Below are 72089 nucleotides of genomic sequence, written 5' to 3'. Positions count from 1 at the left end.
TCGTACTTCACTGGGTCTTCCCTCAACCTTTGTTTGTATTCTCTCTGTCTCTCTGTTGTAGTTTTTCTATTTTTTTTAGGCATGTTGGTGTTTTATGTCATTCTCCTTGCCAAGTTAATCATAGAAATTAACATTACTGACAACAACCTTACACCTAAGCTAGTATCATGGACTGCAACCTTAAGTAATTGTAACCTCATCACATTACAGAATTTTAACAGAATATTGCATACTAAAACACTACTAAAACATACTACAGTAGTAATTATTTGCATAACTGTACTAAAATGTAGTTTATTCCTCCAAATAAAGGATTATGTGTTCCCTTTTGTCACTACCAAAACAATGTCACAACCGAAACTTCAAGAAAATGTTTCGGTTGTGACTGTTTTGGTAGTGACAATTTTAGATAACTTTTGAGCCTAGCTCGAAGATGCTAATCAGCACATGGTTAGCCATCACTGGTCAGAACAGTTGAACACATATAACAACTAAATTTTATGGAATAACATCCCAAAAAAATTTCTCAATAGCAGAAAAAATGAGTTTGGTAGTGACATTCCTTAAAGTTACACACAGATTTTTAGACTTTAGAACACATTTACCTCAAAATGATGGGATCAATCTACTCACCATATAGCACATGAGAGAGAGGGACACAGGAATATTTCCTGATCAAAAATGTAGGAGTGTGGTTAAAATCAGTCTCAGCCAATGGACTACAACATTCACTGTTTTGGTAGTGACATGAAAATGCGGGACATGTTTTTTTAGATAAAGTTTCATGATTTAAAAATAAAATATAAAATAAATATTTTTTTAACTTCATTTAAAAAAAATATATATATATATATTTTTTTTAAAACAAGAATGGAAAAATTTGCAAAAAATTATTCAATATCATTTTCACAAGTTGAAATTTAGGGGTTAGGGTTTGGGACAGCCACCTCCTAATTGAAAGTAGCCCATAAATTATGATTTTATATATATAAAGCTTACTGATATCTTAAATATTATTGTGGGTTTCAATAGATAATTGAAGGATCTTAGTAAACATCTAAGATTTTAATAATTAAATGCTTTTCAAATGTGTTTTTTGGATGAGGGACAGCAGTTTGCACCAATTCTGTAGAATGGCCCATATATATAAAATGTACTTTATTATGTCTTTCAATTCAAACACATTTAACACAATTATACAAATTGACAGTTCCTTTAAAGACATCATATTTTCCCCCAATAAATATTCCTTATTTTTCCTTCTACTTTTTTTCTTTTGTGATAATACCCACCAACACATAGCCTAAAAACACACATCATTAGAACAATAACCAAAAAGTACATAGACACTTTTACATATGATTTAAGGGGGGAAAGACAAAAAACAATAAATAAATAGTAATAAAAATTTAACATTAACATATTTATATCAAACTCTTATAATGACACATAATTCCTAATAGTTATTCAAGTAATATTATTTGAATATCAAATATTCAATATTAAATAAGTAAATAAATAAAATAACAAATAACTAGAAATAAAAGGGAGGGAGGGTTATATAAAAATGTAGTTAATGTAGGCTAATATATTCCTTTATTTTATGGAATATTCTTTGATTTTAGAGTTGCACATATCTTTTCAAAATGTATTCATTTGCTCTTAATTTCATGTTATCCTCTCCATAATGTTCTTTAGAAACTAAATCTACTCATTTAAAACTGGGGATTCTTGCTTTCTCCAAAAAAATATTGCATTAAAAGCTGTAATTCTCAGCATTCTAAATAAGTATACATCATCTTTATTAAGTAGCATAGGTCCTATACCCAAAACTATATTTTGTATCTTTATATATTTAGTTTCTTAAAATAAACTTCCCTGAATTATAGGCTACTTCACTGAAGTACTTCTGTTCGCTAGAAGTTCAGTGCAACTTATCCAACATCCTAAAGATAAATTATTATAATTAGAAGATATTTCTAGTGTTATAAAATATCGCATATTAATTTTCCAAGCAAATAAAGTAATTATGAGAAGTACGTGCCCTTTATTTCACTTGAGCCCCTGCCCCTCAAAATGTCTGTGCACGTCCCTGAGGCTGGGAGACCAGATTGACCAGCTAAGACAGGCTGGGAGACCAGCTAAAACCAGCTACTTCCATCTTAAACCAGCTAAAACCAGCCAACCAGCTTAGGCTGGTTTTAGCTGAATTTTTCAGCAGTGCACTGTAGAGGATCAGTTAAAGCTGCTCGTGAACCGATCATCTCTTCCTTCTAGTTAATTTATAGCCTCAAATAAACATGAACAAACATAAGAAGGAATGTTGTTTTACCACGGAAAGGTGTCAGTACACTCCAATTTAAAGTTCAAATCCTCCCATGTTAATCTACTAACTCTCCTGACTGCTTTGTCGGACAAAATGGCGGATGGCGAAGTATGATTGGTCAGATCACCCGTCAATCAAGCTCCCTGCGAAGGGTCAATTGCAGCCATATTTGGTTTGCATAACTTTAAAATCTCCGGGAAATGCTCTCTTGGTTCACAACTTATTTTGAGGTATATGGCCCAGATAACAACGAACACATGAGAACCATATGTGGTTGAGCTATGGCAAACAGTGAGAAACACCGACTTGTGGTAAACATTTGGCTTATACATGGAAAAACACAGGAATCCTGAAATTAAGTGCGGCAAACATCCGCCGTTCCACACCTCAGGTCTATGCATCTTCCCTCCTATTGATACTTTACGTTTTCAGACCAGCAGCCCATGGGCACACAGATGGGTGCAAATGCATTTGCTATTTAAACAACGTGGCACAGGACGTGAAAATGATAACTGCTTAAACTAGCAAAAAACACTTACGTCGTGCTTGGCGCTGCATTGCGTCGGGTGTATGATAGCGCCCAGGCTGTCAAAAGCATAGAGTCTATCGCACCATACCATAAAACAGTCCATAAGAATCCTTGTGTGTTGAAGCATCCCAATGTGTGTAGTGATAATCCAAAAGTGCTGTGGAAAGGTGAGTCCGCAAGTGGTAACTCCAACTGTCTTAAAGACATACACACTTAAAATGTTATGAGGAATAAAATGGACTAAGAAACATGTAGACCAATTGAAACTCTATTATACATAAAATACTTCTACGGAATAGAGCAGTAAAACATGTCTCTTACAAGTGTAATGCTGAGTGTGGAGTTAACTGAGGTGTCCAACGCCTGGTCTTAAAGGAAGTTGTCATTGGTGAGACCTTTTTTAGAAGTCACTTTTATTTGTATAGCACATTGCACAATACACAACTTTTCAAAACCGCTTTACAGAACATTGTATTTTTATTTCTGTTATCTCAGTAATAGTAATAGTCACAAATTCATGGTTCAGAGCTTAAAGGGATGGTTCGGAGTAAAATCAACCTATAGGGTCATTTGCACCATGAGATCGAGCCAAACACATTTACATTACATTATCACGATTTACATTAGAGTGTGCATGTCTTTAAAAAAAAAAAAAGCAGAATACATGCAATGCTGTAAATTAACCGGTTGGTGCAAAAGTATTCTAAAAATCTAAATAATTTGTCATAAGGAATTATGGTATAATTCTGGCCCACATATTGAAAAATACAATTTGCAATTCCTTTTGAAAATTTACTGGAAAAAAAACTTTCATACAGTGGTTAGGGTTGCACCATTCAGAGGTGTTTAATTTGTTAATAATTGCAATTAAAATATTAAAGGAAATTTACATTAATGATTTTTTTTTTCATTATCCTGCAGCTCTAGCTTCCAGGTTGTATTGCTGCTAACATTATTTATATTCTTCTTTATTGCAGGTGCAGTCAGGCAGAATCCCCTTACTGGAAAAGGTCAACACATTGCCGACCCTCATTGGAGACTTCTCTGCACATCAACACACTTCTCAACTCTTTACCTTTCAAGTTTGCTTTAACTTTCTCAATTTCTCTTTACCAAGTTACTGTGATTTATTTGTATTAATCTCATTAGACTAATTGAACATAACATTAATACACGCTTTGATCAAGTGTTTTGAACTTTGGTGTAAAAAAATAACTTTGAATGCTATTTATATTATTAATTTGTGTTCTTAAATGTTTTCAACTGAATTCTACTTAAAATAAGTACAACCGAGTAGCTGTAATTCTATGTATTCTTAAATGTTTTCAACTGAATACTACTGTAATTATTAAATTCAACTCTGTTGCTGTAATTATATTTATTTTTATGAAATGTTTTCAACTGAATACTACTGTAATTAAGTACAACACTTTAGCTGTAATTATTTAAATGCTTGTCAAAATAAATAGTTTTGAGTACATTTGTTGTTGAGTGTTTAATTTACCTGTGAGTTAATAAGACTTTAAATACTGTCAGCTGCATGTGGGCCACATAAGGGCCGTTAGATTTTAACAGAACTCAACCATACTAAAGTTGCATACCAGGCTCACATATGGGCCACATGAAATTGTAGTATTTGGCTCATGCTTGGTGGAGTTATGGCAGTCCTTTGGTTCAGTTCTGGCAAAGGAGATGTGGGCCATATCTGGGCCGGCAAACACAAACTAATCTGGGCCACAGCTCAGCTGTTTATCTGGCCCACATCTTTGCCAAAGGAAATTTGCTGACTGGGTAACAACTCTATGATATATTAATTATATATTTTTAAATTTAAAACAACCCAAACACGCCTATAAACACTTGGATGCTGCATTAAACAAATTCTTAAAGGGAAAAAATGTAAATAATAAATCAACTCTTTAGCTGATTCCAAGTGCTTAGGGCGTTCCAGTTCAGCCCATTGCAGTTTCCGCCAGTAGTGGGCACTCGTGCACCGTAAGCAATGACGTACATCCGAGTGAACGAGACGGAGGGAAGTTAGCGAGTGAAGGGCATGACAATTTTGAACTGGAACGCAGCATCAGGCATGACGGCGTAACGTTACGATTATAACGTAATACTATAGAAAAAATGACAGACATTAGGCTTGATCGACTTCATGCAGCTCTGCGCAGACCGATCGGCGGCTGACTTGAAGCAGTGCATGCCGGTTAGAAACGACTTGATGCAGCGCCGACGCCACGTGACTGTGACGTGTGCCATCAAAGTACCGCGAGAGCGATTTGAGAGTAGCCGGAGAACTCAGCCAGCGCAGCTTTTTTTTTTTTTTTTTTTTTTTAATGCTTTATTTGAACATTCAGTTTACAATGTGAAATAACAAAATAATAACACAACAATAATTATTACGAATAACAAAAATATAAAAATAGTGAAATAAAACACTTCAACAATATCATTGCACAAAACAAAAAACAGTTAGACAGTGATGTAAATAAAATAAAAGAAACAAAAACAAGACAAAAAAGAAAGACAGAGGGCATTACTTAAATGAAAAGATATCTAAACATTTAGTAAGGAAAAAAGTTTGTATGTCTTAAATCATACATGTTCTGAGCAGGGGCGTAAATTTCATCTAAATGTTGGGGGGGACAATAAACATAACATTCCTCACGAGCAATTTTTTGAAGGGGACACCAATAATATAGGCAAAATTGTACTTTCTATGGATATGTGTGTACACAGAGGAAAGCCTTACTGCTATTATTAGTGTAGCTAGACCGTTCCATTATCCTTCTTCTCAAAGTTTCTCTCTGGTTCATTGAAAAAGCTGATAAATTGACCAAAATATTCTTCATTGGTGTGCAAAATTGACAAAAAAATGATGGTTGATGATTAATTCAGGGCTTTTATCGATAACGATAATTAGACAATATTTTGCTGAGTGTGTTATTGTGCTGGTAACTTGGCATGTTTAAGACTGCCGAGGACAGCCGACTCCTAAAGTTTTTGATATTCTTCATATTCTGTGTGGCGGTTCAGTTCACAGCAGTGGCAGAAATAATTTTTCCAATAAGTTTCAATAGATTTTTACCTTCATTGGCATTTTTACCTTTATAAATGTATTTTTAAACCTAAATATATGCATGCATCATCTTTTGTGTCAATTTCATACATTAAATTAAATTATAATAATAAGTCACAATAGGGCTGTTACCAATCAAATTAAATAATATCAACAAAATCTTTGCAATGGAGAGGAAACACAAAAGTTGCATTTGAAATGGCATTTAGATTTTACACAGACATAAATAATGTTTTGTTTAAAACATAAAACGTTGAATATTGATATGTAAAATTATTTAAAACATGAAAAGATACTTTAAATGTGAAATTAAAACCGCCAGTAGGTGGCAGCAATTCATTGTTAATGAGTGAGTCATTGTGATTCAACTGATTCGTTCAAAAAGCTGATTCATAATTCAGTAAGGACATACCTCAGTGTTTCTCAGAGACGCAAATACAGTGCTTTGGCTTAGTTTTCAACTATTTTCGTTGGCGAAATAGAGTTAAAACAGGCAATATGGTGTCTAAAAGTAAACTTTTCAATTATCAATTTATTAAATCACATTTATTATCATGTTAATATCTGGAGAAAAACTGCACTCTTTGTGTGATATTATATTAGATCAACTATATTAAATGACTAAATCACACAGTGAAAGCGTGAAAATCTAAATGCGCACCCGCACTTGTCTAATCTACAAGACTACACAAAGTGTATGCGTACACTCTTTGGGTGTGTGTGTGAGGGAACGGTTTTTAAACAATCTAGGTAACGTTTAACGCACTGACTGTATAAAACAAGGTTATAATCGCCAACATAGCGAGGCGGACTACATCGGTGACAAAAGTAAGTGATTGGTTATCATAACATTTTATGTCAATGATTTAATAATGACGCAGACGCAGCATATTCTGTATTAAAGAGAAAATAATCACTTCATCCGAGGTTTAAAGTAAATAAAATAGCCTTGACTTACTGGAGTTTATTGGAGTTGTTTGTGATGAGGTAAAAGGGGAGCGGGCAGTGGACCGAAGCACTGAGGCAAGGGAGGGGGGACTCAAAATTTTAAAACGTTTATTTGTATTTGCCCCGTTTGCATTTTTATTGTTTTACTACTTAAACAATTATTTTAAGTATATATCATTATATTATTTACAATACACATATTTAAATTATATTTTTAGGAGGGGACAACCCTCAGATAGGGGGGGTCCTGACCCCCCCGACCCCCCCGCGATTTCCGCCTATGGTTCTGAGTGCTTTTGGGTTAAGGGAGGAAGAGATTGTAATCAAATAATGTTTTATCTCTTGTAAGAATACCCAAAAAATTGGTTTACAATTTGAAAACTTACATTTGTGAATATAAAATCTACATAGGAAAATAATTAAATTTATTATAAAGCAGGCATTTGAATCCGCTTCAAAAAAGCCAAAAATAACAGTTTTGGGATTCATAGAGAAATTTTTCAAGATATTGCTTGAGATAAACCAACTAATATCTTTCCAAAGTTGCAAAGTATAACTGCACGACCAAAATCATCTGATCATTCTGACAGAAAGAGCAATTAGAGTCAAAATCAAAATTGAATTTTTTTTTAAGAAATTTTTTGACTGGGTAAATATTATGAATTAATTTAAAGGATATTTCTTTTACTTTGTTTGTGAGGAGAAATCTTTGTTGTACGGACCATATATTTTTCCAATCTAAATTATCAAAAAGACCATTCCAATATGAGATTGCAGGAGGGGCAGAAATAATGTTCTCAAGGAATAGAACTCTCACTTTATAATTTCTTCCTTTTTTTTCAGTGAAACATGTCTCACCAATAGGAGTGTTGACAGGTTCAAGAAAAGATAACGAACCCAACGAGAGAGTGTTATTTTTGAAAAGCATGAGTATGCCAGATGGAATAGCATCCATAACTATGGCAAACTCTTTGGGAGTTACAGGTATATTATTATATATTATATTCTGAAAGAAATTCTGCATACCTAAAAAGCAGACCTTCGTTATTAAAAAGCTGTCTAACATGAAATATGCCATTACTAAACCAATGATTATAAAACAAAGATTTATTTTTAAATAAAATACTCCTATTGTTCCATATGTAACACCGATGAGGAGAAAAGTTGTGCTTGTATATGAGAGTCCATGCCAAAAGAACTTGTTGATGAAAGTTAGATAGCTTGACAGGGAGTTTATAAATATCATAATTACACATTAGAGCAAACTCTGCACCACCAAGTTGCGAGAAGACAAGCTGAGGGAAAATATTCCAAATAGAGGAGGGATTTTTAAGGAATCGATTAAGCCAATTTATTTTAATTGTGTTATTTAGTAAACTAAAATCAATGAAGTTTAGAAAAACTGAGCCTTTAGAATTACTGGCTCTTTATGCGTTTTGTTTTGGACTCCTGATTCTCCCACTGTTTTATACTGATATTATACGAAGATATGTGCTTGCGCGCCCACTGAGTATGATCTCATGCAAGTTTTTAAAGACTGAATATGGACATTGTGTAATATCTGCAATTCTACACAATGGTTTGGTCAAAACACAAGGAACAACAAAAGTTACCATTAAGGCCCACGCAGAAGGATTCAAATATATATGGTCAAAAATCAGACTTTACCTGATGCTTTTGCTTCTGGCGGGGGACGTACACCTAAACCCCGGGCCTGTTACGCGCAGTCACGGCCCACTGGCGGCAGGACTGGAGCCTGCCATTACAACGGAGGCGCTGGGAGTGACACTGCTGGGGAATGGAACAACTCCCCAAACTACCATCACAAGCCTTGCTGTGGCACCAGAACCGCTCTCGGCGCTGCTGTCAGTGGACCCGACACGGAGGATTGGAGCGGGCATGGCAGATGGGGACACGACGACAGCTGAGATGGGGGGCTCACCGCTGATGTCAACGGATCCAGCGCGGAGGACCGGTGAATGTATGGCAGGCGGGGATACGCCAGGTGAGACGGGTGGCTCACCGCTGGAGAACATCGGGCGTGGCGTTACATCAAGCAACCCGAATGTGGAGCTGATCGTGTCGGACGAAGTGGAACACGTGCTGGCTACACAGAATCGGACAACGGAGTGGACTATCTCGGACAAATCCGCGCTGGGCATGCAACCTAGGCCACGCGGAAGGAAAACTACTGGGCAAAATAAAGCAGCAAAAGGAACTAATATTACTGATGCAGCTGAATATTTAATTCGACATAAAGCCACGCTGAACAGACAAACTGTGAGTAATCACTCATATCCATTGCAACATATTGTCTCTACAGTTAGTGGTGCGAAAATTATATGGGACAGGGATCAAAAGCCAAAGGGAATCTTTGGTGGGCACTTAAACATACGCAGTTTATTACCAAAACTTGATGAGATAAAGACACTGCTAACAGGTTCAAATCTACATCTCTTAGGCCTTTCTGAAACCTGGCTTAATGATAAAATTAATACTAGTTTTCTGGATGTTCCTGGTTATAGTTGTTTTCGAAAAGATAGAAAGACGAAGAAAGGTGGAGGGGTGCTAATCTATGTGCGCAACTCTTTGAAATGTATAGAAGTAACAATTGACTGTGATGTCCATATAGAATACCTATGTGTTGACATTTCTCTCTCTCCCAGAATGCATTTTTTTTATTCTGCTGTTGTATAACCCGCCATCCACTAATGATGAGCAATTTTGTAATGAATTAGAGAAACTGTTGAAAGTAATATCACATAAATCCGAAATTATTGTCATGGGCGATTTTAACATTGACTGGTTTAACAAAAGTAAAAAGAGAAAATTAAAAATGTTAATGACCAAATTTGATTTTATGCAGCATGTGAAAGGGGCTACAAGAATTACAAAATCCAGTAAGACGCAAATCGACTTAATTTTTACAAACAAAGAAGAACGCATTCTGAAATCTTATAACCTTTTGACTGGAATGTCAGATCATAATATGACCCTGATGGTGAGAAAATTATCTAATAAACGCTTTGTAAAACTCAAAAAGCCTAACTACAACTCACTAATAATTCCTAAAAATGATGTTCCCAAATTGGACAATGAATTAAAAGAAATAATTTGGACTGACATGGCGTGGGATGAGGTGAACAGTAGCTGTAGGCAAGTCATGAATAAAATAGATGGAATTGTGTCTAAATACCTAAAAAAGAGGAAAAGTGGTAAACAGAGATCCCTACCCTGGATAAATGAATCTATTAAAAAAATTATGAAGCAGCGAGACCAAATTCTAAAACAAGCAATTAAAAGCAAGCTTAATACTGATATGGTTTTATATAAAAGCCTAAGAAATCACGTGATAAAGGATATGAGACTTGCTAAAAGCAACTTCTATATCACAGCAATTACCGAGGCAAGAGGAAATCCATCAGTAATGTGGAAAACAATTAATAACATTGTGAAACCTAAAGGAAAGCAACCCCACCTGTGTGAACTCAAAATCGGGGATGAGTTTGTAAATGATAGTAAGCGTATCGCCCAGGAATTTAATGATTATTTTATTTTGTCGGTTCAGGAAGTGTCGGATTGCTATGATTTGAACACCAGGGTAGAGCATCACCAACCAAATAATTTAACTGACGCATTTTTCCTTGAACAAACAACTGAGCAAGAGGTGCTAGCTGTCATTGAAAAAGTAAAAAATAGTCACGCCAAAGATCTTTTCAACATTGACACTTCCTTTCTAAAAAGAAATAAAGAAATACTGGTAAAACCTTTAACTCAACTGGTAAATCTCTCTTTTAAAAATGGAGAATTTCCAAATGATTGGAAACAATCCAGGGTTATACCTATATATAAATCCGGAAAGGTAGATTTAGCATGCAATTATAGACCAATTAGCATTTTACCAATTTTTTCTAAGGTATTGGAAAAAATTGTAGCCAATCAGCTAATGTCTTTCTTACAGTACAATGACATACTGCATCCTCTACAATTTGGATTCCGGCCCCAATATTCGACGGAAACGGCCAATTGCTATTTTATTGAACAACTTAAATTAGCAATTGACAAAGGCCAAATAGTTGGAGCAGTTTTCATGGATATAAAAAAAGCCTTCGACGCACTTAATCATAATGTACTTTTACAGAAATTATCCCAGTTGAACTTTGACAAAACAACTTTACAGTGGTTCAAGACATATTTGGAACATAGACAACAATGTGTAATAATTAATAATGAAAAGTCATCCTTCACAACACTGAAAACAGGTGTCCCCCAGGGATCAATTCTTGGGCCTCTGCTTTTCACATTGTACATAAATGATTTACCAAACATCTGTCCGGGTGCAGGTTTCCAAATGTATGCAGACGATACAGTCGTTTATGTGAGTGGCAAAAGTGTTGAGGCCATCACTGCGCAGTTGCAGCAACACATTAACTCTGTGTCACTATGGTTTCAAAACTCAGGACTAACCCTAAATCTGAGTAAGACTGTGTCAGTTTGTTTTGCTTCCAGATCACACCCCTTGGAAGAATTGCATCTGACAATTAATAGTCAAAATATTGCCCAGGTTAAAGAAGTAAAATATCTGGGATTAATCCTGGACTCCCATTTATCATTTGAAAGTCATGTCAAAAAGATCACTAGAACAGCCAGGGCAAACTTGCACAGTTTTAGAATCATACAGGACTGTTTACCATTTCATGCGGCAAATACATTTATGCATGCAATGATTTTCTCCCACCTCAGTTATTGTATAACCTCCTGGTCACAGGCAACAGGTACAACAATCAGGCCTTTAAGACTGATTTATAACAGAGCACTAAAAATATTAGATAAAACAACTGTCAGAACACACCATTGTGGAGTATTGCAGAGGTTAAACTTTTTAAACTTTGAAAATTTTATTAAATTTTGTAATTTGAAATTAATGTATAAATGTCTGCACAATCAAGCCCCTGATGTTCTCAGACGACTCATAGTCCCACTTCGATCAGTGGGCTCCATCACACGAGGAGCTGCTAATGGAAATGTGAAAGTGCCCGTTAGAAAAAAGACCTTTGGTCAGTCGGCCTTTACTGTCCAGGGTGCTAAACTCTGGAACTCCTTGTCTACCGAGCTGAAACAGGACTTAGATCTGGGGGCTTTTAAAAATGAACTAAAGCGTATTTTAAAACGAGATCAAGTGTGCAATCATTTTTAGTCTGCGCTCAAATGCACATTCTTTATGTAATGTCAGAATTAAGTAATGTTACTGTAAATGTAAATTAATTTGTACTTTCTGTATGTATGTGAAAAGCCCATCTAGGGACGGACATTGCAAATTAGCCTTGGCTATAAATGTTGTTGTGTGGTTCAGGTCTATTGTTCACACATGTCCCTATTAAATAAAATTAAATAAATAATAAATAAATAAATGTAGGCCAGAGGCTTTAGAAAAGAGATGAAGAGTACGTAAGGCTGCTGGTATTTGAAGAGAGTCTTCTAAGAACAGAGCAGTATCATCTGCTAACTGATTAATAATTATCTCTGTATTGCCAATATTGATGCCTTTTAGATGGCTTGCTTTGATGTGTAAACTAAGAAATTGTGTCGCAATTAAGAAAAGATAGGGAGATACTGGACATCCCTGTCTAACACCACGGTTTAAGAAGAATCTGGGAGAGGTACCGTTACTCAACTTAATGGAGCTACTACTGTTCATATACAGCATTTTGACCATATTACAGAAGGAGTCACCAAAACCAATTCTATTTAGTGCTTGAAACAAAAACTCATGTTCTAATGTGTCGAATGCTTTATAGTAGTCTAAAAATAAAATAAAACTTTCTTTTGAGAGTAAATATGAGTAGTCCAATAGATCTAAAATTAAGCGTATGTTGTTTGATATATGTCTGTTTGGAAGAAATCCTGACTGTGTTTCATCAATAATGGAATTTAGGACACATTTTAATCTTTTGGCCAAAACTAAAGCTATTATTTTTGTAGTCATTATTTAGTAGAGTGATTGGGCGCCAATTATCAATGAAAAGGGGATCTTTATTTGGCTTTGGAATTAGGGTTATTATTCCTTGACATAGGGTGGGAGGAAGAAATGTTTTCTCTACACTTTGTCTAAAAACCTCTAATAGAAATGGTGCTATTTTTTTGCTAAATAATTTATAAAACTCTGAGGTGAGCCCATCAGTGCCAGGAGATTTTCCATTTTTTAATGAATTAATTGCGTCTACAATCTCATTCATGGTAGGAGCATCACATAATTCTTTATCTACCATATTCAATTGCTGTACATTCTGAAGAGACTCGAAGAAATTAGTCGCATCTTGTTGGCAAAATTTAGATGTATATAAATCTGTGTAAAATTTAGAACAGAATTTTCCAATTACTTTTTGATCTTCATTTAATACTCCATCAATCATGAGTTTATTTATATTACTAGTTTTAGCTTATTGTCTTTCTAAACGAAAAAAATACGCAGAGCTTTGTTCACCTTCCTCAAGCCACTTTCTGCGTGATCGGACGTAAGCTCCTTCAGCTTTATATTTATATATTTTATCTAATTGGTTTTGCTGTTCAGCAAGTTCAGCTTTTTCAAGATCAGTAATATTTTCCACATTTTTACCTAGAAGACTAGTGTAAGGCCCGTGAAATTGGTCCAATCTGCCGGTTTGCCAATACACGGGGAAGGTATCACGTGTTCTGTCCTTACTCGTGCAGAGTATTGGTTGGTTAAATTTACAATACATTTAGTTATGTATTCTCTCGTTAATTCATCTGACTCCATAAATGAAAGGTTTTAATAATATCTGTGCCTCACTAAAAGTGAGTGAACGTTTGACTATTCCGTTTAACTCTTCAATGAAAATAATATCAAAGTCAGTTAGAATAATCAACAATGTAACAATTTATTATGTCAGGTAAATGTATCATGCCAATTCCATAATCAATTCAAAGATAATCGATACAAAACATCAAATTCTCCGGAATAAAGAAAAGATGCAAACCCAACTTTAAGAAATACATGAGGCTGAGAGATCTCGGTCTCTCAGCCTCACGGGCCATCTGAAGTACAGAAAAAGGCCCCGATCTCCCTGCTGCAATTCCTTAAATAGCCAAACCTTTTACCTGGAACAATAGAAATTTGCATGCAGTGGTCACATCTTCATGGGGGTGTGGGACCATTTGCTTAGAGACCACCTTCCTTTGTAAATCAGTTATCCATAAGCTCTTAAAAACCTTATTACCTTTTGTTTTATCTATCTGGATATGAGATATCTGTACCAGTCGCACTGTGACATTTTAAATGATACCAAACATGAAAATACTCTGTGATAATCATTCACATTAAACTATACATTTTCTTGGGTGATTTCAGCTGTTCATTTGAGCATGAGAGACAGGGGTGAGGGGAGAGGGAAAGAGATGTAGATTAGATGACTCGGAGGTGAGACTTTCGTCTCGATGGTGCATGAGAGCCAGTTCAAATGCTAATCTCCAGAGAGGTCCTTTTGTCCTCTCAGGGCCTGGTCACCCCCAAAACAGACTGTTTGGAATTTCCTAATTTATCAATTCTTACAGTTTTCCCTCCTTGACTCCGTGGGTCAAATTCAAATGAGCTCCTATGGAGTCACTGATAAACGTCTGTTGTCATTCTTGAGATGTCACCCAAAAATTGTCTTTTCAATGTTAGCATCTGTAGAAGCTTGCAGAGGGCTGTGTTCACCAGCAGAACACCTGGTCTCACCAAGTGTATGTTGCTTGAGTCCAGCAGGTGGATGAATGCATTCAGGTTCTCTTCCTGTGATGCGAGCAAAGTTCGTAGAGTCAATCTGGACCTTTGTTACTTGTTCAGTTGATGTGTCATTCCTCCATGGAGAAACTTCTGCTTCTCTGGCACCTTCTCCACGATGATGATCTGACCCTTCTTGACCAATCCTGTCACCTCCAGTGGTGCGGTTGTCTGGGCAGACCTCAGTGGATGAAGGGCTTCTCCTTAGTTCACACTGCTTTGTGTGAAAAGCTTGAGACACCTGAAAAGCATCTTAAATGTCCACTTCACGATTGAGCACTTATGAACTTGAAGTCGTATGGAAATGCATGGGAACACATAATGCAACAAAACAAAATCATGTCATGTCTAATATAAAATATCATGTTCATGTCAGCAAGTGCGAATGGTACATCTGGTCTCAAATGTTTCTCAGGGTCATCTAGAAGGGTCTCATTTTTAAATATCCAATTCTTCACTACCACTGTGATGTTAAATGGTAGTGGATTTTAATTATTCTTGATCTGAATTATTCAAAGGAAATGCAGCAAGAGGTCGGTGTAACCTAAATAAATAACAGCAATAATGGAGAAATCAAAATAAGTTTCAGAAATGTTTTTCTGAACTACTCAAAGGAAATCAAAATAAGTTTCAGAAATTAAAATAAACATAAGTTTCAGAAATTAAAATCAAAATAAGTTTCAGAAATGTTTTTCTGAATTACTCAAAGGAAAAAAAATGCAGAAATCAAAATAAGTTTCAGAAATGCAGAAAGAGGTCGGTGTAAACCAATCAATGGTTTTGTGTGTTTGTGTGAGAGTATTTTTTAGAATGTCAGAGTGTGTTTTTGTCTGTGTGTGTGTGTGTGTGTCTGTGACAGAGAGTGTGTTTGAGAGTGTGTGTTGATCTGGCTAAGTCACAGTCGATGAGTTGAATTGTGAATTTTGTAATGATCCATTTTAATTATGTTTCTGTTATTAGTAGGTATGTTGAGAAATCAGGGGCCCTCTGATTTTCCAACCCCCACCAACAATCATAGAGTTTGAAATTTAATGGCAGGTCTGCCTTAGAATTTGTCTTGATTTGTGACTGTAGCCATTCAGTTGTCCATGTGTGTTGCATTAGTTGGCAGTTTGTTGTGAATAGCGTATGCTATGTGTGTCTCTTTTAGACTGTCATGACCATCCTATGTGTGTGAAGCTATCTGGATCTGTTTGTGTGAAAATGACACATCTTCGTATGATGTGTAGTGTTCAGTGTTCATGTCTAGGAGATGGGTGGAATATAATCTATAACAATTGTGTTGCAAATTTCGATCCAGTTCTAAACTGGGAGGCCATATTTATGCAGTAATGTGATGGTGTGACGTGTGAAAAGGCCTTTTGTAATATCTTTTCACCCATCTCCCGAGTCTCAGGTTATGTTCTAACAATTCCGCTGTCCTGGATTTGCTCCAGGTGTGCTCCTGGCATCCATCTTCTGAGGAATTTGCGGAAGTAAGCCTGAGACAGAAAACAGAGGAGAGCGAACCACAGACAATTCCAATATTTAAAAAACATTAAATTCAGACGTGTGGAATTCTTTTACTTGTTCCATTATCATGTCAGTTGGAATTTTTAATTCCAGATGTCACATGAAACCGAGTTTCATTGACCAAGTCTGAATTGTTGCTGTTGTCTCAGTGTGTTGTGACACCTGAAGCTGCTCTTTCAGTTCAGCCTTCAGTCTGCTGCATGTGCAATGCTCATTGCTTTCTCTCATTACAGGCAGATCTCTGGGTTGTCTGGTTAGCATTTTGCTGTTTATGGTGTCGTTCACACATTTTGGTTAGTGCAGATATTTTTTGACCTGCAAAAAAACTGTGGTACTTCTGTCTACTGTTTAGCATTTCACACCCTCCTTGTAAATTTACTTCTCTGATTAGATTACATTTTAGTTGTTGCACAATTTGGTTTGCTATTACCTGTGCCACAATTCTAGCCGTGTTTTCTAACGGTGAAAAATAAAGGCATACCCCGCCCCTTTTGGCACTGGGTAGCACACAAATGAAATTCTGTTTCAGAAATTCAGTTTTAATGACGAAAGTCACACTTCTCCAATTATTATCCTACTCTGTGAGTGTAATATAATGTTTATTATAATTCAAGTTATAATATAATTATATTCTTTAACAATACAAGTCAAATTATATTGTTTTCAGTCTCTGAAGAGTCTCTGGAACAACTTACCGCATGGTCAAATCTCTACTTGTTCTCATGTCAATACATTTGAATATGTAAAAGGCTTTTCTGGCTCAGGGCTGATAAGATGTACATTTGCTGTTTCTCTTTTTTCTTTGCTGGGTTTCAAATACCTTTTCTTCTCATTTAGTCTTTTTAAATGGCCATTTTAATGTTTGATTATTCTATTTGCTCTTACTTTATATTTTTCCGTTTATAGATAAGGAAACTATATCGCTTTGCAGTCCTTCTCCTAAGGATGCACGACACAATCTCGCCAGTCTGACTTACCAAAACAGAGGTAATTGGCTAAATATCTGGAATCTGCCGTATTCACACGTACAAAATAACAGACACTTAAATAGCCCCCTTGAATGCCACCTCAGGAACTTAATTCAATCGTTTCAATTAGTAGAGGTCAAGACCACCATTAAAAGATGTTAGCCGATCAACTTACTTTTCTTAAAATGGCTTTGGTTTAGTCAAGCCCGTGGGATATCCACGTACACTTATCTAAAAGAACATTAAATTAGAACAGAGGTTATGGAACGCACCCGAATCCAGGTCGATCAAACAGCATTAGCTGATTCTGGACGGAAATTAACTCGTCCCCCTCATTCAAGTACACTTGAATCTGATATTCAGTATTAGTCGTCACTAATGTCTGGCGCAAACTTGTGGAAATATACGAATCCGGTAATCTATTTGGGAAAAATAATTGCAGAGCAATCCAGAATGAGTTCAAACGTGACAATATTTAGTTCTCTGAAGCCTTAAATCTGAAAAGGTTTTTGTTTCAGGATTAATGAGATGCGTTCACTGTTTCTGATTTTCAGATTTGTTTGTCTTATGATTTACATCGTAGCCACCAAATTTAGCATAGACACACGTGTTTAATTCAGTTTTACACAGGACACACGGCCTAGAATACAACATCTACAACCCTTTTACCTAAGTGTTCCAAATACACTCACAGCAAAGCAATAGAATACAACATCTATATCACCTTTGCCTAAGTATTTCAAATACACTTACAGTAAAGCAATCCTGTGATAAAGAATAAACTTTAAATTAGCCTATGTGCATCTAGCACAAACAACTATAAAGTGTGTTCTAGCACAACGTGTTAAGCACGACTACAAATTTGAAAATCCAAACAGAATATGCATTGCTCAGAGTAGTATTCTCAAATATTTGAACAGCTTGACATCAAAATCAGGATGCGTGCGATCATAGCTAGTTATAACGGCGCCTTTTTATACTTGTATTATCCCAGCGTGTTACAATGTTTTAGAGTTTATTCTGCCATCGTTTTTACAGACTCGCCACATTTAACAGCTCCTGTCAGTTGTGTTGGATATATTTTAGAGATTACTCTGCCATCGTTTTTACAGTCTCGCCATATCCCCAACCACCTAACAGTGATAACCAAGCAAAATTTTCTAATTTTCCCGAATTTTTGACTAGATAGCATATCAAATACTTTAGAGGTTTACTTTTCAGAGGAACTGAAATAAGCCAAATTAAATTGAATATCTTAATTTAATTCCATCAATGTTAAAGTTTTAGCATTTAGCATTAGCCTTGAATGCAGCATGGACAATAGCATTTAGCATTAGCCTTGAGCGCAGCATGGCTTTAGCATTTAGCGTAGCCTTGAGCGTTTTGAAAGCAACATGGACAATAGCATTTAGCATTAGCCTTGAGCGCAGCATGGCTTTAGCATTTAGCGTAGCCTTGAGCGTTTTGAAAGCAACATGGACAATAGCATTTAGCATTATCCTTGATATTTGAGTTTTAGCCTGTACATCATATCATCCTGTTTTCCCAAAATTTTCTTTCCATAAACAATGCATCGATCTGCCTTTTTATTTATAAAATCACGTGTTTTCCGATTGTTTACAAACGTAGATTTTTCTTTCTCTGTTTCTTGTTAGTTTGCTCATTCTCTTCACGTGTTGCTGGTTTGTTTAACAAGCCCAGATACAACAATGGCCGGAAAACATGCGGCTGGTTTTAAAACTTTTTAGGCTTTACTTTTTTCAGCTCTTCATCGAGTTATTAATTATTTGGAAGATGTTATTCTTATTTTAGGTTTTGCTTCCTGTTGCTTAGGCAAAACAAGGAGATCTTTAAAATCTAATTAATCTTCATCTGGCTGCCGCATCAAACATTCCTTCAACACTTCTAAAAATGCAAAGAAAATTGACTTACCACAACCGCAGAAGAAAGAGAAGATGTTCTCAACCTCTTGTTGATTTTAAAGTCCCAATACTTGCCGGAAAGGACGTTTCTCGTGAATCTGTTTTGATCTGTTTTGAGATCACGGCTCGAGGTCACCATTTTGTAAGGCCCGTGAAATTGGTCCAATCTGCCGGTTTGCCAATACACGGGGAAGGTATCACGTGTTCTGTCCTTACTCGTGCAGAGTATTGGTTGGTTAAATTTACAATACATTTAGTTATGTATTCTCTCGTTAATTCATCTGACTCCATAAATGAAAGGTTTTAATAATATCTGTGCCTCACTAAAAGTGAGTGAACGTTTGACTATTCCGTTTAACTCTTCAATGAAAATAATATCAAAGTCAGTTAGAATAATCAACAATGTAACAATTTATTATGTCAGGTAAATGTATCATGCCAATTCCATAATCAATTCAAAGATAATCGATACAAAACATCAAATTCTCCGGAATAAAGAAAAGATGCAAACCCAACTTTAAGAAATACATGAGGCTGAGAGATCTCGGTCTCTCAGCCTCACGGGCCATCTGAAGTACAGAAAAAGGCCCCGATCTCCCTGCTGCAATTCCTTAAATAGCCAAACCTTTTACCTGGAACAATAGAAATTTGCATGCAGTGGTCACATCTTCATGGGGGTGTGGGACCATTTGCTTAGAGACCACCTTCCTTTGTAAATCAGTTATCCATAAGCTCTTAAAAACCTTATTACCTTTTGTTTTATCTATCTGGATATGAGATATCTGTACCAGTCGCACTGTGACATTTTAAATGATACCAAACATGAAAATACTCTGTGATAATCATTCACATTAAACTATACATTTTCTTGGGTGATTTCAGCTGTTCATTTGAGCATGAGAGACAGGGGTGAGGGGAGAGGGAAAGAGATGTAGATTAGATGACTCGGAGGTGAGACTTTCGTCTCGATGGTGCATGAGAGCCAGTTCAAATGCTAATCTCCAGAGAGGTCCTTTTGTCCTCTCAGGGCCTGGTCACCCCCAAAACAGACTGTTTGGAATTTCCTAATTTATCAATTCTTACACTAGCAATTTTACAAATAACATTACTCTCATTAGACTTCCTCTTTTTAGCTAATTCACTACTGAATTTTCGAAAATATTTACAGACTTCATATTTAGCTAACTCCCAATTGCTGCAGTAGTTATCTTCTTCCTTAGCTTTGTTCCAATAATTTGTTATAATTTCATCAATTTTGTTTTTAACTTCATCATAGGCAAGAATTGAGTTATTAAGTTTCCAATAGGAGGGAGTACTAGATGAATTAACAGTAGTTGAAAGAGGGATGCAAATAGAAATACATTTATGATCAGACAAAGGTGAAGGTATAATATCAGTTGAAATATTATGCAGCTCTTTAGAAGCAAGAAATAGGTCAATGCGAGATTGGCAGGAAAAAGACTTGTTATTCCATGTAAATACCTTTAAAGATGGATGAGATTCTCTCCAGTTATCAACCAAAGAAAATCTTTGCATGAACATCTTTAAGTAGGAATTAGAATTATTAGATTTTGGGGGCCATCTATCAAAATTATTGTCCATAACCACATTGAAATCTCCTCCGAAAACCAAATAAGAGTTGGGGTAGTTATTTAACAATAAAAGTATACGTTCTTCCATTCGATGAAGGAAATCTTCATTTTCTTTTTGTTGATTAGGACCATAAAGGTTTGTGACAATAAACATCATGAGATTTCAAGTAGGAGGCAAATATACCGACCACTCGGATCAGAAAAGAAAACAGAGTCAAACAAAACAGAAACACAGTCAGAAAACAGAATTTTCCCCTTAAAGCGATGAAGTAAAATGCAAACTCCAGCTGAACTTGACGTTCCATGTGACATCCACATGTCCAAGCCCCATTGTGATCTCCAAAAACGAAAGTCTTCTTTGATTGAATGACATTCTTGTAAAAAATAAAAATCCGAATTAAACTGTTTAAGGTACAAAAATATAGCTTTTCGTTTAGTAAGGTTTCTTAGCCCTCTGACATTAAGTGAGTGAATAGAAAGAACCATCAAGGAAAAAAGGAAGAGAAAAAAAAAAAGAAAAAGAAAATTTTACATTTAAGCTAATACAAATAACGCGTTGAGATCGGACTAAAGAAATATGTGCCTATGAGCACAGCAAACTACAATAAAAAACAGTATATTGCAGTAGCGTAGCCAGAAAAGATACTCTGGGTGTGCATCTGAAAATCTGGGTGTGCCACATTTATTGTCAGATTAGGCCAGCCTTAAAAATATTCTTGTTTGCCGTAACCCGACCGACCCTGTCAATTTAGGACCGACCCAATAACACTAATTGTGTTAGTTACTTTTTAGAAAAGTAATGTGTTACATTACATTTGCGTTACTTTTTTTTTTTCATCTGGGCTGGCCTTGTTTTTTATAACAAAAAAAGTTATATTTTTGGGCAAATGTAAAGACCCTTTCACACCAAAAGTGAATTAATAATCCTCAGGCTGAAGGAAATGCAGAATCACGTGTGTACAGTAGAGATAGAGTACAGCAGTGTACAGTAGAGGAACAGCTCAAACAAACCTTTCAGCTGCTGTTATTCTGGATGTCATAGGCTAAGTATATTAGTCAATAAAGTGAGATTAAATGCATAAATAATTGTTTTATTTAACATTTAGTTATTGGAGGTTTGCATAGTATTCTGATTCTGCATTTCACTGATTTTATTCATATTGAGGAATATTGAATCTTTTTTGTGTGCAAGTGAGATGAGTAAATGCACGCTCACATTTAGTTTATAACTACAATAACCATCATGTTTACACACTCTCTCTCGACAAGAGAGCTGTCAGTCAATAAATGGGAAAACAAAAGTAACTTGCGTTACTTATTTGAAAAAGTAACTCAAATATTTTGTTGTAAATTTTAAAAGTAATGCGCTACTTTACTAGTTACTTGAAAAAGTAATCTGATTACGTAACTCAAGTTACTTGTAATAAGTTACACACAACACTGGTCGCGGTGTGAGAAGGCAGATTCGCGACACACCCCCCTTCCAACCTATGCTTCCAACTCCCAGAGTTATCCTTCCCGTCCAGATCCAATGCTACCACATCTTTACATTACTATTGGGGAGTTCCAGCGTTATGGACGTGACATTTGCAGTCAAAACTTGAAATATAAATGATCAGAAAATGCGTTTAATACTAATATATTGAAACGTCTGTTTATACATCCATACTCCCTTAATAAAGGAGTGCAGACGTTAGAAAAATATCAGTATACAGATGCGTTTTATATTTAATATGAGGGAAATACACTTGCGTTACTTTAGAATGTTCAGTGATGTCACAAAACTGCCAGATTCAAACTGCTTTCGCGCGTTGGCTCGGCTGGCGCTGAGCCAGAGACGGACGCGCTCAGCTATCACAACTAATATGCAGTGTTTTCAACCACATATTGTTTATTTTATGTTTCAGACATTTAAATAGACATAATAAGTACTAGTAAAACAATACATTTGTAGTTTGTAAAATACACACTGATGTCTATGGAAGCAGCAAAAACAATCTATTCAAAAGTAATTTGCCGACGTGTTTTATTCATATATCAGACACACATAGTGGAACTATAAAGTTTACTCTGTTTCTCCCAGTTCAACAGCCACTTACTTTCATGTATTTCGGGAGAAACTGGGGAATTCAGGTGCTGTAAATCCGGCTGACAGGACTCTGAACTGCATCTCGTTATAGATCAAGAAAGATAATTTATAAAGGTTTTTAAACGAAGAATCGGAATATCATATAGTTGACATGGTAAGCAAGTTTGTGAATATTTTTAAAGGAAAAACGAAATAAAACGAATAGCGATACATCTGTTAGTTATTGTGGCTGCGGTGTGTCTATCACGTGACAATCATGACGCGTCGCCATGGAAACAAGGGGTCAGGTTAAAATATTTTTAACTTACGCATGAAAGGGTTGATTTAAAATATATATATATTCTAGGTAAACAACAGTAGCCCAAGTTTAGTAAAACATTTTTTATTAAGACTAAAAAATAATTCTGCATCCATTTTTAGGTGTGCCAGCTGCCACTGTGGGTGGCACCGGCACACCCTGGCACACCCGTGGCTACGCCCCTGGTATATTGATGTAGTGCAGTACAAAAAGTAGGCGTAACCACAAAATATTAACTTCAAAACAGAAGAACCCGTAACAAACATGTGGCAAACAAACAAAAATCCCTAGAACACCTCGTTTTGTTCGGCAAATTATGTGGGCTATTAAGTGACATTTTAATAAAGTGCAACGTTAAATGTCATAAACAGGGTTAAACCCCAAAGTAACAAAATGCCTGACTTGAGGGCGTAGTTGCTTCGCGTGGATATGAACTCTAGTTCGTTATAAAAATCCTGAATCGGCAAAAGTGCAGTTTTACTGCATAGTGAAGCAGTTAAATAAACAATCGTAGAAGGAAACTCAGGTCGGTGGAAAAATTTCGGTGCCATCCACAAAAGCTCTTCCTCCTACAAAGTATGCCCGCTTGTTGTCCCGCCGCGCTTTGTCCACAAGAGGCCATAGTTTGTTCCTCTTTTCTCTATCTGTCGGGGAAAGATCCTCAGACAATTTTAAGTTGTTATTCCTGAGAAAAGGAGAGTCCTTCGCTGCCCGCCAAATGGCATCCCGGTAGAAGCGCGAGGTAAACTGAAAGATGATCCCTCTATAGACCTTATGTAGCTCCGCCCCTTTTCAGCGCTGCGCTCATTGTCTTTTGACTTCCGGTCTGTATTTTCACAGCGTTTTGCGTGTTTATTAATGAACGGCTCGTTTTAAAATCTTCCCGGTCGATTTACATTTGTTAAGTCATCTGCTTTAAACATTACAGTCCTCATGATAACTTTCGTTAACTTTACATTAAGTAAATCCACTTAAAAAGCTAATTACTCCTGGACAGAAATGCCATATAAATATACAGAGCGACCGCAAAACGGAAGTTAAAAGACAATTTTCCAAAGATGGCGGCGCCCTTGTTTCTCTGGTGCATAAGGTCTATAGGCTTGTCGTTGATCGCTTGTTTACGCCCAAGTCGATGTACGGTATCGACAGTGTATGGAAGTTTGTCCTTTGCTTCAGGTAAAAGCTGCTGACAGACCTGGATAACCCTCTCCCGAACATCCTCCCTCTCCTTTTCAGGGATCCCGTAGATTCTCAGATTCCAACGACGTGTATACCCAGATAGCACACGTACATCGCGGAGACGTCTTTGAAAGATCGTAGCGTCTGGTAAACATCGCATTCGAACGACCGTTTTTTAATATTAATGAGCCGTCTTCCTTACCTCTATACGATGTCTATACGATGAATCTTAAATATTTTAAATTGCATGCTGCCACGCGGATCGAGCAGATCAGACGCAGCCGCAGCCGCGGGTGTCTGGCTTGCATTGTGCCACTCGCATCCAAAACACGGAATATATATATATTTAAATAATTATACATACATGGCTCATTGTTCGTCGTTGATCAGCATACAATTCGACAAGCATTAAAAACATTGTTGCATTTTTCCCTTACCAGTACATGTGAAAACAAAACTGAGTTTTACCTTAGAGATTTTGCGTTGGCTAATGCATGCAGTTTCACCATTTTTTCTTACTACATATATTTACGAAGGACACTTAGCTTTTTTTTTTTTTTTTCCTCAGTACAGAAAAATATAATATATTAGCATTACACACATGGATTTATTTAAATAATGCTTTCAATGATTTGTTAAGGGCAACTTTATCCTTACTGGATACAAATCTGAATGTATTTTGCAGAAAGCATAAATTAGACCCTTGTATTCACACCAGGAAAGTCCGATAGTTCACTTGCTTTGGTCCGGACCAAATGCAATGTTGATTTTTTTTGTTTGGTACGGTTCGCTTTCACACTGCTCTTTTTGCAAGTGAACCAAAATTTGTAAACAAAACCACACGTGTGCTAAGGTCGTCCATTCATTGGACAGGATTTTTTTTTTTTTTTTTTAATCAACCTGCCAGTTGTCCTGATCGGGAATAGTGGTGTTATACTTACTTATCTATATCTAAGGCTTTCTTATTGATATGCATTTATTGTTGTAGTGTATTTGTTGTTTTCTCTTAACCATCAACCTAGAGACTGCAGATGAAAATGAGCCTGTATGGCTAAATCTGGCACATTTACATTTTGGACTTTGTCCTCATGTTGATTAATGTGCGCTGTCCCTTTTAAATAAAGAAATAATTAAAAAAAGAATTCTCAAGCAGGGAAAAGCAGGAAGTGCAAAAACAGGCTCAGCATGGAGATATTTCTTAATGCAATATTTGTTCTTTTACTGATTTGGTGTTATTCCCTACAAACGCAATATTAAGAAACTATTGAGCATATGACAAAATGTCATCTATACGATGTTGTAATTAGATTTTGAGAAGACGACGATGTGCTGCAAGTACGGTTCCGGCGGAGAGAACGTGCTTTTAAACCATTTGCGCGGTAATACAAAAGAGAACGCTCTGTCTGTGAATGCACACACGGCTCGCAGAAAGACGCGCAACAGTATCGCGTGCACAGACAGCGCGCCAGAATTCTCTTTTTCTTTCGCGCTTGAACGAACAATAACACATGCACAGCATTATGCCAAAATGTCCGTTTTGTTAAGTATCCTCATAAGAGCAGTCAAATAAAAAGGCGCAGTTTTCTGCAGTTGGGTCGGTTCATGTTCACACCGTAAACGAACCGTACCAGAGTTCGTTTGGAACCGTACCGAGACCACCTCTTCAGCTGGGTCTCGGTTCGATTGTTTGGTCCGCACCCGAGTTCGATTGCTGTATTCACACCTGCCCAAAAGGTCCGCACCAAGGGGGGAAACGAACTTGAGTTCGATTCAATCGAACCAAACAAGGCAGGTGTGAATACACCCTTAGGGTGTATTCACACCAGGAAAGTCCGATAGTTCACTTGCTTTGGTCCGGACCAAATAGGATGTTGATTTTTTTTGTTTGGTACGGTTCGCTTTCACACTGCTCTTTTTGCAAGTGAACCAAAATGTGTAAACAAAACCACACGTGTGCTAAGGTCGTCCATTCATTGGACAGGAATTCTCAAGCAGGGAAAAGCAGGAAGTGCACAAACAGGCTCAGCATGGAGATATTTCGTAATGTAATATTTGTTATTTTACTGATTTGGTGTTATTCTCTACAAACGCAATATGAAGAAACTATATGGTATAGATAAAAGCCCCCCCGCACCGACAACTGATTGCTTGGGTCCTTACATGCGCTTCGTGAGGCACACTAGCTGGCACACACACGCAAGGTCTCTCGCTCCCTCTCTCTCTGCCGTGCGCGCACTCTGGCTCGCTCGCTCGCTCGCTCGCTCGCTTTAGACACCATTATGCCAAAATGTCCGTTTTGTTAAGTATCCTCATAAGAGCAGTCAAATAAAAAGACGCAGTTTTCTGCAGTTGGGTCGGTTCATGTTCACACCGTAAACGAACCGTACCAGAGTTCGTTTGGAACCGTACCGAGACCACCTCTTCAGCTGGGTCTCGGTTCGGTTGTTTGATCCGCACCCGAGTTCGATTGCTGTATTCACACCTGCCCAAAAGGTCCGCACCAAGGGGGGAAACGAACTAGAGTTCGATTCAATCGAACCAAACGAGGCAGGTGTGAATACACCCTTAGACTACCATGCCTGGCTGCTGCTTAGAACGTAAAGTGTAGCATAACAAGCTTGATAATTTGAGTAACAATATAATTTATTCCATGATCCATGGCTTTGTGTCAGGTGGTTCTTTGACTATGCCATGCACAGAAATAGTTAAACACACACCAATCCATTTTCATATTTTGTTCCAAATAATGATGCTTACAAACTCCCAATGAGCAAGGCAAAGCTGGCAATGGTAAAGAAAACCCTTGTAGATATGAGGAAGAAGCCTTAGGAGTAAACAATATGCAAATGTTAATTTGATTCATATTACCTCACATATTTAATATTTAATGACATTTACTTTCCAGAGAATTGATTCAACTTTAAATATATTAAAAAAAAATTAAGGACACAATGTAATGTAGTAACTGCTGAGAGCATAAAGGTGAATATAGTCACAAAGTCTGGCTTCTGCTGATGAGCTGGTGCTGATTGGAGGATCTTGGAGCGATATGACCCACAACTTACTCCTGCTGGATGAGTTCTGCCAGAACACCTACACGAAAGATCCCTTCCCTAGGAAGTGTTGCAGCTACCATAATACCGTTCTCAAAGATTATAATGAGCTTTAATAGAACAATCTAAAACATTTGCAATGAACAAGGAACAGATCGTGCATGGCAGACACTGGCTATGGACTGCATATTTATTATTTTATTGCATATTTATTATTTAATGAAACATTGATGGCCAGGTGGGTGTGGGAATGAAGGTGGACTAGAGGTAGATCTGTGCATCTGAGGTAGATCTGTGCATCTGAGGATCAACTATCTCCTGAGCTGTTTGGTAGAGAAAAGAAAATGAAAAAGATGTTAGCGCATTCTATAAGGAAAGTTACTGTGGGTTAAAATACTTATTTCTCACAAACATTGGTAGAAACATGAACACAATACTGTCAACAACCTCCTTAATAGATACTAAACAGCTGTGGAATTGAAATCAGATTGAACATGATTCTCACAGTATTTAATTTAAAAATTAAAGGTGCTCTAAGCGATGTCACATTTTTTAGGCCAAAACATTTGTCACATACAGCGAACATCTCCTCACCATCCGCTAGCTGCCTGTCCCCTGAAAACTGTAAAGAAACGTAGTCTCTGTAGACAGCCCAGGCTCCACAAAAGGCTCCTTTTAACATTAAATAATGCACATATACATTACTATACCTGAAATCATCATACTTTCTGTTCCAGCGGTGACGTCGCAGAAATAGTCTGGTTAGGACACGGTGTTGCACATATTCACTCGTCTGAAAGAAGTAAATGAGCATATTACATGTAACAATTGTGGTAATTACATGTATACCCCGTTTACAGTTACGGCTCATAAATACATGTAGAATATTAAACCTACATTTCATATAAATATTTTAGCAAAACTTATGTTTTAGTCAGAATTATTGCACTCCCATCAACACACAACCATCAAATGCAAGTTATACACTGGAGAAACGAGTCAAGTCCACACGCATCTGTCAAAGTATCTGACGGCTAACCACGATAAACTACATGCTTGGTTATTAGAAGCACTTTCTCTGCTCCTGTCAGTTTTGTGATTATGCCTGACTCAAATAATCCTAGCTTCTCCAGTCATAAAAGCTGCGGCTAGTTCAAATTTGACAGATGCTTCACCCAACGGTTCTATGTGTCACTAGTACACAACACCCCTAGCAACCACTCTTAGCAACTTAAACATGTTTGATCTCATTGATATTGTTCATTGATATTGAAGCTAGAGTCAATTATTGTGAGATTATTGGATTGAGAAAGTGAGTGAGAATCCATTTGAATGTCCTGTAATTTTAACACTAAAGGGGTTTTCCCATGCCCTAGTCTTTACCGACTGACTCACTCATAAAAGATAGATTTTTGCTGAAATAATGTATGTAACTTCTGTTGCTGTTTGTGGTCAGGGACTACTTTTTTTTAGACTAGAGTTCAGTGGTGGACAGCAAATTCACATTTAAATGTAAGTAGACTTATGCCGGTATTCGGTAATGCGATAAATCGCGGTAATGAATATGCACAATATTGTTATCGCGTGCACTTCAAAATACCGTGAAAAATAATAGATCAGAATTTATATTTATACAACGCGCATTAGCTTATTTTCCATCAACCACTTAAACAAACACTGCGTATATGCTGCGCGAAACATGTGCGCACTCTGATGTAAACAATCCCCACATGTATTAGCTCTGTGTGCATGCCGCCATGAGCACTCAGTCTAATGTAAACAATCCTCACATGGAGAAGCAGCATGGCGGAAGGAGGAACGCTGCCGTCGATTTATCCCCCTTCTGAAAGCAGGGCTGTCAACTCTATGCATTCAGTGTGAGACTCGCAATTGACACTTTTTACATGCTCTCGCGTCACACATCCATTTTCTCACGCAGAGAAAAATCACGGAGCAAAGTGTACACGGAGACAGACAGACTAGACAGAGCAGGTTACTTTCACAGGTTCTGTACATTTTATTGCGAAATTCAGACAGCAAATACCGTTTTGGCGCTTGTAAATGTGACGTGACAGATCGCTGTAGCGCCTCAGTTCAAGTAAACCGATCATCTGTTACTTTTTATTTAAAGATGCAGTACAACTTACCGAAAGGTATTTTATGCCTCATCCGTAATATTGATCAATCAGTGTTTTTCAGCCACGGAAAGAGGTCAATAAAACTGCAGGTGAACAATTATGTCACAGAACGTTACATTTACCTCAGGAAAGCAATTTTAATGACCAACACGAATTGACTTGAAAAAATAGCTATAGAGAGGAGTATTTTACAAAATATGTGCACTATATTACAATTGTATTATATTTTTTGTCAATTGTTATTATAATGAAAACCAAATTATATAATATTTAGAGGTGGGCATAGATTAATTTTTTAAATCTAGATTAATCTAGATTAATTTTGAAATTAATCTAGATTAAAATGGCTCATTTGAATTCTGCCGAAGGCATTCAGAATATGTGTGCTACCCAAATAATGACTATAAAAGTAAGTCTTTGAGAACGGGTTTCTCAAGCCAGGTGGCGCATTAGACCAGGGGCTCATCTCCTGTTTCCAAAATGCATCACAAACTGCTTGAGAAAGCTGTTCTACTCATAGACTGTAAAAGGTTACTACTGTACTGTTACCGTCCGTAGGCAACATTAGGTAGGCCTATGTTATTATCAACTACTATAGGCTATCAATTAGGGATGGGCGATATGGCCTAAAATCCATATTGTGATATACATTGCAGCCTCTTGCGATAACGATATTATAATAAAACCATTTCAGAACAGGTTACACAGACCCTGCTAAACAACTGCTAAATGTTTTTGTTTTTTTGAAAGGGTGTATGTAGTTTTGAGAACATATATTGTGCAAAACTGTAAGTATACAACATAATTTTGCAGATAAATAAAATTTAAGTACACTAGCTGCAGAGACTTAAGTAGGTCTAATGTTTATTATGGCTTGGAGCTTATGAAACCCCAAATTTAAAATTAGAATATTGTCTAACCGATGTCTTTTCAGTTAAAAAGAAACAACAACGATTCTTAAAATCGGGCGCTTTTAATAAAAAGAGATTATGTGCTACACCACTCACTAAGATATATTGGGAATAATACGCGCGCGCTGGTATTCAGTGATATGTTTCGTTTTGAATTTGAGGTGGTAGAACGGATTAGTCGTGTGTTAACTTACCGAACTGTTACACCACACAGTCTACGTCGGACGGCTTAAATCCGAACCAAGTCCAAATAATGGATGTTCCACCGATCTTTTACACCAGCTTTCACTTTCAGCCGTGTTTACTTAAGATGACGACGAATATGATGCGTTCCAGCCGGGTGTTCCTCGCGGCCGCGGGTAGATTACGTCATCATAGCTTGTGTAGCTTGAGCCAGCTCCCAACCCAATTTGGAGAATAGATTAACGGCGATATTTTTTTTATCGCGCGATAAGAGTCTCCCGATAACGGCCCACCACTAATAATATTATATATAAATGTTCATTTGACAGGGCTCTCTGTATGTTTACAGCATTATTTGAGATATATTTTTTCTTGAGAAAAAAACAACATGTAACCTACATCAGGGTTCCAGACTGCGACCATTTTTTGAAAACGTGCGAGTTAAAATTTTATGTGGTTGCATTTGTGCGAGTGCATGGTCATGTACTAATCAGTTAAATTCACGCATGCGCAACAGAACGCCGTTGCATAACTTATGTTCAAAATCACTACGGTACGCCTATAATAAGTGTTTATATTCTGACTATTTTATCCCGGCTGCGGAGCTCAGTGCCTGCGTGACTCGCCACAGACATTAACGGAAAGAAGTAGCTCCGGCTACAATGTTCTTGCGCAAGACACTTGCAGGTTGTTTATTAACGAACGTACAGTAATTCTACAGGAATTACAAGCCAACGGAGATGGTCCTCAATGCAGAGCATAAAATCCGGGGGGAGGAGTTGGATAAAATCCAACTCCTCCCACCTTACATACCTAAACCTACCAATCTCCACCCCCTGATCCCTAAACCCACCCCTAAACCTACCCATCTCCACCCCTAAACCTACCAATCTCCACCCCCTGATCCCTAAACCCACCCCTAAACCTACCCATCTCCACCCCTAAACCTACCAATCTCCACCCCTTATATAAGATCCGACTCCTCCCCTCGGATCTTGTGTACTGCATTGAGGTGCTACTTAGCCAACGCGCCAGCATACAGCCTCAGACACAACTGATGACGAGAGCACAAGTGTGGACAGGGAGGAACCAAGTGAGCAAATGAATATGACAAATAGCCTACATATTATGTTTAATATGTTTGATTATACAAAAATTAGGGCTGTCAAAATTAACACGTACGCATTCGATAAATTTTTTCAGTTAATAAAATATTTAACGCAATAATGCAGCATCAGATTTTTTCTTTCATCCATTGGCTGCTCTATAGTATTTTATCACGCTATCATTCATTCAAGTGCTAAGAAACAATTCAAGCGCGATAAAACGCAAAAATAAGAACTTAAATCTGTACTGGCGGCGCGCTGTCTGTAAATCTCCTCTGTGTGTGATACACACAACACACACAGGACTCATGCGCACAGAATGCCGCTTCAGACAGCGCGCAGCTGCATTGAGTTCTCTTTCACGCTTGAACGGACAAAAACACACAAAAGTATGCCAAAATGTTCACTTTGTCGAGTATCCTTGTAAGCACAGTATTAAATTAGTTAAAAAAGTGTTGATGAACGCAAAGAGTTGTGACAACATCGGATGCTTGTCAGATCCAGATCCGCATTGTGTGCATCAGATCTTAAAGCGACAGCAGCCTAATAAACCCGCTTCTGTGATACGTTAATGTAAAAAAATCAAATCAAAGAAAAAAAGTCAGAGAAAAATACAGTGAAGACTGAGGTGTTTGATAACTTTATTCAATTTATGTATATTTCCTACCTAATAGATCAAATATTTAAAATATACTTTGTTGTTTCTACATTAATTTGGAGATTAAATGTGTAATTATTACAATATAAAAATATATTAAAAACTTTAATGTTAAGTGTGATAATCGTGAATAGGCTAGTTAATTGTTTTAATCGATTGACAGTACTAAATAAAATACAATCAAACATTAAAAAAACATACGTTGTGTTTTTTTGATAGTTATTTTTAATGGTTTTCATTTAAAAGATTAAAACATTTTGCCAACATGAGGTATTGTGTCACTGTCAGTCTTTTTACATCAGTGTAAAACTAGGGTACGCAGATTAGGACAACTATTCATCAGCATGCATTGATTTATTCCATGTTGTAAAAAAAACAACAATTTGGTGCGACCAAATCATGTGCTGGTGCGACCAACTGAGAAAGTTGGTCGCACCAGTGCAACCAGTGGAAAAGTTAGTCTGGAGCCCTGTACATGTACTGTAGCCTACCTAATATTTATCCAAAGAGTCAATATTGAGTCAAGATTGAAATCCCCCACCAATCCAATTAAAAATATCGTGATAATACCGTATACCGTGATAAAAGCTCAATCAATTAATCGCAGCATGAAAATTTGATACCGGCACATGCCTAAATGTAAGTATTATGTTTTCATTTACTCAAATTAGCTAGTGAAACCAGAGTTAAAGTTTCTTAAAAGCTTCATCTTAACTCCATCATTGCGTGGCTTCATTTGTCAGGTAGTTTGAGGCAAAACTTGTGCTAATATTAGTTTGATGACCTATCTGTAATTTTGCACTAGTCTATCTCACTTGTGTATTATAAGAAATATCACTCACCCTATAAAGCCCACAACAATAAGAAAAGCAGTAGATAAGGCAATGGGGTTTCACTTTTATGTGTTTTTGTAGTGCTGTCATGAAAGCCATGTCTACAAAGGTTTTAACTAAATTTGAGTATCCAGAAATATGATTTCTGAAGTATTTTGTATGCATGTCTTGGTGTCATATTTTGCCGTGTTAATGCACTTAAGATTGTACCCCTGTGTTAAGTACCCCTTTCTGCTTTTTTAGAGCAATTCTGGAGAAAATGGGTCTGTGGAAGGTAACTCCCATACAGGCAAAAAAAAAAAAAAAAAAACCTTCCAAAGAAGATTAATACACACATCTTTGCTGAAATGTATTGTGCTGTTGTTGCTAACAAGCCATGGTTCATTTGCTCTGCCCTTAGGATTGCAAGTGTCCTGGGACAGGAGAGGGTGTGAGTGGGAAACCCACTGCTGTAACTTGGCCCTGGTTTGTCCTCATGGATCAGGTGTTGGGACAGAGGCATTGCACCACCCCCCCTTTCGTCATTGCCTCAATCCCTGAGGACACACCAGGGCCGAGTTCAGCAGTGGGTGCCCACGGTGAGGAGGAGCCAGGGGCAGCAGCATCAGGAGCACGAAGGCAGAGGCGAGACAGAGGGCAACTAGAGAGAGAGGAAGAGGCGAGGAGAGCACAGGAGAGTAGGGAGAGGATGGACAGGCTGTTTACTCTTCTTAAGAAAACGATTGAAAATATATAAAAATTTTCTACATATTCTTGTTTAATTTTTTTTTAGGGCGCATCTGAAGTAGGGCTGTCACTTTACGTTCGAAAATCGATTGCACAATTGATCGGACCAACCAACACAAGTTTCGAAAACGAAAATAGGGAATTGATTTTAACGGTCTTCTCTCTGAGCGCGTCCAGCTCGTCACGATATGCCCGCAGCGAACGCGCGTCACACAGCAACTGCAGGTTCTGACAAACACACATAAAAGCAAATTATACTTCTGCATAATGTGTCTTTTCACAACAAAACTGTGAATTACTCTGCCGGTGTTCAGACAGTCTCATGCATAGATTCGGGCTACGGTCTACAATCACCTACGTAGGCTAAATTTGTTTGACATTTCTAATCGTAAACAGCCATGTTGAAGCCTGCAGTGATGTTTTTCATTGATGTTATGGCAGTCCACTCCAGTGTTTCCCACACATAGACTAATTCGTGGCTGTGCGCCACAGAATCAACACCGGCCGCCACATATTGCGTTTCGTTATAAAAACAAAAAATACGCTATTTAAAACACGCAGCGTATTCATTCAGCTGCATTTCCTTTCCCTGCTCTCCCTCCGTCTCTCTGTCACTCACGCGTCTCTCTCACAACCAGACATGGGCAGTATTTCAATTAAATGTATTTTAAATACGTATTTAATTACTTTAGTGTATTTTGTAATTTGTATTTTGCAGGTGTGGAAAAAATAAAATGTAGTTTGTAACAAAATATTTTGAGGGAGTGTATTTAGAGTATTTCAAATACTTAAATACTTAAAAATAAAAATCACCTTATGCTTATCACCATAGTAAATAATTTTGCCATTATTTTCGGTCTGATGTTGGCAATGGCAATGTCCAGGTTAGATGCACGAAAATCACGTGACACCCTGTAGACCGGGCTCCCTCCAAGAAGTGAATGAGTTTTGAACCCCTACGGGTGACGTCACGGACACTACGTCCATATTTTTTTACAGTCTATGTTTTGAACACAGGAGAAGTGACACTGCTCCTCTTAAAAACGGCATTAAAGGGATAGTTCACCCAAAAATAAAACTTTTGTCACCCTTTTATTGTCCCAAACCTGTATGAGTTTCCTTCTTCTGCTGAACACAAAAAAATATATTTTGAAGAATGTCTGTAATCAAACAGTTGACAGTAGCCTAGCCATTGACTTCCATAGTATTTTTTTTCCTACTATGGAAGTCAATGGCTTCCGTCAACTGTCTGGTTACTAGGGATGGGTATCGTTAAGGTTTTAACGGTATTACTACTCTTACCGATACTCCTTATCGATCCGGTACTTTAACGGTATTCTTATCGGTTCTTTTTGTTATATTAAAAAAAAGGAAAAAAATAATTTAGAACATAATTAATATTGCTTTAAATTTTGAAATGTAAAATAAATATCTATAGCAAAAGAAAAAGCAATGCTTTAACAAAACAAATAAAACATGCATGTTATGCAGAAGGGAGCAGGCTTTTGTGTTTTATATTCAGAAGACATAGGACACCAAAAACAAAGTACAAACACATGGTCAAACAAAAAAAAAGTATACAATAAAACAAATATACAAATGATATACCCAGTGCTTTAATTTCAGTAATGTCTACTGACATTACTGTTCAGGAGTAATATGGGCTAAAAAGACATCTAATAAAGTCAGATGTAAAATAACACTGCATAGTTTATCATAGATAGATTAAAGCTTATAAAAGCCAAAATTATTCATTCAAGAGCTGCGACTGATTTTCTCTTTGCCTTTTGTTGTTTGATTCACATTAATGGAGCAACCGTCAGCAGGTTTATTAGACTGCTGCCTCTTTAAGACCAAATGCAGATCTAATCATTATTACGCATTATATTTTCTCCCAACTATTTACGCCCATTTAAGACATAAACTGTATTTAAGTGAATAAACTGTTTAAGTGAATCTCCAAGACGGCCATTTTGACATTTGTGTGTATATTTGATCGTTTAGATGCGCACACGAAGCCCAAAATATTTGTCTCGTTGCGGTGTGTTTCGGAGCGCGCGCCGCATTTGGAACAGCGTCTATTGCTCAATTTTGGTACTTTTAATAGCCTTTTATTATCAAACGCGTCCCGCAGTTTAGCAACAGTATAGACTACATTTTACAACAATCACCGATCATGCAGATTCTGAAGTTACGTTTGGGTTTTAGGGAGAAATGACAACGCACCGCTGTGAAGGGAAGGAAGCTGCGCTGGAGAGAATGCGGCTTTAGTTTTTAATGGTTATACATCAAATATATTTTTTATAATCATTGGGAGCCAAAATCTAAATCTAAAATAAAATTAGTTTAATATCAAAGATCTAAAGTGTAGCCTAACCGTTTGAATGTTTAGTTCTGTCCTCATCGTCACTCATTAAGCAGGGCTGTTGTGTTGTGCGCGCCGTCGCTCCACGTGAAAGATCGCTCTCTCGCTCTCTCTCTCTCTCTTTAGCAAAAATGCATCACAGTCAAATAGTTCAATATTATCATATATAGAAGTGGCTGGCGAGATTAAATTTGCAAGATAATAATTTCTTAATAGCAATAGCACTTTCTTAATTTCTCCAGTACCGACAGCAGAACCGATAACGTCCGAGCTTAACGATCCAGCGGTATTTCAAAATTCAGCACCGGGGCCCGTTTAATACCGGGTTTCAGTACCCATCCCTACTGGTTACCAACATTCTTCAAAATATCTTCTTTTTATTTCAACAGAAGAAAGAAACTCATACAGGTTTGGGACAACATACGGATAAGTAAATGATGACAGAATTTTCCTTTTTGGGTGAACTTACTATAAAGTAGTTACTATTTAAGGTAAAGTGTTTTGTGAAAAATATACAGTCTGCACACACACATATTGCACACTGAACGGCATTATAGAGAAAATAATTGTGCCTTATGAGATCAATGCACTGAGTTGTCATTCATAAAAGGACATCATATTATGAAACAGCGCGTCTGTCGTAACTCCACTGAAATCTCCATGCTAAGCAAGCGTTCACAATATAACATCCATCTGCAGGTTTTACACGTTTTTAAACGTATTACATATGAGAAATATTGATATTCCGTCGGATTTTGTATAAAATAATCACCAATCCTAGCCTGGGTGCCAGCCCGAACCCTGCCCACAACATTTTTTGGTCGGGAAGTTCAGTCTGGACCAAGCGGCAACATTCTAATCTGAAAAATGAAGCCTACCCGGAAGTGCGAAAAACTGCAATACATCGAAAATCCGCTAGAGGAAGGTCCCAAAAGGGAGCAAATGTCCATAGCCCCCATGTTAAAATGTCCGTTTTCACAGCATAAATTAATGTTTTTACAGGTTGGTCCCATGGACTTTTATTGTATTTTTCGATAGCTTCCGAGTGCCTGACAACGGCGAGGGTAGTGAATTTTTTTCTGACTCGTTAGTTTAGATCGTATTTAGATATAAAATGTATGACAAATAAGGGCGTGGTTAACTTTGATTGACAGTTTGATTGACAGCTGATAACGAGCATAGGCTGCACCAAGGAGAATGACAACATAAGAAGCGCCATTTTTTTACACAGTTGAAATATAATACTACTTCTTTCTGTATCATGAAATGTAGTTTTAAGAGTTTTTCAGGCGAGAATGTAGTTGTTTAAAGCTCAAATCTGTGGTTTATTTAAAGATTTATGAAAATTTTATCCAGTTGTGAGATCCAGCGATGACCGGGCGCTCGGCGCGCATGTACCCCGCCTGGAACAGCTTTTCCTCGGCTAGTCGTTCTGAGGTTTGCCGCTGACTCTGGCGTCTCTGTAGTGGTTAAATATGAGATATAATTCGTCTTGTGTATATCTAACGGACGATTTTTGGTCTCGTGAATCTATAATTTGTTCCCTGGCCAATCGTTTTGGCTGAGGGGAAGTTTCATAACTTTATAAGTATTTAACTTTACCGTTGTATGGTTAACGTTAGACTAACGTTTTCCCCCCTTTTTATTTTGCTACTTCGCCATTTTGAATTTACACATTTCTCATATTTGTGTTATTGCTACTATTTGTGTTATTGACCTTTCAGTAATAAAAAAAAAAAAAAGACTTAAGATTATTGTGGGAGTATTTTTGTATTTTCAAAATACTAATTACTTGTATTTTATTTAAATACATTTTTCACATCAGTATTTTATTTTGTTACATTTCATGAGCCAGTATTTGTAGTTTGTAACAAAATAGTTTTTGATGTATTTGTGCCCACCTCTGCTCACAACACAAGCGATTTTTTGTCTCGCCAAGACCTTATTTGATTGGTGAGTGATGTAGTATGACTGAAAGAACGAGAAGAGAGAGAGGCGCGCATGCTCCCTCACCGTCTTCAAACTGTCTTGTTCTCTCTCACTCCCTCGCGCATATTAATCAAAATCAATTGAGAATTGACACGATGGTAAAAGATCGGAAGACCGAAGTTTCACATGAAGCATTCTGCTATTTTTTTTTCCTGAATTACTGCTGGGTGTTGTGCTAAAAAAAAAAAAAAAATTACATTGCCTTATCTTCCTTGAAAAGCGTTCCGTCCATTCAGCTGACATGAAAAACACTTTCAATAAACAAAACAAAACCTATCCAATGATTAAATGTTTTCTGTGTTGACAAATCTTGTGCGATTAAAGTTCTGTGTAACAGATTATTAACAGATTATTATTATATATTTTTTTTTTTTTTTTTAACTGTTTATTTTCACGTTTTCTTCTTCTTACCATAAACAAAACAACAACAAAAAAAAAAAACAAAAAAAAAAGCAACAAGATACAAAAAAAAAAAAAAAAAAAAAAAAAAAAACTATTGCATTATCTACATTTAGTTAGTTAGCAGTGTCCATTTTATACTTCATGTATACACAGGTAGGTATCACACATATATACACATTCTCTACACAGGTTTTATACAGAGCGCAGACCATATTTAAATACTTATTTTCGAGGAGTGAGAAAAAAAAAAAAAAAAAACAGGGGGGAATCCAATAAATGTACACTTCTTGTTTTCAATCCATATTAATACATGTTATTGCTTGCCATTCACGTCCAAAATAGTCTTTAAGGGGAGACCAGTCATTTACAAAAATATCCAGAGTTCCATCCAGTACATTATGCTGTCTTTCGTATGGTAACAATGACAAGAGTTTTTCACGCCAAAGAGTTAGAGTAGGAGAGTGTTCTTTAATCCATACATGAAGTATGGAAAGGCGAGCAGCATACAACATTATGGATATTGTTTTTGTTTCCGGCACACAATTGTTTACACCAAGGATACACAATCTGGGATCCAGTGGCACTTTAATCCCAAAAGATTTTTCAATTTCCTGAACAACCGAAGACCAGAATGATGCAATTAAAGGACAAGTCCATATTAAATGGAAATAAGTTCCTATATCTTTTTTACACTTCAGACAAAATTTTGTACATGTGTCATATTTACTTCGAGTTAAAGGAGTCACATGCAGTTTGTTAATGATTTTATATTGTACTTCATATGATTTGTTTGATTTAGTAATTTGTCTTGCATGATCTAATACTTTGCTCCATATCTGGTCTTCCAGTGTAGCACCAAAATCAAGTTCCCAACTTTGTTTAATATTTATTAGACCTTTATTATTTGCTGTAACTTGGTCATAAATATATGTCAATGTTTTACTTTTCAATGCAGATGCCTTTAATAAAATGCTATCAAGCACATTTGTTTTCCCACCTTGTTTATAGTATTCAATAGAACTAAGGTAACTTCTCATTTGTAAATATCGAAAGAAATGGGCTTGAGAAATATTAAACTCATACTGTAATTGCTGAAAAGACTTAAGAGCATTATCTGCATAAACATCTAATATTCTTATGATACCAGCTTCTCTCCACTCATTAAAACCAACATCGATACAGGTATGTCTAAAGTCTGGATTATTAGCAATGGGAGCCAACACTGAATATTTGTCAAGACCAAAATATTTACAGATAGCACTGAGAGATCTACAGATATTTTTCAATATATAATTTTTCTTAATCTTGGTATATATTTTTGTGAAACAAATAAACGGAAGGTGTTCTAATTGAACCCTATCCAGACCTATACCTTCTAAATCTGGGAAGCAGAAATGGCTTTTTTTAATCCATTCTGCCATGAATTTTAGTTGTGCAGCCCAATGATAAAATTTAAAATTTGGGATGCCAAGTCCTCCTTTTTTGGTCGGTAGTTGAAGTTTTCGAAGTTCCATCCTTGACCTTTTATTATTCCACACAAATACTCCTACCGCACTGTGTATTTTTGTAAACATTTTGGATGGGATATAAATAGGTAGCATTTGGATAACATACAACAGGCGAGGGAGAACATTCATTTTGATTATAGCTATGCGGTCCAATAGAGATAGTGAAAGATTAGTCCATCTTAGAAGGTCAGTTTTTATTTTTGCTATTACAGGTAAAAGATTATGTTTTATCAATTTTGAAAGATCTGAACTAAAATATATACCAAGATATTTAAATCCTTTTGTGGTCACTTTAAAAGGATGATAGCTTAATGAGCTTATTCTATCGCCAAGCGGAAAAGCTAAGGATTTTTCGTAGTTTATTTTGTATCCTGAAAACTTACTAAAGTTTTCAATCATTTTTGTTAGTAAAGGGATAGATTTAGTAGGATTCTTCAAAAATAAAAGAACATCATCGGCATAAAGCGATATCTTGTGGGAACCACTATCTGTCTCAATGCCCTCTATCTCCTCGCTCGTTCTTATTAATACCGCCAATGGCTCAATAACTAAATTAAATAAGAGAGGGGATAGAGGGCATCCTTGTTTTGTTCCTCTCTCCAACAAGAATGTTTCAGATGTAGTTCCATTAATCAAAAGAGCTGCCTGAGGATTTGTATACAATAATTTAATCCAGTTGATAAAACTTTCATTAAATGAAAATTCTTTTAAAACTCTAAATAAATACTTCCATTCAACGCGATCGAAAGCTTTTTCTGCGTCCAATGCAATGACCACTGCCTTTTCTTTTTTATATGCTACATACTGTAAAATCCCAAGCAGTCGCCTTACATTGGCGCTAGACTGTCGCATCTTAATGAAGCCTGTTTGATCGCTAGAGACTAATTTATGTACTACATTGTTTAATCGTGTTGCCAAAACACTTGCTAAAATCTTTGAATCTGTATTTTGAATTGATAATGGTCTGTATGATGCAGGGTTTTCTGGATCCTTGTGATCTTTTGGTATTAATGAAATAATAGATTGCTGCATTGTCTTTGGCAATTTCTTCTCATCATAAGCATACTGAAACATTTTTGTAAGTAAAGGAGCCAAAATGTCCACAAAGGTTTTGTAGACCTCTGCTGGAAAACCGTCTGGACCACATGCTTTTCCATTCTTTAAAGAATTTATTGACTTTTTCACATCATCAACTGTAATTTTAGCACCAAGTGACAGATTATCCTGCAAATCAAGTTTAGGTAACTTAAGCTTCTGGAAAAACAAAGTCATATCCCTTTCACTATCTGTATTCTCAGATTTGTACAAATCACCAAAGAATCCTTTAAACACATCTGTTATTTCACCTGATGTATAAACCAATTTACCACTTTTATCTCTTATTTTTGATATTGCGGACTTGCGTTTTTTAATATTAATTAAGCTTGCTAAATATTTTGCAGATCTATGACTATCATACTGTTTATACTTTTGTAAAAATAATTCTCTTTCTGTTTTTTGGATTTCCAATGAATTGAGTGCAGTTTTAGCAACCATAACCTGATCCCAGCTTTCAGCGGAAAGACTGTGCTTATGTTTAGTCTCAGCCTCTTGTAATTTTGACTCTAGTCTTTTTTGTTCATAAATAGTTTTCCTTTTCCTAGCAACACAGTATGAAATCATCAAGCCTCGAAGATAAGCTTTTGTTGTTTCCCATACATTTGCCGGATCAGTATCATCATTATCGTTAATTTCTAGAAAATGCATTAAATTTACTTTAGTTTTGTTACAAAAATTAAGATCAGATAATATTGATCTATTACACTGCCAAACAGTTTTATTCTTATATAAACAAGTAAATACAACCTCAATTTTAATTGGGGCATGATCCGACAAATGTATAGTTCCAATGCTACTTTGTTTTATTAATTCCAATATTGTTTTAGTAACCAGAAAAAAATCAATTCTTGTATATGTTTTATGAGGATTTGAAAAAAAAGTATAGTCCTTCTCTCCAGGGTGCATATGTCTCCACACGTCAACTAAATCAACCTCATCAACCATTTGTTGCAAAGCTCGCTGTCTAGGAGTTTGTTTTGCACTAGTGATGGTGGGCCTTTTATCTAAAATATTATTCATTACACAATTCCAATCTCCACCCACAATCATATAGGGACAGTGATTAAATTATTTTATTTTAATAAAATTTTATTTTAATAATTATTATTTTAAATGAACATTTCTTTAAAAAAAAAAAAATTTGACAGATTTTCCTTTTCTTAAGGGCATAAACAAGCTTTACGCCCTTAAAAAGTGACCGTTACAGAATATAAGCAGAGTTATTTTAATTTATTCTGGTTCTTCCAAGCTTTATAATGGTAGTCAATGGGGGGCCAACTGAAACCAACAGAAGCACATCCATCCGTTATAAAAGTGCTCCACACGGCTCCAGGGGTTAATAAAGGCCTTCTGAAGTGAATCGATGGGATTTTGTAATAAAAATATCCATTTTTAATTCTTTATAAAGTAAAACTATCTTCTGACAGACTGCCTTGCGTATTAAATTTGAAAGCGTAACTGACGAAGTGTATGACGTAGCAGAAGCGTTTTGAACTGCAAGAGGTGTTGTTGACTGTGAAAATCTGTAGATTAAATACATCATTACTGCAACAAAAAAAATAAAATTAAAATAAAGTACCTGATAGTGGAGTTTGTGGGAGAAGAGACAAGATCTATAGCAAAATGATGGCCTCTCACAGCGGTTCCATACAAAGATCAGTCGCCGATGGAGGTGCCACAGCCAATCAGGACTGGAGTTCTGCAGTTCTGAGTCAGGTAAGCAGAATAAAATACACTGTAAATAAACAGTATTAAAACAAAAAGTAAAATCACTAGTACATGACCTTCCATGGCTTAATTCTTCCATAAATTAAATTATCATATTTTATATCATTAAATTATGTTTTTCAGGATTGGTTGTTGAATAAAATGTTATGCTAGTAACAATTAATAACTACTAGATATAATATAATAAATACAACTCCCGATTCGATACGATCACAATACTTGGGTGCAGATACGATATGCATTGTGATTTGACATTTCATCCTCTGTTGGAACAAAAGTGGCTAACTTCTATCAACCTCATAAGCAAGGACAAAAATAAAACAATTTAATTTTCTACTAAGCAATACATTAAAATGTAGCCAAATTAATAAACACTAATCATGAGCACATTGGATTTTTATTATGTAGCTCAGAATAAATAAATAAAATAAACTGAATGAATGTCACGTGACCTTAGGCTATATATATACGACGACCATTGTAATTTGCATCAGATGACCGTTATTATTTACTCAGCATACTGTACCCTCAACATTTTTATGAATTTTCCCACATCAATAACCTGTAATTAGCAATTAACTGTATATATTTTGTATCTGTTCATTCGTTATACGTGTTTTTACTTCTGTTTTATTCATTCATTATAAGCCGGCTTTAGTTTGTTTGTAGTTTGTCGTTAGTTCGTCGTCAGTTCGTCAAATTGTTGGTAAGTATGAATTAAGCAGCCTTTTGATATATTGAAGTTTATTATAAAGAATTATTATACATTAATATAACACACAGACACAATAAACCACGAATACAAACACTAAAACCAAATACCGGAAAAGATTAGGGTGCGTTTATTTCCTTTCCTCACAAAACAGCTGTGAGTGACGACACACGGAGCGGGAAAAAAAAAGCTGTTCTGATTGGTTTAGACCGGGGCGTCCAAACTCGGCCCTGGAAGGCCGCTGTCCCGTAGAGTTTAGCTCCAACTCGCCTCAACACAGGTGTTTAATTGGGGTTGGAGCTGAATTCTTCAGGACAAAGGCTCAACAGGAGCAAAATTGGACGCCCCTGGTTAACGTTAGACGATGAGAAAAGTTAACGTACAAATGTGAAGCGCTGTTCTACTTAACACTGGTTTCCGAAACCTTAACGTTAGTGGACGTTATCGAGTGTACAAACAGTCCAATTTTGCACACTCAACGGCTGTCCGAAATCGCTTATTAATTTTCCTTCACTCCTCCAAATTAACTGTGTTAAAGGGGCTCTAGGTAACTTTTTAACCTTAACTGAACAGCTTCGGAGTCAGTGGAATGGTTATATTACTTATTTCGGGTTGAATGGTGGTGGTTTCGCACCCCCCTGGTGCCCGAGAGCAGAAAAAACTCACTTGCAACTTTGGGACGCGGGTCGGTGTCAGGAAGTCTCGCGTGATATCAGGTCTCGCGATGTAACGAATTGCTTGACGGCACTGCACACGTACACGCCCCTATTCAAGCACCGGCTAGCTAAGCAAAGGGCAACGATAGATTTAGTTATGGCTGAGCCTGTAAAAAGAAGCAGAAAGCTAGGAAATCTTTGTTGGAGGACCAACGAAAGAGGAAACGGGAGACTGACCGAGCAAGAAGTCAGACTCGAGTAAATATATCGGACCGGCTTTTTCAGAATGGTGAGAACTGAGAGAAACAGAAGCCTGCAAAACGGATGCTGATCCTGCTGTTGCTGTTGCACTTGTAAGTATCTTTGGAATAAACTGTGCTTAATATTTAAATTTCAAGTAATTGTGACCTCAGGATGTTTGCTATTGTCTGTAAAGGTTTTTATTATGATCGCTGTCTGTTACGGGCTTACTAACGTTACGCTAGATACTATAACTTTGATGTTAGCATTGTCATTAGCAAACACGTTTGATTTCTGTAGTTGTTTGGCCGTTCCTCTGTCGGTTTTATTTGTGTAACTTACACTTTTATTTTATGTCACTAAGTCAACGCGTCTGATAATAGGCAATAAACATGTTGCACATATCATGATGAGCTAGAAAAAACATTCTGATGTTTTCTTAGACAGGCAAAGGTAACCGTCATTCTACTAGATGAACCTTGCTAATATAACTTTAGACAAATATTAGCCTCCGATATATATATATATTTTATGCTCATGCCCACTCTCCCAAAAACAAACAAACACGAAAGCAGTAGTTCGCCTCGTTCATATCGTTCGTTCCCGGTAAAAATACTAGTATGCATGACAACACAATAAAATAAAATAAAAATCGCCATCAGTTGGAAAGAAAATATTGCTTTACTTGCCTCGGTAGACATAACTGGTTTTGAAATAGCCGTTCCTCTGCTCAGCTGGGTTGACAGCTGATCAGCTGGGTTGCTCGTGGCGAGGGGGGTGGGGAGGGACAACAGTTCGTTTTTACGACAGAGTGTATGAAAGCATTTACTACCAGACACTAGGGGGAGCTTCGTAGAGAAAAAACTCAAGAGTTGCCTGGTGTCCCTTTAAGTGAGCCATAACGTACCATACAGTGGAAAAGCGCCATTAGCGGCCCAATGAATGTAAGTTAGGGACGATGTGTGCACGAGGGAGACAGCGGCCCGATAACACAAGCGTGCATGAATTAAGTTAAACAAGCACTAAACATATATGATGGTCATTATGCAAGACACACTATTTGTTAACATGCATGTTAACATGTCGTGTTAAACACGATTACCTTCATGACGATGACACACATCAACGCTCTCCGTCGACTCGTCTCGAACTCCTCTCCACTCACCTGATCCGGAGCGCGCGCGCGCACACACGAAAAAGTGACATCAGCATCGAACAGCCAATCGCATGCCCTGAAACAAGAGAATCGGAATTCACTTCTCGCGAGACTAATTCAATACTCTCATCTGAAGATTCGATTGAAGAATATAAATTACATAAATGCATTTAGACAGCAAGAAGAAAATATCTTGCTATAACAAGAACATGTGTTTGTCTTATTTATACTCCACAATATAAACTAACTAAATACACAATTTATTTAATAAAAAAAATTCAGTAAAACGTCAAATTGTATAACAAATTAAAATAACTTTTAATTTTAAAATGCTATTTATTCCTGGGAGGCAAAGCTGAATGTTCAGCATCATTACTCCAGTGTCACATGATTCTTTGGAAATCATTCTAATTTGATTAAATGCCCAAGTAACATTTTTTATTATCAAAGGATTATCACCATCATCCCTGGAATAAATAACATTTTTAGATATTTACATACAATTATTTTAAATTGTAAAAAATAACAATTTTTTTTTTTTTTTTTTTTTTTGCATAAGATACTTATTTCAAAAGCTATATACATGTCTTTCTTACCAGTCTTAAACTTTTGTGCCTGTGTAGACTTAATATGCAAAAGCCTCTAAGGGCCGTCTGACAATTTCTTATGAAAAGAGCATTTTTATCAGACATTTCTTAGGTTCAGTAATTTCACTTTAATGGAAAGGTAAAGGTCCTGTTCATCTCCATTAAAAACATAGGAGCCTGCTAAAGAAACTCACATTCAGAAAATTTCAGACGGAGCTAGAGGCTTTTGCATCTGAAGTCTTCATCCTTTGAGTGCAAGTGAGGATGTTTTGAAGTGTATGTACATCAGTTGTGTTAATGCAGTTTAGTTAGTCTAGTCTTGGTAGGCCAGTCAACAAACAACAAAAAAGGGTTTTTTTTCTGTTAAGGTCTTAAAACTATGGCTTGCAATGAACTATCCTATTGGACACTGAGAAGAAGAGCAAAGGACAAGGTGGATCAACAACTGCAGACAATACAAACTACAGCTTGGGGAGAGGAGTTGGGCTGCATGCACAGTGACAATACCTGTCAATGTCTAACTGAGGATGAAGACACATTTATGGACTGTGTCTCTCATATTGATGAGAATGAAGGTGTCAATATGGCAAGTGTTCTTGACGACAGTGAATCAGACACGGAGTCCGAATCTGATCCAACTTCCCTGGAAGACGATTTGGCAACTTGGGCAGCTGAACAAAAAAAATCACACACGTTGCATTGAATTCATTATTAGATATACTGCGTCAGCATAGTTTAAATCTGCCAAAAGACTCAAGGACATTGCTGGGAACAATGCGTTTGAACCCTGAAATACAAGACAAGGCTGGTGGCCAATATTACCATTTCGGATTGCTGGAATCCATTACAGAGGTGCTACACCAGAACATCGACATTCTGAGCAGCATTGACACGCTGGAGCTTCAGGTCAACATTGATGGTTTGCCCCTCTTCAAGAGCTCAGCAACACAGTTCTGGCCCATTCTAGGAACACTGCAAAATATCAGACAAGAGGAACCAGTGACAATAGGCTTATTTTGTGGTACATGTAAACCTACCTCGCTAACTGAGTATCTTGAAGACTTCATCGCTGAAGTAAATGAATTGGCCAATGGATTTGAATTTGAAGGAGTGAGGTTAACTTTACAACTGTCATCAATGGTTTGCGATGCACCTGCTCGTGCATTCCTGAAAAATGTTAAAGGTCACACAGGCTATCATGGATGCGAAAAATGCACAGAGGATGGCGTGTACCTGGAAAACAGGATGACATTTCCAAGAAGTGACTTGCCTAGAAGAACAAATGAGAGCTTCAGAAACAAAACCGATTCTGATCATCACCGTGGTATCTCACCCCTTGAAGAAACGTCCCTGGATATGGTCTCTGGCTTCCCCCTCGACTACATGCACCTCCTGTGCCTCGGAGTCATGAGACGGCTTCTCCACTTGTGGCTGAAGATGGGTCCTCTCACTTGTAGGCTGTCGGGTTTTCAAATAAACACATTATCAGAAAGGTTGGTTAATGCGCGAAGATATGTGCCCATGGAGTTTGCACGGAAACCAAGGGCACTGAGGGAAATTGATAGGTGGAAGGCAACAGTTCAGGCAGTTTTTACTGTATACCGGACCGGTCATGATGAAGGATCTCCTCACCACAGAGGTGTACAAAAACTTCATGCTGCTTTTTGTGGGAATCTTCATCCTGTGCAACAACAGTTTCATTGATGATTACTGTGATTACGCAAATGAAATGCTAGTTCTTTTTGTCACTCACTTTGGGCAACTGTACGGTCCACAGTTCTTGTCGTATAATGCACACTCCCTCGTACATCTTGCAGATGATGCAAAAAAGCATGGCATTCTTGACAACTTCAGTGCTTTCAAGTATGAGAATCACCTAAACAAACTCAAAAGACTTCTGAGGAAACCAACATGCCCTCTGAGTCAAATAATAAAAAGATTCTCAGAGATGCAAAGAAGCTGCAAAACACCTCAGAAAACCAGGCCACATCTGCTCAAAAAACAGCATGAGAATGGTCCTCTCCCTGCATCCTTTCATGAGGCGACAATATAAAGAGTTGAGGACAAGCCCTTACACTCTTAAACTAGACCAGGCAAACAGTCACATCTACATCGGCGGCAAAGCTTCTAAGCTCCAGAACATTATTTCATTCAAGGATGAAGTTTATGTTGCCTACAGTACCTTCAACAACCAGGAATCTTTCTTTGACTATCCTCTACCATCCTCTACACTCGGCATCCATTTAGTTGGCGACCTCTCAACAACCGTTGAGTTCTGCAAGTTTGAGGAAATAGAGAACAAAATTTTTCTTGTCCCATATCAACATCATTTCGTTGCAATTCCTCTTTTACATAAAAATTAATTCTTTATCAGTGCTTTTTGTAACATAGTTTATGCATTTGAATTACATAGTTGAAAATTGTATTGGAGTAAATAAATAATATGGGTTTCAGGCTTGAAAAAAAAAAAAAAGAAAAAGAAAAAAAAAAAATGTACCTAATAGTGGAGTTTGAGGGAGAAGGTACAATTGGACCAATTGCCAAGTCATGGTACGCAGACGGCTACTCCTGGTGGCCTCCATATAAAGACCTTGACAGGGTGTTGAAGAGCGTCAGAACCATGGAGGAACCACAGCCAGAGAAAGGGTGGACCCGTCACAGAACCAGAATCCTGCATGAGTCAGGTAAGAGTAAATTATACTGTAAATTAAACATGATCTTGCCCAGCATACCTGTATTTCATTGTTCAGAATCGTATTTTTTTTTTTCTACACTGTAAAATGTGATCTCACATAGCTCTAATAAACAACGTGTAAAAGCTCCAAAACTTTATTTCATTTGTCAGAATCTTTTCAAAATGTGGCCAAAAATTGGAAGAAGGCCAGCTACACATCTGACATAAATTCAGAACCTGAAATTGCCAGAAAAAGGATTCCCAAGTAAGTAACAAAAGACAAAATAAATGGTTTAACACATGAAAATCCAATAATTAAGATATTTTTGATGAAATCTCTGAGCTTTCTGACCATTCAGCATATTTACGTAGCTTTGACTTTAAACAGTGAAGAGCATCCAATTGTACTTTTTCTTTGTTTTCCTAGAAAGAAAACATACTCTGATAACATCTCATCAGATGATGAGGCACCAGAACTACCACCCCTTAAAAAAAGAAAAACCGCAGACAAAAAAAAAAGGTAATGGAAAATAACTTAAAAAAAAATAAATGTTAATGAAATTAATGCTATGAATAACAATACATTTTCCATGTCGACTCAACCAAAGGTCGAAAAATCAAATATATATCTACGATTCTGCAGACGGTGTGTGGGGTGGGCTTAAAATTACGATTTTTACCTGAGATTTTGAGCCAAAACACAGGGGGGTTATAAAGATAGCAGCATCGTTATTTTATTTTTTACAGAGAGATTGGTAGTCTATTAGTAAAATCTGTTGACTTCAGCAATCTTTTGCTGCATGTGTCAATGATGACAGTTCCAAAAAAAATTCATCTATGACATTCAATATTATACTATTTTTTATTTTCTGAAATTTGGTTGATTTGATGATTGATGAAATAAGTAAGATTAAAAGTGCATAACACCCAGATTACAATAAACGAAATTTCCTTATTATTAGGTCCTGTTGTGCAAACTCAGGTTTTCCAGAGCAAAGCTGTAAACCCTTTAAGCAACTGTAAGTTTTTCTTTTATTTTTTTTAATCTTTTTAAATTTTTTATCCAAATCTACAATGATTACTCAAAGCTACAACTATGTCAGTGGTTCTTAATCCTGTTCCTTGGAACCCTCCACTCTGCACATTTTGTTTGCATCTCTTATCACTTCAGACTATTCAACTGTGGACTTCACAGGATTCCATATATTTTACATTCAAAGGGCATAAAAGTGCACGAGACATGCGCTTAAATTGTAGTTATTTATAGAGGTATATTACATCTCACTTCACACTTCTCTAATAAGTTTTGTCTGTGTGTGAAGACCCTGCAGAGGCTTGTGAAAATCTGTGAATAAATGTTCCTAAGTGAAGTAAACTTCAACAGATTTCCTGTTCAGGAACAGGATTAAGAACCGCTGAACTATGTAATTGTTGAAACATGCAGCTGAACAAATATAGCTATCAAAATTAACATTGCTAATGACCCCCCAACTGTCAACAGTATTTGTCAATCAGCAACAAAGGGAAACGGAAGAGCAACAGCAGACCTGGTGTGAGAGTCTCCCCAGCTTTCAAGGTACATTATTAGTTGTATCTGGCTGTTGGGTATGCTCAAATGAAAATGCTTTTTTGAAGTTTGTAAGTTATGGGATAATGCCCTGTCACAATTACACATATTACAAGTGCAACCTACCCACTCCACCTTTTGCAGCTCCAGTGCGTGTGTCTGAGGCAGACCATTACGGAGATGGCTGGAGTGTTGATCCACCTAACACACAAGGTACAATAGCATAATCAGGGATGAGTAAATCAGAAACACAATCACAGAATTTAAATGCAATATAAAACTGAATAACATCATATGTGTGTTCAATCCATAGAGCACACATTCTCTGTCCTGAGAACATCAGGGGACAACCAAGGAAGAACACGGAGTAAGATTACTGCACATTAATTCACTTAAGTAAATTTTACAATTTGACATCCCTCAACCAAATAGAGTCAGTCAACAGATCACAGTTCAAATTGCAATTGAAATGCACTTTACAGTAAAATAACTGCAAAATGATTTTTGGACAAATGTAGCCAGACTCAAGGCACTGGGATGACTCAAAATTACCCACCCTTGTTAAGATAGATTCTGAAATGAATGTGTCCCGCTGAGTGTGAAGCAGGCCTTAGTGTGTTAATTTGCAAATTTAACAAGTGAATCTTACCTACTCCACCTTCCTCAGCTCCAGTGGGCGTCTCTCAGGCAGAGCATCATGGAGCCAGCTGGGGTGTTGATCCACCTAACACACAAGGTAAAAGAGCATTTATTACAATAAGTAGGAGGAAACAAGACAGGCTTGTAAAAAAAACTGGTAGGGACTACACAAGCTTCCTCCTGGGTTAGTGACATCACTAACCCTAAAAATTACATAAACCCTGACCCATATTTCAATTAACTATGAGCCGGCTGGGGTGTTGATCCACCGAACACACAAGGTAAAAGAGCATTACTTACAATAGAAACGGGAGAGAAAAAAAACACAAATCTTATTCACAGCACTTCAACAAAATCTAAAACTGTATATTTTGTGATCTTTTCCACTCCATAGAGCACACATTCTCTGTCCTGAGACCCTCAGGTGATTGTGACCACCAAGGAAGATCACAGAGTAAGATAAGAAATAATGAAAATAAATAAAAACAACAAATAACTGACAGTGTCCTTACCAGACACAGGCTGCGTTTACACTTGGCATTAACATGCTTTCACAGTGATCCAATCAAGCAGATTGGATCATTAGCCAATCAGGACATGGCACATTTACATTTGTTCACATTAAGTGGCCACTGTATCTGAATAACCGATTGGATTTCTAAAGTGTTGTCAATTTTTTGTTGGCCACATGAGTGTAAAATTAATTTGAAGGAATATTTGACTGGTTCAAACTAAGCTTCTGTACTGTATATGTTTGATTTATGTTGTGTTTAGGACAAAACTTTTAATGAAGAGCATTTTGTTTATGTAATTAGGCTCTCTAAGTATATCAAATTTTGGATTTAGATTTATCGTCCAAAAATCGTTATCGGCTTTCAGATATAAAGAATTAATGGTTATCGGTTTTGGACAAAATTTTCATATCAATGTATCCCTATTTTGGAGAGCAACTACTCCTAGTCACCCCCTGTCATTTCAAAGATTTGTACAATAGAGAGCATGTCAAGTAGAAACGCTTTATCCATTTTGTGATTTTGCACCCATTTTGGGAGGTGCATGCGCAGTCAGTAGTGAGGAGCCAGGCAAAAGTATAAACATTATACTTGTTTCAAACGGATTTGACAGAATCAAGTGACGAGACCAATGCTGCAGGGGGTGCCAGGAATAGTCACACTCAAATTTGGAAATATTAGAGTCCTAACTGTACTCAAAAGAGCACTGATGTACTGACTGGTGATTGTTGGTAATGCCAGTGTAATAATTAATAAATTAACCATACTGTTCTTATAAGAAGTGAACAAAAATCTGTTTGTATGCTTTTCGGTTTTATATTTTAGTGTGTGTTAACTTGTGAGGAAATCAAACACATTCACAACATTTAAAGACAATCTCTCTCTCTCTATATATATATATATATATACACACACATATAATTACATTATCTGTTCAATCAATAGTGCAAACCTTTTCTGTCCTGAGACCTTCAGGGAACCACCAAGGAAGAGAGGAGAGTATGTTTCCTACAAATTATATTTTTACATATATTGTGTTATGCTGTTATGAAAATCATCATCAGCATTTAAGTTTTTACTTACCAAAATCCAGTCTTGAGTATTGTACCATGCAAGTCATTTATCGATTTAAATGATCTTCTGTATTGCAGCAAGGGCAATTCTGGAAACACTAGAAAAAATGGACATGAAGATCAACCACCTGACTTCACTTGTCCAGTCTCTAGTGGGAAACAGACGCATTCTCCCGCAGATGCAGAATGACGAAGAGGATGACGTCTTTCCACTTGCATCTATTGAAGAGCTAGACCGGCTGGAACAAAGTTTAGTTGACAGAGGGTTTATGCAGAGAATGGTAAGAATCAACTGAATTTTCAACCTACAACTAATAATGAAATGTACTGTGCATATTTACACGCTTGTCAAAAGTCTGAGATTATCAAGATTGTAAAAAAAAAAGAATAATAATAATTAAAGAAGTTTCTTCTGCTCAGCAAGGCTGCAATTTATTTGATCAGAAATGCAGTGAAAACAGCAACAGTTAAATATGATTAAACCTTTCCATTTTAATATATTGTCAAATGTATTTTTTCTGATCAAAACTAAATTTTCAGCATCATTACTCCAGTCTTCAGTGTTATATTATATTCTAATATTCTGTTTTTCTGATTGGTTAATAGCAATTATTATTGGTGCTCAATTATTGATAATGGTTATTATCAATGTTAAAATAGTTTTCGCAGAAACATATTTTTGAAGAAACGGTTATCCTGTTTTTAGGATTATTTGATGAACAGTTCATTATTTAATGAACAGAAACAATGAAAGTTCAAATGAACATAATTTATTTGAAATGTGAATCTTCTGAAATGTAATAAATGTGTTTGTCATTTTTTAACATTGCTGATTAAAATGGTTACTTAACTAAACTTTTGAATGGTAGTTCATCACAGTTTCCACAAAACTATGAAGCAGCAGAACTGTTTTCAATATTGATAATAATCAGAAAGGTTTATTGAGCAGCAAATCAGCATATAATGATTTCTGAAGGATCAAGTGCTGCTGAAAATTCAGCTTTGCAAAGCAGAAACTTCAAAATAGAAAACAGTTCTTATAGTCAGACTTTCAAAAACATTACAAAATAAGAATTATTCCAAACTTTTGACGGATACTAAGAAAAGTACAGAAGAGGTACAACTATATGCTCAAATATTACTTAAAAAGACCGTGTGGAGAATCTGCTTCAAGGTCTTCACCACGAACGTCGCCAGGGAACTGAACTGGTGCGGGAGAGGAGACAAGCGGGGAATCAAGTCATCAAACGTCGGCTCACTCTTAATAGGCAAGTTCAAATGTTGTACAGATATGCATTAGATTTGATGGCGGGAAGTTAGCCAGTCAGGTACGTTAAAGGGATAGTTCAGGATTTTAGACATGATCTCTATAGCTTCCCCATAAGCAGTGTGGTGCATTGACCATGACTTACCCCCGACAGCGTCCTGTGAGCCGAGCTCCGGTCCAGTTTTGGTCAAGATGAAATTAGTCCGGCAAGATTGCTGGGGTCACGGCAATAAAGCTTTTTTCTTCTCAAATCAATATGTGTTCAAAAGAGTGATATATTTGCGTCACTAAAACGTTGTCTATGGAGAGGTCAGAGTCCCTCGTAATGGCTTGGCACTATTTTCTCCCCTGTCATATCACTGCGCGCTGCCGCTACCTACAGCCAGCTGCGAGCTGCGCAGGCGCACACCACTTTTTCAGTTGTTCGGCAGTGTTTACAGCAGTGTTTACGTGCTCAGAACAGCTACACGAACGAGCTAACATAGCTACTGCAGCAGCTGTGGCTCCAGCTTCAACTTGTTCAACTTCTCTGTCCATCCTCTCTCTTTCTGTCCTTTCTAACTCCATCTGGCGTAACTCGTCATCTGTGTATTCAGGTTCGTAAAGATATCCTTTTGGCTGTGTGTCGAAGTCAATGTTGTCATCGTCGCTGCTGTAGTCAGACATATTATCGTTCTCTTTACGAGCTGTAAACAAAGTGACACGTGCGCGGCTCCCAGCTGGCTGTAGCGGCAGCGCGCAGTGATATGACGGGGAAGAAAATAGTGCCAAGCCATTACGAGGTCTGACCTCTCCATAGACAGCGGTTTTGTGCTGCAAATATATCACTCTTTTGAACACATATTGATTTGAGAAGAAAAAAGCTTTATTGCCGTGACCCCAGCAAACTTGCCGGACTAATTTCATCTTGACCAAAACTGGACCGGAGCTCGGCTCACAGGACGCTGTCGGGGGTAAGTCATGGTCAATGCACCACACTGCTTATGGGGAAGCTATAGAGATTCATGTCTAAAATCCTGAACTATCCCTTTAAGTACTTGCTAACATGTTCATATGAGGTAATAATCAAACATGTGGTAATACCAACAGCAACGTGCCGTTTTCAAAAATAGTTAGCAATTATAATAGCTTGTTAAGAACTTAAAATGAGGTTTAAACGTTCAGTTAAATAAGTATTGACCAACCACAGAAACGTGCACGAAACAACGTGCTCACTACCTAACAGGTGATTTCAATTAACATTAAGTTACCTAATTTCAAAGTTATTACATAACCGATCACAAACGCAATTAGTATAAAAAATATTTAATTTATAAGCCAATCTTTCCTCACAACTCGTCAGGACACATTCTCCACGCAGCTTCAGTAGTTTTACGTAAACTCACTCAGGAAAAGCTTGACGCATGAACTCTCTGCACGTTTGATCAATAGTATCTGTCTGCTCCCAATAGCCGCAGACAGACCCAACTCCGTTTGATATCTTTGACTTTGACCAATTCATAGATGCCACCTACGTCACTACAAATAGAACGCCGCCATATTTGCGACCGACTCGCACGGTATGGCCGCCCAAACTGCCCATTTGAATGAGAGAGAAAGACAGAGATACCTGGAGAAAATTTCTATTTTAGGCTCCGATCCTTATTTTTTACCCCCAGTTTTCTTTAGTCCATTATTATCTGCCCCAGGCTTGCCCCAATTGGCCTTTCATGATATAGACATACTTAAGTCATAGAGCTTCATGGCGCGCGTTCATGAGAGTCGAGGCGATGTCATGAATGAATCTATGAATCTGCAGCTGTTCGGCTGGCATGAATGAATCTATCTAATCCGTCCATCAGCACAGCCAGAGACATCAGCCGAATATCATAAAAGACTGCCATATCTGTCCGAAAGAACAGATGTTCAATTACAGAGAGAAGGTTTAATACACACAAATATCGAAATGAAAGAATCCTTTTAAATGATTCGGCTGCGATTAAAAGCTATCAAGAGGTAAGCTCAGTGATTATAATATAACGACTTAAATTGCAGTTTGTTCGTCACATAAAGCTATCATATGAATATTAATATAACGGACGAGTCGTATTAGATCACTTTTATGATACTTTTGTGATGTTTTTTTTTTTTTTTTTTGTCTTTTATTATTACATTTTTTTATTTATTATTTGTCTTTTGCGTGACAGCCCCCAGTAGGCTAATGTTACTCATTCACTTTCATTACATCGACAAGAAGAGTCTCCATTAGGCTACATATTCAAAAATGTCCCTTTGTCTTCCGCGGAAAGTAGGCTATACAGGATTTGCACATGAAGGTGAGTAAATGACGGCAGAATTATCATTTTTGGAAGAACTAGTCCTTTAATATGCATTTCAAGGCTGAGATTATGCATCGTCTGCAGAGCTAACGTTAACGTTACTTACACAAAATAACATCTAAAGCGCATGTGACGAAGACAATATCTTTATGAACTTCAGAAAAATATTTATTAGATTTAGGTAGGTATTAACTAACAGACAGACAGACAGTTATATTCAAAACAACCCCAAATCTTACTAACTTAATACCATGATAAAGTGCATTTAAACAGATCCAACAATAAAATGAAGACAAAACATTATCTGTCGACATCTGTCTATAATGTCGGCCACTGAGAGTATAGGATGGAAATACAATTAACCACAAACCAACATGAGACTTCAAGTCTTTTAAATAAATTATTCTCTCTTCTCTTTTCTTTTGGTATAGAATAAAATACCAGTTCAGGGTTCCCTCTTTCGGCTGTTGTTGCAGCCAACTGCACAACATATGCAGGCATTACTGAGGCTGCGTTCCAGTCCAAAATTGTCATGCCCTTCACTTGCTAACTTCCCTTCGTCTCGTTCACTCGGATGTACGTCATTGCGAGTGCCCACTACTGGCGGAAACTGCAATGGTCTGAACTGGAACATCCTAAGCCCTTGATCACTTGGAATCAGCTGTGGAGTTGATTTATTATTTACATTTTGTTCCCTTTAAGAATTTGTTTAATGCAGCATCCAAATGTTTATAGGTGTGTTTGGGTTGTTTTAAATTTAAAAAATATATAATTAATATATCATAGAGTTGTCTGTTGTGGTGGTGATTAGACGAGATCTGTGGTGACGTCACAATCGTACTGCATTGTGGGACATATAGGTGCCTGAAGTGTACATTTGAAGTAGACTCGCTCCCTCGGTCAAAATCGAGGGAACGAGGGTCTGTCCATATAAACTTCCCTCGTCCACTTCACGAAGTGGAACGCACTTCAAAATGGCGGCAGGGATTCCCCCGAGGGGAAGTGCTTAGGGAAGTTCGCAAGTGCGTGCCTAAAAGTGGACTGGAACGCAGCATGAGACCGCCGCGGTCGCAAAGATGGCGGTGCAAAGCTACAGTGACGTCATGTGAATCGAATGAGGGTTTTCACCTACGTCACGATTTGGTCAGTTACCCGGATGCGCGGCCATATTGGAGGTACTCGGATGTAAACAACAGCATGGATTGCACTGTTTATGTACTACTGAACACATTGTTACACTAATTTCTGATGTCTAAACCACGGGAACAACACATGGAAGCTGCGAAATCATATAGAGAAGGACTTAAAGCAGGAAAGAGCTCAACATTTTGACAAACTTAAGTTAATATGTGGTAAAGATCCGAACGAGCTAGCTTCTCTAACTAGTCCTTACTTCTATTTCGCATCCCGACATTGGCTACGTTCAGATTGTCAGTCCAAAAAAAAGCACATGAAATCCGTTTAAATCTACATCCATATGTGGTTTAATATCCTATTCAAATCACATATCAGGAAATCCACCAGTCTGAACGCTCTTTCGCGTGGTTTATGTGACTTTCTCACGCCACGTAAAATGTAAACATCAGACATTGTTATAGGGAACATGCTGAAAGTTGCAGCCGAAACAAGGCTGTGTTGTTGCAAAGTGCCGGACAAGCAGAAAATTATTATTTTTGAAAAGTATTTTGAAACCGGCGCGGAAAAAGAGTTGTGCATACAGTACCAGCCTCCTACAGTTCTGCAGCTCGAGACGCAGTAGTCCAGCGCGGCGGCTACACATCTCCATATTGTAAAATTTTAATAAGAAAACATTTATATTGCAAATGCAAACCCCTCCATCAACGCAACATCATTGCCGTGTTGTCAAAGAGCTGCGTGGACACACAAATCGGACCTGAACAGTTGCAATACAGTGTGGACATCATTTTAGATCATATTCCAATCGGATACAAAGATAATCGGATTGACAGTGTGTATGTACCCATAGTTAACTATTTTACGTCAAAATTTTAGCCATAACGCTTCATTTACACATGTGGCTAATGCTGTGCCTCTCTCAACCACAAACGCCATCTTTCATCAGTTTTTTGCACTCTTCTCTTTAACTTTCGGCAGTCTATAGAACTAGAAATGTTTTTTCTCGGTGCGACCGATGAGTACAGACCAAAACTTGACCATTTTTCAGAAGCAATAATCAGCCAAATTTGCGAGTCCGTTCAGTTCAATGGCACTGTTTACGTTCAGTGCCTCCAAAATGGCCGACTTCCGGATTGATGACGCGTCGTGAAAACCCTCTATTCGGATAATAAAAATTAAAGTGTCTTTTTTCTTTTTTATGCATTTCAGCCATGAGGAATCCCGTCCTGCTGTCGCCAACGGAAGCAGAGGCAGAGAAATACATCAAAGATTTCCTACGCTTGGCCCCAGGGAGGGTGTAATTTATGTTATTAATATTTGTGTATTGTAGTAATATGAGTGTTTTGTTTTATTTGAATAGCCTATGATAATATAGCGTTCTGTTAATGTGGCCTTTTATAATTAATTAAAAATGAATATAAATGATTAATTATAAATATATTGCCTATAATAAATTTATTTCTAAAAACGACAGCAAATGCGTGTTTTATTCTAGGTTCAGGAAAGCGTGGTTACTTCACGTGCACAACAACTTCTATAACTAACAGGTGATTATTATATCTAACCCAATCAACATAACGTAATTTTAAAGATATAACCGATCACAAACGTCACACAATTAGTATTAAAAATATATTTGTTTTATACATACCCTTAAGCACGTTTCCTCACAACTCGTCAACACGTCTTCTCCACGCACTCAGCATCAGCAGCACGTGGTTTAATGTAGACTCACGCAGGAAGAGTATGTCCAAAGCCAGGTAAAAGTAGGCTACATATTTACCTTTGCAAGTAATTTTTAGAAAAAGCAGTCGAGCAACAGAAGAGGACAGCAGATTGTAAGTGTTTTGTTTTCTCATTAGATTTTAGCGCTGTTTATTGCCGTTGCTAGGAAACATTGTTTTGTTTGCAGCGTTTAACGTGGTAAACGCCTTCTGAAGTTGCGTTTGTTCTCGTACAGCGTGAAAATTTGTAGTGGCTGTGTTTTATGGGAATTAATTTTGTTAATGGAAGGAATTAAATCTTTAAACGATGTCTGGGCTACATAAATCAGATGTCTTGGAGATGTATGGACATCTGATGAACATCTTTAAAAGAGCGGATTGCCGACGTTCTAAATTATTTACGTCTTATTTACATAGCCTAGACGTCGTTCTAACAGCTGGCAATGACGTCTCGGCGACGTAAAGCATATGAGCACACGCCCTAATATTATGAAACGCCGTTGGGGACAATACGCAACGCGTGAAATTTGGACGCATTAACACGCCCAGTTTGTACGCGTCTTTTTGGTCCGTGTAAACGCGAACGTTTTGTACATCTAAACGCGAAGTTTTTTGTCGTTATTTAAAGACACGATCGTTTGTATCGCCTTAACGCAACATTTTTGGCCGTGTATTTTTTGTTACGTGTTTCTAGACGAACGTTTTCGTCGTGTAAACATGATATTTTTGAACGTGTAATATTTCTGAGTCTTATTTGATGTGCGACATACAAATTTTTCTGTTTTAGTTAAACTGGTGATAATTTAGAGTCAATGATTAAATACATTCAATGACTGCATGAATTAACATTATATTCTTTTGTAACGTTAAAGGAATTTGTCCTGTAGGTAAAGTGAGTGGTCTCTGTGATCCAACGACCATATTTCCCCTCTGGTTAATACATTCGAGGTGTCTATTTGGACCACTGCAAATAGCCTACTTGTTGGCAGAACTAACTACACTAGGCCAGTCTACCCTATATGTGGAAAAAGTCACCTCTTTAGTCAGCGGTTTCTGTGGCGTAACGTGTAAAGGGAGACCGGGGTTCTATTCCCACTGACAGCGCTTTTTTTTTTATAACTTTGCAGTTATTAAACGCATTTGTTTTCAATAAAAATGATTTGACTTAAAATTCATTTAATTTGTTTTATAAATCTAATGATCTACTGTCAGTTATATTGCAGGATGTTTAATGCACAACAATACTGATGAGCAAATAGTAACGTTATCTGTCACTATTTATAAGTAAATAGCATCTAAATGTCTACTGAATCCACAACTGTTGCTATTTACACTTGGACTTGGACTGCTGCCCCACAGTTTACGTGGTCCGCCTGCTGTAGTGATTCTGTAATGTTTATGTGTCGTATGATTTGTGTCTGTGTTTAAATGTTGATTAAAGATTTGTAAATTGTCATAGGCTACTGGTGCTTTGTTTTCTGCTTTTGTATTTGCCTTATTGTTATAATATAATTGTTAAATTTGTGATTGTTACAATATATTGTTGTTATTAAATTATTTTTATCTGACATATGTACACATATGTGTATTAATTATTTCCAGTCAAACTGACATCCCGACTTCAAGGAGCATTCCAGAGTCTCATACCAGATTGATGCTGGCCCACTCGGAGATTACTCCAGTCATTTTGAAAACAAAAAAAACAATAGCCACAGTATTTAGTATTTAACCTTTGCTAACTTTATTATTCATTGTATTTATTAAAGTTGAATGATGTATGGCATTTATTGGCACTATTATGTATAATTATTGACACCCCACCGTGGACCTCACTAATTATTAAACCCTGGCTATGGCCGTATCCATAGGTTAAATTGGGCCGGAGCGCACCGGAGCGCAGCTCCGCCTCCTCGGGTCCACAACACACCATGCCGGAGCTCAGCTCCGTCTCCTTCAGCACCAAATATTGTTATTCCACTTGAATTATTTTTCATCTCCTGGTAAATACATAGCATATGAGACTGAATAATTAGCAAGACTACACAGAGACACCCAGGCTACATGGAATTATCAGACGTCATAATGCGCGTTCTCTGGTTCAGCACCCCGCCCACCAGCGACGTTACCATGGAAACCCGCGAACGGCTAGCAAAATCAGTCTTTTAAATTCAACCGCCCGATGGGCTCATTGTGCGGTCTAATTCTTTATCGAGCATACGTGAGTATTTGGTTTAATTTACCTCAGATAAATAAGATACGTAATTATTCAAACACAACCTACAACTTCATTTTATGTGACTAATGTAGCCTCGCTCGCACTGTTTTTCATTTGATTTGTCTGCTAAGGCCCATACGCTGATTTCACGCAGCCGCCATTTTGAAATCGAAAGTGAGGCTCCGCGGTGGGAAAAACCCCGGAAGTAAAGATAAACAACAATGCCTTTGGACTACCAACCTGAAGCTGCTGCCGCGATTTACACTATTGGATGTTAATATCCAATATAGGATATGTATATAGTTCATTTCCTGCTTCTTTTTTTACTTTCTGAATTATATAAAAAAATATATTTTATTTATAAATGAATTTCACTGTATATAGTCTAAAGTATAAAAGAAATGTATGTACAGTTTTAGAATTGACACAACATCATACAACAATACGCCATCGCATTCACGACTCTCCTGTGATTAAAGGCGACACTTCCGGTTTTCTTCCCACCGGAGCCTCGCTTTCGATTTCAAAATAACGGCTGCGTGAAATCAGCGTATAGCTGCCAACTTTCACGCTCTCACGTGACACATCAATTTTCTCACGCACAGTAACATCGCAAAGCAAAGAGGACACGGAGACCGACAGACAAGACAGAGCAGGATACTTATGTTATAAAAAATAATCTCATCTCTCAGATTCTGTCAATTTTATTTCGAAATTCAAGCAATAAATACCGTTTTGGCGCTTGTAAATGTGACGTGACAGATCCCTATAACGCGTCACGTGAACGGATGATCTCTAGCTAATGAACAATGTTAAATACAGTTGTCGTTGTTTTAATTATAAAAACGCATTATATGTCTGGGCTGATTATGTGAGGTTTTTTTTTGTCTTGAGAAAAATGAATGCCTATCTATCTTGTGTTGTCTATCTAACATTTATCCAAATGAGTCAATATTGAATCAAATCACAAGCACTGAACTGAATTGAAATCATAAAATTTGTCAAGCAATAAAAAAAGTAGCTTATCAGAAATTGACAATATACAATATAAATTGTTGTTACTAAACCTAATAAAATTCATGCTTAGTTACTAAAATGTTCAGATTTTTTTTTACACCAATTTGATATTTAAAAATAAAATATTTAAAAAGTATATAATTATCTAACATCTGACTAATATAACATAAACTGCCAAAGAAATTGGCCCTGATTCTCTTAAATCAACATCATTTTCTTGTTTAAAAAGATGTTTACACACACTGTTAGAACAGCATGACTTTTATTTCTGTCATACATCTACAGAAATTGTTATTGATATGTTTAATTGAAAATGTTTGGTTTGTAGTTATACCATGATGGAGATCAGTGTTTGCTTTAGTTGGGATGCTGACCCTGGACTTTTTAACATTAGTTTTTCACTGGCTGACTGAGTTTTTCGTGCACACACACAATTTGTGATTGATTGCGGTTATATTGATTATGATGAAAAAAAATAATCATATAGCCTGTTCATTCACTAAATGTCTCAGTTTTTAATCCTCTATCTTATATGACCACCACTGTGAAACTACAGTAAGAAGTTACGATGATATTTTTTTGAACACATATAATGCACAGCCTAAAAAAGAAACAGAGCTACAATGTCTTGTAGAAACACAGAGATATCAAAAATCTGCATGTCTCTCATCAATGGTGGCAATAATTTATTTTTATTTATTCATTCATGCAGGAGTGCATGCTGGGAGTTTATACTATCCTGGAACCCAGCATGCATTACGACATTAAAGTTTTTATTGTCACCATTGTTGAGATTCATGTGCTGATTGTTGATGTCTGTTTGTGTCTAAGACAAGCAGGAGATCAAAATGTTTTAAAGCACTACAATATTATTTCAATATACTTCAGAATAACTAATTACAGAAACATTGTATTTCACGTTATAGATTAACAGATATGATTAATACGAAATACAAATAAATCCAAAGCTTTTACACTGGTTAAGATCAGTGAATCAGACATGTCCAGGATGATTATGTAATCAACACAACAGTCATAAACAACTGATCATCTTTCTCTTGATTATTTCTTGCCATAACAAAATGTGTTTTATAAACTCATAGCCTAGTTAAGCAGTCAGAGAAATAACCTATATAGTAAAGTCAAATGTTCAAGAGCCCAACTAAAACAAATACTGATCTCCATCATGGTGATAATAAATTTATTATTTTCAATAAAACATCAACAACTAAATATCTGTTAATTCTCAACAATAACTTTTGTACGAAATAAATCATGTTAAACTGGTTTGTAATCTGGTTTCACACTCAGTGTGGCTTGAAGTCAGTTGTAGTTATTGTGTTTCTCTTTTTTCTGTTCTTGTTTCTCTGTCCTTCAGTGATTCTGCTTATCAGGTGTTCATCAGTGTCTCAATTCACTCACTTCTTTTCATTCACTCTGTCAAGTGGACTATATTAGTGAACTAATGTAGGGAATAGTGAATGAGGGTATAGAGTGTGATTGTGAAAACAGCCTCTGAGTGTCGACTTTGAGCACTGTTAATTCACAGTATATTCCTGTAGGCTATTTTTGATTTCTACGGTATATTACTGTTTTAATGGAAAATGGTATGATACTGTCAGAATTTGGCCTTATTTTACAGCAAGGGTTAACAGTGTATTTGTCAACCAATATTTTCAAACATGTTCAATTTCATACGTTTTCCGAGGGTGAAATCCGTTGCCTGCTTGTTAACATTAAAGGTAAAAAATAATAAAAAATTGTAAAGTATTTATCTTTGTTTGAATAACTACTCAACCTTACACATTAATACTGGAAAAATAGCCCCTTTGGTGTAAAACACATTAAGTCATTTTATGGCGCGATTTTTAATGATTACCACCGTAAATAAGGGCTCCCCCTCCCTACAAAAGCCAATTTAACCACTGTATCCAGTGTTGTATGTTAACATATGCTATACATGTGTATATAGCCTGTTATAAGAGGATGCCAACTGAACGCAGTCTGTAAAAGTTCTTTGAAAGTTTAATAAAAAAATTCTAAGAGCCATCGTAGAGAGCAATCCACTTTTCCACGTTACCGGAGACAAAAAAACCTGCATGAGTAAACGGGATGAGATGACACAGCATGACACATCACTGACATCACAACCAACGTATAAATGCATCATTGACTCTAAAGTTTTACGCTTACCTACATGCCAACGTAAAATTACGATCTCATTCACGAACAAATGTTACGTGTGACGTTTATGGAAGGCCAAAAGGGCCAAAACGTGTGAAACTGTCGTGTAAACACGTAAATTATTAGACATTAGCACCACCTACTGGTTTGGTGCTCTTGCTCAAACACACAGAACCTAATTAGATTAAGGTTGTAAAAAGCCGTTTTTAATGTGAAAATACATGTTGAACAATGTATTTTCAGAATATAGGATACAACTACATATAATAATTATTTTAAATGGGCCTATTTAGACAGTTAAGTTAACTATAACTAATCAAGCCCTGAAAGGCATGACCATTTTCACAATCACAATAGAAATTGTGTAAGGATAATTACACATTTCTCCAAACAGTATTTTCATGTACACTTATACCATATTTCTAAAGCATCTTTTTATAATTTAACCTCTATGCATTTGTTAGAGAGCCCCTTCTGATAACACCATTAAGCCTTATGAATCTGAGATAGTGCATTGTTTTGCTGTGTTTTTCGAAGTTAATATATATATATATATATATATATATATATATATATATATTGTATATACATACATATATATATAACAAATAACAAAGTTATTTATATTACAACACACACACTACACTTTACGCATTGTATTACATTACACACACAAACACATATATTACAAAGTTATTTATATTACAACACGCACACTACACTTTACAAATTATACTACATTACACACACCACACACGTGATTTGCGTGCTGGCACATTGGAAACCATGGAACTTTACTGGCTGGTATGGCTATCTTGCACAAGCACAAATAACAAACAAATCCTGTAAATTTGCGCAACTGCATAATCAAGGTCAGTGAGAGAGATTGTTTCTGCTTCTGTATCAAGTCTTCATGTCAGGTCCAGCCGGAGGACTTTGTCCACATCACAGACAATAGGCCTAATCTCTGCAGACAAAGGGAAAATCCAGATCCAGCCTTGACAACATTCTCCACACCTCCGAGAGAGAGAGAGAGAGAGAGAGAGAGAGAGAGAGCCCGCCCGGCGCGCGCACTCTCACCCTCACCGCACTGTCGACCACCACAGAAGACCAATTTATTATTATTTTTCTATAGTAAAACTGTTAGCCTATATTCGTAAGGGTCTGTCTGTCATCTATCTATCTTTACTTATTTATTATTCAGTTTATAATGACGTTTATAATAACTGCATCCAATTTCTAAATTTTGTCATTTGATTAGTTGTGCCAGTTGTGCTCATATTTTTATTTTAAGGACTTAAATTATTTTTTTACATAATTGATATCGATTATTTAATTATATGCTACCAAATGTCATCTCTGAGGAAAAAAAAAAAGAGAAATGGGTTAGGCTACGGACATTCACTTAGCCAACTCTTAATAGACATGGGGGGATAATTCGAAGTCGAAGATAAATAATTCATAACTCTGAAACATCAAATCGTATTGATTCCAAATGCAACGGTATTTTGATTGCATATAATGGCAGACTGTCGCGCTAATCGCGAAGCAACTCATGACAAACTTAAATAAAGTAAAAAAATAACTATTTTCAACGTATACAACCCACCGTAATATGTTTAACAGTGTTTATTAAAACCGAAAGTAGCTGTTTTGTGCTGTTTGTTTTCACGTCTCTGTATTTACTATACGATGCGCATCACGGACGTGCACCAAACTGAAGATGCCAGGTGACGTAGGCTCAACGTATCCATTAGGTAAGAGCTCGTTCACAATCTCATGAATAAATACAATACAACGAAGGTGTGCATCATCACATTAATAGTCATGAGAATGATTACAAACAGTTACGACAGGCAGTGTCAACGTGACACAACACCTTTATTTTATTTGAATTATTCATGATAGAGTGACGCAAGCACAACGCTGAGCATACCTCATCAGCCATCATAGGCCAACGACGGAAGGGTATAACTTGCAGGAAACTGAATAGATAGATCACGAGTGTAATCTCCAAATCTATCCAAACATTGGCGAGAATATAGCATAATCTCTTGTTCTGTGTAGTAATATTACAGTTTATTTTAATAATTGTTGGTCTTATATTCACAGATTTCACATTTGAATATCCATTGTAAAATGTAATTTTATGGCAGGAATTCTGTCTCATTTCAATTATTAATAATTCAAGCCACTCTCGTCTTAGATTATTATTATGACATACGCATGTGTGTATAATATAAATAATATAAATAAGGGGGGGGGGGTGTGATGTAGTATAATTTGTAAAGTGTAGTGTGCGTGTTGTAATATAAATAACTTTGTAAAATATATGTGTTTGTGTGTGTAATGTAATGTAATATAATGTGCAAAGTGTAGTGTGTGTGTTGTAATATAAATAACTTTGTTATATATATATATATATATATATATATATATTAACTTCGAAAAACACCGCAAAACAATGCACTATCTCAGATTCATAAGGCTTAATGGTGTTATCAGAAGGGGCTCTCTAACAAATGCATAGAGGTTAAATTATAAAAAGATGCTTTAGAAATATGGTATAAGTGTACATGAAAATACTGTTTGGAGAAATGTGTAATTATCCTTACACAATTTCTATTGTGATTGTGAAAATGGTCATGCCTTTCAGGGCTTGATTAGTTATAGTTAACTTAACTGTCTAAATAGGCCCATTTAAAATAATTATTATATGTATCCTATATTCTGAAAATGCATTGTTCAACATGTATTTTCACATTAAAAACGGCTTTTTACAACCTTAATCTAATTAGGTTCTGTTTGAGCAAGAGCACCAAACCAGTAGGTGGTGCTAATGTCTAATAATTTACGTGTTAACACGCAAATTACGCGTAAACACGTCATTTACGCGTTAACACGTAATGACGTGTTAACACGTAAATTGCGTGTTTACGCGTAATTTGCGTGTTAACACGTAATTACGTGTTTACACGACAGTTTCACACGTTTTGGCCCTTTTGGCCTTCCATAGACGTTTGCATAGGTATTTGCTTACCTAACATCATCCCTCACGGAAAGAAATGTCGTCTGATGTTTATATATGTATACAGCAACGTGCCATCGCATCACAAATGCAAATGAAATCCTAAATAGAGCAACGCTATTGGCTGTTGTGCGGTCTGACGCGACACCCGAACATATACTTCGTATTTACGCGTACAAACTGTGCGTGTTAATGCGTGCAAATTTCACGCGTTGCATATAATAAGTATTGTCCCCAACGGCGTTCCATATAATATAAACGTCTTCCAGATGAAAACGATGACGTCACACAGATGTCTGCGCGACGTGCGTGTGCTATCTGGGTCCTTCGAGATGAGATAAACGTTCATGCTCAGATGATATCGCCTCAATCTTCTTCACTTGTGTCTCCGTTACACCGAGCTTACCTTTAACGTCATTAACTTCGGCACATACAAACTCAACAGCTGTCTTCACGTCGGCTATCTGTTTGGTGTTTCGTTAACGGTCTCTTTCATGCTCGCGATCGCTCGTGCATTCTCCGCCATCTCCGCCAATTCGTTCCAGGGCATCAGAGCGATTATTAATTAGAATCGAGAGTTATTTGAGTTGTGAGAGGACATTAGCGGTATCAGTGCTTTCTATTTTCCGCTGTTTTATTACAGGAGACTTACAAGGCGTTTCAGGCAGAGGAGGGAAAACTACTTCAGCAGGCATAATATCTGCACAATCCATTTCTGACTCGAGGTAATCATGTAAATTGTCACTCAAAAGTTTGTTTGAAACTTGCTGTTCTGTCGATGTAGCTTTAGCAGGATTAGCTTTGGCTTGACCTACATTCTTGTTCTTTCTTTTTTCAGATTTTCCCATTTTGAGTCACTTTAATCGTAGTAAAAGTCTCGTATGCACCAAAAGAAAGATAAACAGTTTTTCTTACCGCACTACAAATCAAATTAATAGTTTGAATTTGCGGAGCTCTTCAAAGCACGTACAGTCAGAGCGCCATCTTGGCCGCCCGCCAGCGCAGCTTCTCAAGAGCGGCTGCACGAGGGCTGATGACGACACAGCTGTTCCATGATTGGCCGGATTCACCGCATGACAACGATCACGTGTGTTTCGTGTTTATTCGAACACCTTTTGTTCCTCTAAAGTAGTGGTTCTCAACGGGGGCGTTCAGAGAACAACGGGGGGCGTTGGAAGCAAGATTTTTGAAAGGGGGGCGTTCAGGTGTAAATGGGGGGCGTTCTCGAGTTTAAATATATAGGCCTAACGCAAATTTTTGTTCATTTACTCTTATTAATTTTAAGCATTTAGTCATTTATTTGTAATAAACACTTTAAGTGGGCAATATAAAAAGTGTTAGAACTATGTAGCCTATATGTTAAATTATGTTGTAAAACATGCGCAGAGTGTGAAATCATATTGTGTGTGCACGCGCGTCTATGGTGCGCGTGAAAGAATACGTCAGCAGCGCTATAAAAAAAATAAAATAAAAAAAAAACCTTCGTCCGCAGCCGCTCTACTCCTGACCGCAAGTCCACCGTCAGTGTTGTAGGTAGGCACTAGGCAGGTTTTTGTGTTAATTTCTATTGCATTACGACTGAAAGCAGTATCAATAATGTCAAAAATATGATGTACATTCAAGTTCGGTTGTATGCTGTTTAAATGAGTGTTCTCACGGATACGCTTGTTGTGATTCGCGGAGTTTTGATGAGTTGTATTTTGACGACTTGCCTAACATTCTAAAAACTTCCAGTTTATGCGACATGTAGGCCTAGCGTAAGCTATGTATCTTTCTTTTGCAACGATTATTTTTCCAGTCATAGACCAGCGCTCAAGCACTGAGAATCCAGCGCTGACAAGAATCAGCATTCACATGCTCAAAAATGTGTTTCGCGCTGACAATCCGGTGGTGCCGAGAATCCAGCGCTGCCTAAAATCACGCAGCGGAGGAATGGAAAGTTGACAAGCCATTAAAAAGTATTGACTTAAGAAACACTTATATTTTTTCAAATATTTTCAATAAATCATGTTCCCATTCACTCCGGCGACGAATTAATTAAAAATTAATTAAACTAAATTCTATTTATAAGGTAAAACTTTTACATTTTTAGGCATTAACTAATTCCAATCCCTAATGCCAAAATGTTTTCTTTGTTCACCAAGTAATTTACTGGTCAGGCATTATTGTTAACTCGCAAGACAGTAAGGAGAAAATGACAATTTGATGGATAATTTCAAGGTCCCATGACATGAAATTTTCACTTTCTGAGGTTTTTTAACATTAATATGAGTTCCCCTAGCCTGTATGGTCCCCAAGTTTCTAGAAATTTCAATCGGTGTAAATCGAGCTTTTGCTATCTTTCTCTGCCTTTGAGAAAATGGAAGCTCAATCGCGCTGATCTTGAATCTCCTCCTTGTGACGTTACAAGGAGGAATGTTACCTCCCCTGTCTCTGCTTTGCCCGCCCAGAGAATATTTTCCGCCCATGAGAAAATGAGCTAGGAAGTAGGAACGTGCGCGCGCGATTTTAGTTAGTCCACGAGAGATATCATGGCTTTTGAGCGAGCGAAGCATAACAATTGCTCAATAATTGGATGTACAAATGAACACCGAAGGGTACAGAGCTGGGCTTGCTGAACGTCTGAAACTAAAGTCTGGATCACTCTCTTTGGCTCAGCTACACACCTCGGACAAGTAAGTCAACTAATGATATTGTGTTGCTTTACTGTTTATGGTTGCCTAGACTGTTACACGTAGAATGTGGCTGTCACATTAGCTATGCAGTTAAATGTGTGTGAATACACACACTGTAACGCGAGTGTTGTACACTTCTTTGTTATTTGGGTAACCGTTTTCCTGTTGGTTATACGGCGCGCGCGATATCCGCATTTCAAGATCGCAGAGCTTGATGATGTAATTGTAATAAGATAAATGACAGATGTTACAGATCTCTCATGAAAAGGCAACAGTAGGTTAGCGTTAGCTACATGATAATAACTGTAAACCATACGAATAAAGTACCGTATCCAGACATAATATTTTAAACTAACCATTCGGAAACGTCCTGCTGGAACCGCTGAGTTGTTGCTTCTCCATCCGGATCAGATTCTGGGTCAAACTGAAATGCTTGAACGACTGCGTGTCTTCGTGCCATTGCTATATCCAACGTAAACATGCACGGACCGGTACCGTTGCGCAAGATGGTCAAGGCCACACCCACCCTCCACCTTGCGCCGCCTTTCTCCTCCTCATTAGCATTTAAAGCTACAGACACCGAACGGCCTGTCCGAAGGAAGCTCATTCTGGGACTGGCTTGTAGTGGCTATAATTCTGCACCGAGGCTGAATTTTTGAAAAGAGATTTCAGATACAGTACTAGGGACCACTAAGGCCTATATTAAAGCCTACAAAAAGTAGCATGTCATGGAACCTTTAAATATATTCTGCAATCACATTTTGGTAATTTATTAATTCCGCCGTCACATCTGAGCGCGAAACGCTGCTTGGGTAGTTTCAAGATATAAAAATAATTAATAATACAAAAATAATTTAATTGTTCATATGTGTTTATTCTTGTTAGACGTTTTTTTTTTACTGATTATGAACACAAATTAATCACGACAAACCAAATTAATTGTAATTGTATTAATTATACCACTGATGAAAACAAGCTGATACCAAGGTATTTTAGGCCGACAATTCTAACATAATTTTTCATGAAAAATCATGATTGTATTTATTTATTTTTTGAAAGTAAGGTTAATGTAAGCAGCTTCTTCCAATACTCTCCTAAATGCGTAATAAAACCTAAGTGCAAACGTTACCGCTTTAATGACCGTCCTTTATTTTTCAGTGCATTTGTTTTATAATATATGGCTATTACTGTCATGGGATTAATATTATAACTATTATTATGTATAGTGTAATGTAGACAGACACAACTAAAAGAGGTTTGAATTTTTCTTTGTTTCATTTGCACACTGAATATGGGTTGGAGCTTTTAATTTTGAACTCTCAAAGTGCACCAGATTGATGAATTTAACATTAAAATGCACAACATTTTCTTACGGGGGGCATGCCCCCCAACCCCCCTAGAAGGCCAGAGGTCCACTCACCACAGATTTACCAAAAATCCTGTGAGAAACGTACTCGGTTACTAATGTAACCTCGGTTCTCTCTAGAAGAGGGAACGAGTATTGCGTAAGGTTAGCTTACGCATCGGGAAAGTCTTCTTTCTTCGAGATCTGAAGCCAAAAAATTATCCTTAATTTTGTATACATTGTCAACGCAGTGCAGCAGCCGACAGACCTAGGCAGGCTGTATGAGCGTGCTCATTGGCTGCTCGGCGGCAACTGCTTAAGCCTATCGGTGAGCGCTCTGAACGCGGCAACCAATGAGGGCGCTTCGCGCCCTCCGCACCCTTCTAACCGTCAGAATGGGTGTGGCCAGCGTGTATATATTCAGCGCTCATAGGCTA

At 37.0% G+C, this 72089-nt stretch overlaps 1 protein-coding gene across 4 annotated transcripts; it reads right to left on the bottom strand.

Moving 5' to 3' along the window:
- Window positions 1-27084: 27084 nt before the first annotated feature.
- Window positions 27085-48314, bottom strand: LOC307147531 (uncharacterized protein). 4 transcript variants are annotated; one of them, XR_013819321.1, is made up of 8 exons: window positions 47910-48314; window positions 47315-47735; window positions 47100-47240; window positions 46785-46948; window positions 45224-45766; window positions 42778-42905; window positions 27992-28074; window positions 27085-27604 (listed from the first exon to the last, which is right to left on the bottom strand). XR_013819321.1 is itself a non-coding variant. In XM_079852302.1 (6 exons), the coding sequence occupies exons 1-4, from the start codon at window positions 48114-48116 to the stop codon at window positions 47180-47182; spliced, it is 555 nt and encodes a 184-aa protein (XP_079708428.1). In that variant the 5' UTR covers window positions 48117-48314; the 3' UTR covers window positions 45723-45766; window positions 46785-46948; window positions 47100-47179. The 4 variants fall into 4 exon arrangements, 3 of the variants coding, with proteins under 3 accessions (XP_079708428.1, XP_079708429.1, XP_079708427.1); XM_079852302.1 differs by lacking the exons at window positions 27085-27604; window positions 27992-28074; window positions 42778-42905 and having other exon boundaries at window positions 45723-45766; window positions 47100-47444; window positions 47611-47735; window positions 47880-47958; window positions 48031-48314; XM_079852303.1 differs by lacking the exons at window positions 27085-27604; window positions 27992-28074; window positions 42778-42905; window positions 45224-45766 and having other exon boundaries at window positions 46563-46948; window positions 47100-47249; window positions 47315-47444; ... (1 more) ...; window positions 47880-47958; window positions 48031-48314.
- Window positions 48315-72089: the final 23775 nt, after the last annotated feature.

This window comes from Squalius cephalus (assembly GCF_949319135.1).
Source record: "Squalius cephalus genome assembly, chromosome: 2".
Classification (NCBI taxonomy): domain Eukaryota; kingdom Metazoa; phylum Chordata; class Actinopteri; order Cypriniformes; family Leuciscidae; genus Squalius; species Squalius cephalus.
This window is presented reverse-complemented; position numbering and strand designations above follow the sequence as displayed.

What these genes read in the sequence shown, in the direction of transcription:
- LOC307147531 (XM_079852302.1), bottom strand. Translation starts at nt 48,116, where the DNA reads ATGCCATGCTTTTTTGCATCATCTGCAAGATGTACGAGGGAGTGTGCA. An exon ending in GGACCGTACAGTTGCCCAAA is followed by an intron (nt 47,959 to 48,030) that starts GTGAGTGACAAA and finishes GTTGTTGCACAG; the next exon opens with GATGAAGATTCCCACAAAAA. An exon ending in CCTTCATCATGACCGGTCCG is followed by an intron (nt 47,736 to 47,879) that starts GTATACAGTAAA and finishes AAAACCCGACAG; the next exon opens with CCTACAAGTGAGAGGACCCA.